Raw genomic sequence first — 60,885 nt, 5'->3', positions numbered from 1 at the left:
AATGCTTTACTAACCAGTGGACAGGCCGCAGTGGGAGCCACACAGGTTGATGTTGCTTTCTGAGATGGCTGCCATACGTAGCTGGTCGTAGGCTCGGGTAAACAAGGAAGCAAGAGTGCTGGCAAACACAATGTTCCTGTCACGGGCCGCACATCCCATTGCAACACTGACCTGTATAAGAAATGTGTTCTTTCTTAGTATATATATAAGAGACGTAACCTTTCTGCATGTGCCTAATTAGACAGGCAGGTCACACACAACTAACCCCAAAAAGATATATATAAAGGCAAAGGCAAAGGCAAATTTATTTGTATAGCACCTTTCATACACTACGCAATTTAAAGTGCTTTACAAGGCATATAATTACATTAAAAGCATTGAAAAGAGCATTTAAAAATAAAGACATTTAGCATAAAATAAATTTAAATCAAGTAAAGTAAATTAAAATAAAACATAAAAGCACATTAAGAAAACAAAGATGAACAATTATTCGAGGGCAGCAGTAAACAACAGAGTTTTCAGTCCTGATTTGAATGAGCTGACAGTTTGAGCAGACCTCAGGTGTTCAGGAAGTTTGTTCCACAAGTGAGGAGCATAGTGACTGAATGCTGCTTCACTTTGTTTGGTTCTGGTTCTGGGAACACACAGTAGACCTGTCCCAGATGACCTGAGGGGTCTGGAAACCTCATAGGGAATTAATATATCTTGGATATATTTTGGTCCACAACCATTTAGTGCTTTATAAACTAGCAATAAGATTTTACAATCTATCCTTTGACTAATGGGAAGCCAGTGTAGTGATCTGAGAACTGGTGTGATATGGTCCAGTGTTTTGGTGTTTGTAAGGACTCTGGCAGCAGCATTCTGGATTAGCTGCAGCTGCCTGATTGACTTTTTGCTAAGACCTGTGAACAAGCCATTACAATAATCTAACCTAATGAAAATAAATGCGTGAACAAGTTTTTCTGCATCTTGTTTAGACAGAAAACCTTTTATTCTAGCAATGTTTTTCAGGTGGTAATTGGAAGATTTAGTGATGGATTTTATGTGGTTGTTAAAATTCAGGTCTGAGTCAATGATTACACCAAGGTTTCTGGCTTGATTTGTAGCTTTCAATGACATGGAGTCAAGGTGAGCAATGACCTTTGACCTTTCATTTTTGGGGCCAAAAACAATCACTTCTGTCTTGTCTGTATTGAGCTGGAGAAAATTCTGGCGCATCCATTCTTTGACTTGATTAATACACTCACATAATGAAATTAGAGGACTATAATCATGAGATGATACTGATATATAAAGTTGGGTGTCATCTGCATAGGTATGGTAGTCAATGTTGTGGTATTCCATAATCTGAGCAAGGGGCAGCATGTAGATATTGAATAAGAGAGGACCAAGAATAGACCCCTGAGGAACCCCACATTTCATTTTTGTTCGCTCAGAGTCATAGTTACCAAGTGAGACAAAATAGTCTCTATCTTGTAAGTAAGATTTTAGCCAATTTAACACTGAGCCAGTAACTCCCACCCACGCTTCTAGTCTATCAAGCAGCACATCATGATCAACTGTGTCAAATGCAGCACTGAGATCCAGTAGTACTAAAACAGAGGTTTTGGATTCATCATTATTTAAATGTAAATCATTTAAAATTTTAATATTTTTTTTATAACCAGAAGGCTAAATATTTGTGGCAAAAACCATATTTGGAAGCCTCTTACCCCAAATCTCTAAAGCTTATTTTCCAATATGGGTGGAATCAGTGGCACATGTCCAGTCACAAATAACTTCCTTTGTCTTCAAATCTCTCCAACCCTGCAACTTCTTTCTTTGCTTTGTCAAAAGCGACTGGTAAATTTATACACATCTATTTGGTGAAAGTCAATTTGCCAGTTGCTTTTAAGAAACTTTGATTTTATAGTAAACATCTTCATACGTAAAGCCAAGTGATTTTCATTTAATCAACCAAATCCATTCTGGTTGTGTCACTGAACTTTACATTTTTCTTATTCAGTCAACCAGATGGTCCCAGCCTCTGTACTGATTAATATTTTACTCCTGAATACACTTGTCTTGAGTACTTACCATCATGCACATGTCTGACCTACATTGAAGTTACTGCTGAAGCCATTACAGTACAGGGAATTAAAGTCTGATCACTCTTCTATTATTTAGATAAAATAATGACAGGCAAAGAAACCAAACCGCTCAGCATTCACGCTGACCAGAACAAAGCAGAGCTGTGTCTTTACCCATCATTATAATATGGATAGACATAGAAGTCATGTATAATTAAATACACATGCTCAAATGCACTGTTGTCAAATCTGAGAAAGCAGAGAAAGCCCTTTAATTTGTGTTTCTAATAGGCATGAAAAGAAAATAAGATAATAGGTCAAAAATAGGATAAGTAGAATATACTGGTTAATACATGAAGGTCTTCAAAATACCTTCCTCAAGCTTTATGACATGATCTTACCATGTTCTGCTGAGCAATGTAGCACTCGATAAAGCGGTTGGGATGCTCATTCTTGAAGATCTCTGAGTACGTGAGGTTGTTGGTGTCTCCATCAAGGACCACAACTCGTTCATTGTAGCGGCCCAGCTTGGCCAAAGCCATCCCGTATGCTTTCCGTGTTGCAATCTAGAATACAAAGAAAGAGAGACCACTTTTATGTTGCATTTATTCATTTGTGTTCTGCAGACTTGTTAGCCTGCTGTACTTGAGAATACATGTACTTTATACTTGTGCCGAGGTGACAGACCTTTTCTCCAGCCTTGTAGCTGGGAGCACTTGGCATCCTTATGTTTCTCAGGCTAACCGGTGGAGAGTCCTCTATGGGAGCAGGTGGGTACAGGTGCTTGCTGCTGCTGATGATGCGGCTCTGCAGATCCTTTATAACCATCTCAGCCATGTCTTTGGACAGAGGCTTAGCGTGCCAGCCTAACTTATCTTCTGCAGCTAATGCCACATAAGTAACATATCATATTGGTAGAACACTGATTAGTAATAAGAGTTACAGAATCATTCTGCAAAGTTGATGCAGCATGCTTTGTGCAGTGAATGTATATTTGAGAGAAAGAGAAATATCTTTGCAGATGAGGAGTTGATAGTTACCTGGAATGCCTTTGCCCTTAATGGTTTTAGCGATGATGGCAGTGGGTTGGTGGCGTGGCTGGCTCAATGCCTTGCACAGCTCTTCCACACTGTGTCCATCCACAGTAATGGCGTGCCAACTGCACATATACACATATTCAGGCCCCACATCAAAACATATTTCTGCTTCTCTTGATCAGACGGAATAGACACAAATCCTACAGATTTTTGCAAAACACTACCTTAACTTTTTATGTATTTTTAGAACACACATTAGGACTTGCACATGTTCACTAACCAGCCTGTGCAATTTGCAGTTTCATGCACTATTACCCAAAAGCTTCACAGCGTTTCTGGTATTTCTCCACATGATGCTGCAGGGGTGCAGGGTCACTTTGGCCCAGGCGGTTGATGTCCATGATGGCCAAAAGGTTGTCAAGCTGGTAGTAGGAGGCAAATGACATGGCCTCCCAGACTGCACCCTCAGACATCTCGCCATCCCCAAGCAGGCAGTAAACACGGTAACTGAGATGCAGAACAGGATGAGACTGTACGATTAGTGTGTCCGCACATGTTTTGTGTGGTGATGTGATGTTTGGAAGAGAGTGGAGGATTGTGCTTTTAAGAAGTGGTATATCTAACAAAAATAGCCTCTAACCTTTCCATTATCTGACAGTTGGGTTGGTAAAAGCTGTGACATGATAAACTTTTTCCAAGATCTTTTACTGTGCTGAATTTCACTGTCTCCTAAATCTGTCTTCTAAAAGAAACCCACAGAAACCTTAAACAGGTCAAATGATCATCTTATTTTATTTAAAAAAGTCTCAAATATTGCCAGGTGAGTCAAAATTACCTCTCTGCAAAAATCCTTTTTGCTGCAAATGTAATGTAATGGTACATCTGAACAACAGACAGAAAACAAATATTCTGTAGAAAGAAGAATATGTGAATTTGATTCTGAGATGATATCAGCCTGGATGGCTTTGGATATGACTTCTGGGCCTGTGATTATTAGAGCAGAAGAATCATGAGAGCAGAGCATGTAGCTGTAGCTGCAGCACACACCCACAGACTCTCAAAAATCCTAATCACCAGACACTCTCATGCAGAACTAATACTGAAATAAACACAACCCAAAAATATATAGTACATCAACACATGATAATGTGTAAATACATGTAAAATGTGGTTGAGTCAATGTTTCTCTATACTTTTTTCATATAAACAAGAAGCTGTCAACTTAGGATCAGTTTTTGATTTTGTCTGTGTCTACATGTATGAAGGATTACCTGGACTTGTCAAAGTATTTCCCAGTGTAAGCCATTCCACAGGCTACACCAAGGCCCTGTCCCAAGGAGCCAGTGGCTACGTCAACAAATTGCTGCTTCTAAAATCCACACAACAAATACAGACCAAGGTGTTATTAAAAACTGTTGATTCTATGTTTAGGCTCAATGAGAGTATCTGGCAGCCTACAGGGGTTGGGTGGCCCTCCAGGGTGGAGTCAACCTGGCACAAGCTGAGCAGCTCGCTCTCCTTCAGGAAACCTGTTTCAACCCACATGGAGTAAAGGGCTGGAGCCGCATGACCCTGTTGTGAAAAACATTTAAAAATCCACATTAGCTTTGTGAAAAAAAAATCAGCCACCGAAAAGGTCAAGGTTCTGTTTGACATTTACATACACACAAAGATGAAACGCAGGCCTAGTGTCCAAGGTTGCTGCCACTGACTGGTTCTCACCTTGGACAAGATGAAACGGTCGTTGTTGAAGTTCCTGGGGTCTTCAGGGCGGTACTTCATGGTGTGGAAGAAAAGCACAGACATGATTTCTGCCACACTGCAGCATGATGTGGGGTATCTGTAAGACAGAGGAGATCGCTCTCTATATGTCAGATGTATCTACTAATGTACAATAAACCTACAATGATAGTTCCAACATCTTTATTATGAAAAGCAAATAATTAATAATAGAATAGATATTAAATTGCCCACCAACACAGCTCCATCCACTGCTCTGAAATATGGAAAGTGAAAGGGTTCTGATGGATGATAACCCTCTTGAGTATTCATATGTACAAAATTAAAACCCTTGTCTCTTTGAAACTGGCTAATCCTTTGAAAAGGATCGTTGTGCTTGCAGCAGCCACACAAGCGTCGAATCCATCTGCAACATATGTTCCACTCAGCATTGCACATGGAGGTCTCTTGTGCCCAGTACTGCACAAGAGTCTATACCTTTCCAAAGTCAGAAATCAAATACAATATTTATTGTCAAAACAAATTACATGTAAAATTTTTAAATGGTTATGATTGGATTTTCAAAACATCAAGGAGGAGAACAGAGGGAAGACACATTTCTCCTTTGGCCCTTTGTCTCATGTCTTTGTCCGACCGTGTATGGACATCAATGTATGTAGTTACATAGGTTTGGTGTTCATCTACTGCACTGAAAGATTAAGTTTGCATTAAGTTTATATGTTCACTGTTTTCACAGTTTTCAAGGTCGTGTGTGAAAATCAGTGGATGACACTCACCCGCTGCCCGCTGCAGTCGTTGCCTTGATGGAGTTGATTCTGAGGCGGTTGGCAATGTTCCTCAGCACCTGCACTGTCTGCTGGTCAGGTTTGTGGTAATCCTCCATGAAGGCAAAACGTCAAGTTCCACAACACCAGAAAAGTCGACCAACTAATATCCTCTGTCTGGTTTGTGTATTTTGAATGTGTGTGTGTGTGTGTGTGAGTGGCAGAGGCAGAGAGAAAGAGAGGGAGAATGAAGGAGGTCTGAATCTGGATTTATCCACCAGGCATGCATACACGAAAGTGCACAAGGATACACTACACACACGCACACACGCGCACACACACACACACACACACACACACACACACAGACAGACAGACAGACATGGAGGAGGGGGAACACAGTGACGTGAACTGGGTGTTACTGTTAAAATCGAATGGCACTCACTCATTGGTTACCATGTGACTGGGATGGTAGAGGTGTGTCACAGCCACAGATGTGCATTAGTGTGTGTGTGTGTGTGTGTGTGTAGTTGTGAGGAGGGGAAGTATTTGAAGCTTCTCACCTTAATTCGCTTTGTCTTTACTGTCTAAACTAATAATTCAGAGTTTGACAGTGCTCTTGGTTTTCACCAGCACCAAACATCTCAGTCGTCCCAAAGGCCAATTTGAAGAGGTTCTAAATTATTTGGGTTACAGCAGTGTAAAAAAAAAGGTGTCAGATGTATCAGAAAAGTAAATAATTAATAATAAACAAAATATAGGGAAAGGTAAGAGAAAGTGTGTGAGGGAGAGCAACACAAATGGTAATGGTAGGAATCAATTAACAAATAAAGTTAAACATTATCAACCAAGTGACCTGGGATGAGAATCTGTTGTACCAGCTCAAACTGTTCAGTGGCACATAACACAAAATGATAATAGATAAAAGAAGATATTAGGATATGTCCTTTTCTTCATAGTTTTTCTATCATTATAGTATGTTATGTAGTATACTGGGCACGGTGTGGTGGATAGCACTGTCACCTTTCTGTGTGGAGTTTGCATGTTTTCTACTCTAAATTGTGAGTATGTGTTTGTGAGTATGTGTGTCAGCCCTGTGATAGACTGGTGATCTGCCTGCCTCTCAGTGTCAGCTGGGACTGGCTCGCATTACTGTGAATACAGCAGATTAAAGTTTTAGTTTGAAAAAGGAGAATGAGGCGTTTCTATCAGATAGGAAGAAAGATGAAGAACAAGAGAAAGAAATACATTTCTGTGGTAGGGTATTACCACATCAAAAAGGTCAAAACTGGATAATCTCTCTCCTCAGTCTACATCACCTCTCCACTTTATGCTTTATTTCAATTTTACAGACATTTAGGACAGTGTTTTTCCTCAGAAGCCTTCTGCCTGGACCTCAGGACTGAGCATTTATTCTAAATTAACTGGGGGATAATATTACAAGGCTGAACTGAGTTCTTTGAGTGTAAACTCTTTGTAAGCTTTATATCTACAAATATATATTTTCAATATTTTAAGATTCATTATTTACATTTTATCTTGATACATTTTATCATTAAAATTACTTTGATAAATATGAAAAATAATTACGATTTTTCCTAAACAAAGAGATTATGTTTTTTATGGTTATGGATGTAATAGCACTGCCATCTAGAGGATAATCTTCCATAATCTATTTGACCTGTTTCCACTGATCACTGCTTACATTCTCATGTGCTGATGAGAGATTCAGTAAAATATGAAACAAATGAAAATTAATTAATAATTAGATAATTAATTTTAAGACATGCAGGTTAATTATTTAGAAGCAGAATGCAATGAAGGATGCTAGCATTTCATTGCAAAAAGGCCACGTGTAATTTTCTTTCAGCATTAATTTTGAATGTCAGCTGCTGTTACAATGTGTATGCTCCTAAAATAACACAATTATTTTTCAATGTTAAAATTATTGTGCAATATCATTATTGTTAAATGTAGTGAGGAAATCAAATATGAACAGTTTTACACATATTTATATGACTCATAATAGATTCAAGCAATAATGCTGGTTCTTTATATGAAAATAAAATAACAAGACAAAATAATCAGCTAATCTGTCATAGATCAACAAGACCTTCTACTGCATGGGTCACATTAATATGAACATGCTGCTCCACTTCATTGCTCCCAGCATTAACCACCAGAGGACACTGTCCCCCCAGAAATGTAGCATCACAGCCACAATAAAAATGGTTGTTTCATTAAGTAAATTAACTATGAATTAAAGTAAAAAAGGACTGTAACAGATCTATTCCACAGACAACATTTGAATTAATATATTTTTCATGAAATCAATTAATACCAAATTAGTTTTTACGGCCAAATGACAATGAGAAAGTTTTGAGTAACAGTGAGACAGAATGACAAGTTTAGGTGTCAGCTGAGCTTATACACGTGACATGTGCTCTCTGAGTGTCATAGCTGTAAATCATCACCCTTTTCCTCTGTAGCTCTTCAGCCATGTGATCTTCTCTGTGGATTCCTGCCCTCTGCAGTTGCTGGGAGGTCATGTCTCAGCACCTCCTCACTCACAGCCACGATGATGCCATCTCTCAGACCTTCCACTGCTCTCCTGGTTCCACATTGTCCTTCTCCCAGTTTGCAGCAACTCCTCTGGGCTCATGAGTCCTGTCAGAAAAGCTTTTCTTCACAGAGCCCCACAGGTGTCGGCCAATGGCAGCCTGGGAAGAAGCCGTCATGTGATGGTGTACAGCCAATGTCAGGCAAGCAGAGCTGCACACTTCCTGGAGGGAAAGTACATTCAGAGAGCATGAATGTTTCTATTTTTAATCTCTCCAGCAGAAAAAGAGGAGCAAGCCAACCACTTTTGAAACAATGCCTAATATATCACAGAGCATGTGTGGCTTTTCCAACACAATGCAGAACTCAGGTAAACAAAATCTACTTAGCATTGTTTACCTTGAATAATTAATACGCATTTAACATCAGCACAAATGCTGATACACACACTTACATACAGGACTACCTATGTGCACATCACATACACTCAATTCTTATATCTACATTTGGACCCACTTAAACACAAAAATAAAGCCAGGAATGTGCTCACACTTATATGCATATAATTTCTCACACACATCTATGAGTCTTGGTACATCGCTTTAATGCCAGTCGCTCCTTCAGGCTCGAGCCTCTTCCACTCTGCTCTTATCACTCCATTTCCTTAAATCGCTCTGCAGTCACCATGATGACACAGTGCTCACCCTTCTATCTGAGATCTGTCTGTCACTCAAAGGCCCCACCCCCTGAAGATGCATGAGACAAGAGTTTAGGATTTATTTCTTAAGTATGAGCAGAGTATTCAGTCACACAGCTGTTCACAGCTGGAACGGGTGATCATCCTGAAAGTGGGGTCTTGGGTTGGGTTACATGGAGAACATAAAGGTGCAAAGGAGAGTGCTATTTAAGACATGGTCCTGGCACAGCGGTGGAATCTGTGAATAAGTGAGATAATTAAAAGAAAGTGCATCAAATGAGAGACATAGCATTTCAGTTGTGTGTGAGCAGGGGTTAAGCTGAGCGTGTGTTGGGGGCTCAGCAGTGAAGCTGACGATGGACTAGGAGAACAGCTGCGCTGCAGGGCTTTCAGGCTACATCACTACTGCTCTCCTTCAAGCAGCTCCACCAACACACTCTCTCTCTTGCTGTCTCTCACACACAAAAGTACACACAGCTCTCATGAACATGCAAAAGCACTGACTGGTGCATCAGATAAACGTGCTGTAATAATAAACAGGTTTTATATGCTTTTTTTTTTTTGCATGTCCAAGCCCAGGAACCTGACATCAACTTACACATGGTCATATTTTATTTCAAATGTTCATCGCCACTATGTGATTGCAAATATTTAAACTCATATAACATAAGAACATTCAATTAAGATACTGAATAGAAAATTGCTGAATGAGACTAAGATTAATGAAAGAAAATAGCAGGTGAAGCACTTATATAGATTTATTACAATTTAAAGAGAGCTGCCAAAAGAGAGAGAGGGAGGCAGAGGGTGAGGAATAAAGGACAGAGTAAAAGCTAAGGGCATTAACAGAGACAAAAAATATTAACAGCTGTTCACAGTGAATTGCATGTAAATTAGCCACACTGTGCATTTTACTGCATCAACACATTACAATGCCTTTAGAGGTTGGCCAAAAGCAACATTTACACAGGACCTTCACCACAGCAGAGTTCAGACCTGCTTGGTGCAGAAATATATTTGTCTAATTGATACATGAATTACAGTACATTAAAGACAAAGTATATTTATAGACCTGTATAAAAACTATATATATATATATATATAAACAGGTGGAGGTAAAAGTTATAATAGTCCTGTATGATATGCAGCTTAAATGATTAATGTTCAAAAGTGAATCACCAAAGTTGAATGAAGTTAATTTTGGTGGAATGTGCTGGTGCAGAGAACACAGACTCACACACACATCAAATCAGAGGTGGGTTCTCTACTGAGACAAATGACAGCCATGGTCCCTGGGGGCCACTGCACTCCCTGTCTCTGTTACTCTATTTTCAGTAAAAATGAGCTGCATTGTGTTTTCCTCCTGGGGACTACTGACTCAGGTTGTTGTGGTATGTTTGCGGTAGAAGAGAAATGCAGAATTTGAACACAATATCACAGATTTATTGTGTTTTTTTTTAGGGCTTCTGCTCTGGAACTAAATTATGGCCAGGTGCAGTGACTGCCCAGAGTCTTGTTGTCTGTGTACCTCATGGTAACACAGAAAAAAACTTAATTTGGAGAGAGAAAAGGTTAATTCATGGTTTCTGCTTGGTCTCAAATAGTCATGGACATGGACTGTGCATGTGGATTCATTTCCATTCCACAAATGTGCAGCAGAAAACATGATGGAGACTGTTTGACAGAAAAGAACTTCATTGTTTGATATATTTGGCTTATTGACACTAAAAAAGTACCAAAAAAAAGTGAAAAAATGTGAAAAATATGCAACTATAACAAGATAAGGCTGAGAATTGCAAATAAACAGTAACTATATAGAGTACACAAAGTGAGAGTCCAGTTTACTTGTGTGGCACACTCATAATGCAGACACTATGCACAGACTCCATTTTGGGAGTTATAGGTTATTACAGTTTGTTTCTGTATTTGGTTGTTTTCTTACTTTGCAGCAATTTCCAGTTAGGATGCCAATATGACTAAATATTCATTGTAAATCAAATATTTGACTAATTGTTTTTCAGTCTTTGTTGTTAAAGGAGCCAATTCTGATAACAGCAGTGCAAATTTCTATTTGATAAATACATTGCCTCTAAAGCATTTTAAACATTTCTGGCATCCTACACATGCAGCCACACAAGCACCATTAACACGCATGAATACACACGTACCCCACCTCATCCATAAGTGAATAATTCAGGATGATTCTAGGAGAAACCATTATCCTGGGCAGACTTGTAAGATGATCCTTGTCCCTGCCTCCTCGTCCAGTCATTCTCCACCTTTCACCAAACGATGCTGGAGTTTACTCACTGACCAGCCCACCCTGAGAAGAAGAAGGTGTTTTCTGCCTGTTGTTGTCAGCTGGGACATGTGGGTGATGTAGCGGCCTTGGCTTAACTGTTCGACAGGTATGATTTTCCCCACACTGGCTCGGTAGAACCGAACTATAGTCACAGACTATGAGCATTTTGCAGCCAAAACATCTTAGTATATCAGATAGTGTTTTCACACCGCACTACAGTTGTTGATATTAATGAAAATATTAGGAGAAAAAGGAAGTAGTTATTGGGTTATACCCTTAATTGAAATACTTTCATTAATTACAGTGCAACTATAAAGCCAGCCTTGCTCTACAACAGTGGTTCTATGGGTCAAAGCTATCATTTGCTCATTAGTTTTTCATAAGGGTGGGATTCAGTTGTAGCTGGAAATGAGGAGTGTCTTGTTATGGTGTTGCATTTGTGTGGGGGGCGTTTTACTACCAAATACAAAAATTTAAGCAAGACAACAGTAATTGTATGAGTGGTTATACTCTAGCATTTCAGATTTTTGATACAAAAAATCCAGTGTGATCTAAAAAAATTAAAAATGAAAATTAGATGGGCTGATCATTTGCACTTTTGTGAAGATACATTTTTTCTTTTTTACTGAAAATGACAATATGTTTTTTACATTTTCTTATGGGTAACATTTTGTTCATACAAATCTTTCAATCTGTTAAAATCAAAAGCAAACACTGGCAAATGACAGTATTTCTGACCGAATAAGCAGTGTTGTATAAAAATCTAAGTTAAAGAAACAGCATTGTTTTTATTTATGTACATGTGGAATATTCTAGAAACTGCTAAGCACAGCTACAATGGCAGAGAGGTATAAGTGTCACGATTAGATCAGGCAGGGTGGTGTTGACTTACTTTCCCATTATGAGCGAGTATCACGAGGCAAGTGGTAGGCAAGTCAAAGGAGGGCAATGTGTTAGAAAGGACTGACAGGAAAGACATGAAATTTATCACAGCAACAGTGGGTCTGGGTATTGGCTGCCTCAGTCTGATCACATGTAGATATCCACTGTGACTATTATAGTGGATGTTTTTTTCCTATGCTGCATAATGGGCCTTCCCATGACAGCATTCTGCTGTACAGTGTAATTTCAAATGAAGCTTTGGGTTGGCAAGAATTTTAAGAGTTGGCTAAGATGGCGGTATACCAGTACCCTTGCTAACTGGGTTACACACATTTTACAACAAGGAATAATGTCATGATATTAACAATAAAATGTGGCAAATACTAAAATGTACCATAGTGCATACTATGATGTAGTATTGTGAGCTATAGATACTGTACTATCAGCACAGTGCACTGTGGTCTAACATGGTATGGCATGGTGAGCTACATTACACCTGTACTTTGACAGGGTACATTGTCTATGGAGAGAACTACAACAGGATTCCCAGGTGTGGAGCATGAACTGGGTGGTAAATATAAAACCTGTTGTGGTGTGGGAGCTGAGGGATTCCAGAGTCCTTTGGACTGTGACCTGCTGAGGGCTGGACTCTGAAGATAACCAATAATTCTCTTCAATTTAAGGTAGTTGGTTTATAATCAGTCCAGGGTCTGAAATATTTGATGCTGAGTTATCGATAATCTTTCAGATAAAATAACACTATCTGTCAGAGTGACCAAACTAATGAGACAGGGGTGTATTGCTATAATTTCTAACCACATCATTACTAAACACAACTGGAGGGAACCAACAAGAGGACGTTTCTCCACCTGGCAACCCAAAAGAAGTTTTTAGTAAAGCAACTAACTTGAATTAAGGTATAAACATTAGTCTATATCCTTGTGTCAGATTGGCATTTTGATTGAAACTATTTGAAGATATTGATTATGTGTGGCATTGTTTCCATATTTGAACACTGGGCTCATTAAGGCTAATTGTGTTTTCCAGTCAAAAACACCAAGTCACCTTCAAGCATCTGTTTTCCAAAACTATTCTGGCAGAAAAGGTTATTCTACTTCAGACGTTTATTAGTGAACGCAAGGAGTCCTGCCACTGACTGTGAGTGCTTAGAAAAATCAAACTTCAGTGTTATTTTTGAAAAGAGACCTCAGAGCAGTTGCCCCTTGGATACACATATTTGGTCGAATTTCACAGAATTTTTATGAGGTTAAAAATGATTTATTAATTATAACATTAGCAAAGACGTGAACAGTGCCCTATTAAAACGTGGTCTCTAGTTGGTCTGTTTTAAAAAAATTTAGGTCCATTCAAGTCTGTTCAGGGTCTATTTTAGTGACCTGCGCGTGATTAATTATGCTGCATGTGACCTCCTGTTTGAAAGGTGTCGCCTTTAGTCAAGAGCCACGGGCTGGACTCACTGGGGACTTGCCATTCAACCTGAGTGATCTGAGTTGGAGCTTGTGCGGGAGCAGCAGAGTCGGGGCAGGAGGAGGAGAGCTTCCGCTCTGATGTACCCTCGTTTCACCGATCATTGGCGCCGGCAGAGGATGCTCTGTTGTCTGGTGCGCACTCTCCTGTCTCCAGCTTTCCACGGTCACCATGGAAGAGCTTGATTAATGCACAGGCTTTATGTGGTCCTCTTGCTCCCAGAGCTGGTGAATTTTACACCGCGTATTTCCGAACCACTGGACCCGTGTTACCGAGCTGAATTGTAAAGTCTGCAGGAAAAAAGGTACAGCGCGGTGCGGTTTCTGCTCCACCAACTCAAGTTAGCCTTTTTAGCATAGCTGCGTTTTCCTGCATGATAGCAATGATGGTGGTTTTTGATGATTTTCAGAGGACAGCTCTTATGAATGTGTCCATGCTGTCATCTGTGGTGGGCTCAGAGGGGGAGATGCATCGAGCGCCTTGTCACAAACAGCAGAGATAAATAGATCTGCACCGTCAGGGCTGATACCAGGCTGGTACCTTTCTACAAACTGAGATCGGCTCTGGTCATGTGGACTGTCCACTACATTAGCTCAGCATCACTGGCTGGGGTTTGTTGTATTAAAGCTGCCAGCTGTTTCTGCTGAGCTGAGGACCAGCTGACGGTTGCGCGTTTCCCTGTGCGAGGCTGTTCACGGCGTTTTGAGCGGATTTGACCATTTCCTACCTTGGTGATGTCCAAGGAGAAACACGAAGACGCTTGATGACGGTCACTTTGTCACCAATGGTTCAGGGAAACGTTGGTGTCTGTTTTTATCACGGTTTCACGGTCGATGGTGTGTGGTGCAGCAGTGAAATATTTAATATTCCCAAAAAAGCGCATTTATTACGCATTGTTCACATTTTGCGCTGTGACTGGCCTCGGCTGCACGAAGGCGGCAGCGTAGCACAAAGAGCTGTAGAAACAGAATTCACCACAAAGCACAGACTTATTTCTGAGCCAGTCAGATTTTAATGCGCAATGTGAAGATTAATTCTTCTTCAATGTGACCTCTAGTGTTTCTTCCTTTGCGGGGCCTGCTGACAGTTCAAGGACTCATACGACTGATGTGGCCAAGTGATGCCTCTGTATTTACACGCTTAATTTGTGTACGTGTGTGTGTGTGTGTGTTTTGGCTTGAGCTGCGTGTCAGCCGCTTACTGTCCTTATGGAATATGCTCATTTTCAGATTATAAACCAGATTTAGACTGTTGATGGCCACATCGGAGCCAGGACACATTTCTTGTAAGTTTGAGTTGCACATTTCATTGTTTTCGCTGTTTGAGTCATATAGACGCAAACATTTGGTGACATTAAGGATATATCTTATTTGCATGTTTGCAGGGAAAATAATAATTTGTCCTTCAAGAGACCAGTGCAGTTCAGTATAAGCTGCCCAAGACTTATTTACTTTCTTCTGGCACCTTTGACATTGTGTGTGTGTTAATCTTCGGTCAACATATACTACAGTTACCATATGAGGATAACACCAACAGCCTTTTGCTTTGCTGATCTCTGCTTTGCCTTTGAACCCATTTTGGGCACCAACAGCACTTTGTGCCTGTTCAGTGCATCTGTACAAATGAAAATAGATTTTGATGTGGTTCCATCTTCAAGTAGAATCATTAGTTTGTGCTGGATTGTCAAACCTGGAGTCGCCTTGCTGTACTTTGACATGACTCTCAGCACAGAAGCAATATTAGAACCAGCTGACCTGAGCGGTTTGAGCAGGCTTTCAGTACAAACAGGCAGAACGACCTGTCAAACCTTAAAGTATTTCTTGTGTCCACTGGTGCGGATTTTAGAGCAGATGTAATGTGTGCTGTTTTCACTTAAAAGCCATATCACGCATCCCATCTTTGTTACAGACAGTGCAATAACATACTGATGCCATCTATTCTCGTGTTTTTCTCATTTTCAGTGGCAAATTATGCCAGCAGCACCAGAGTCGCCCCCCCCGGAGACGTGCCAGCTCACTGGTCAGACTACTCTGCCCTCCTCTAGCCTCCCTGTCTACCCTGGCAGATCCATGCTGCTGGATGCTCCCCACAGACCAACGCCCTCACCATGAGCGCCAACGGGCCAGCCCCAGACCCTGCCCCTACGGCCCCAGAAGCCCCTCCCGCCTCAACCCCTGCCCCTGCTCCGGCCCCAGCCCCTGCCCCTGTGGCACCATCCGCTCCTCCTGCCCCGCCTGCCCCAACGTCCACTACCATCCCGGTAGGCGCGTTGGCACAGAAGAAGCGGCAGCAGTATGCCAAAAGCAAGAAACAGGGCAGCAACGCCAATAGCAGGCCACCGAGAGCCCTGTTCTGCCTCAACCTCAACAACCCCATACGCAGGGCCTGCATCAGTCTGGTGGAGTGGAAGTATCCTTTACAGTGGCTTTTGGTGGTGGTGGGTGCATGTGGGAGTGTTGCGATTTGATGAATTATCAGCACTTATAATAGCTAAAATAAATGAAATGGATATTCAGTTGACATAAACATAATGGGCAAATATTCTGATGATTGATTAATGATTCAAGAAACGTATCAAGCAGAAACAATCATTCTCTGTTTCACTGTGGGAGCGTTCTGCTTTTTTCATTTCATTTTTGAAATGAAATTGTGAAGATTTTGGTTTTGGACTGTTGGTCAGACATGCAAAGACATGAAGACATCTCTTTCGGTGTGCGGATTTGGTTATGGACATATTCACTATTTTCTGACTTTTAGTGGGTCAAATAATTAATTGATTAGTTAAATAGCTGCCATAATAATGAACAATAAAAAAACTGTAAATAACTTCTTCTTATTATTATTACTATTATTTCCAGGTTTACTTGTACAAATTGCCTGTATATGAAAACTGCCACATAAGAAGATTTCATGTCTTGCTTTTAAATGTTGTCAGGCTTTTTAAAGGCAACTAGAAAAAATGGGAAAGAAAAGAATTTATTGTTTTTTTAAAAATACATTTTGTTGCTATTGGTGGTGAAAACTGTTCAAATAAGCACAGGATAGCTAGCATACTTTCTGAATCTTCCTCCTGGATCCCAGTTACGAAATGATGTGACTGCCATCGTGTCCTGAATTCCAAAATACCGGCGCGATACTATGCAGATAAAATGACTCAACAGTGGCTCAACACAGCTGTGTGACAGTGTGGTGGGTTTGTTGCTCAAGCAGATGTTGTCACAAAAGCCATCAGATGCTATAAAGGAGACTGCCTTACATGAATCACAAAGATACAGTTCATAATGCACCTTGCTGTTTTGAAAAATAAAAAAGAGTCATTGGGGATTTACTGCACGTAGTCTACACTTTGGAATACCTGATCAATTGTGAAGTATGAACTGAATTTACAGTGAATGTTTTAAGTTTCTTCTTTTTACTAATTAGTAAATTGGAAAACTCTGCTTTAGGACCTTTAGGGTAGTGACTGGTGAATCTGCACATTGAGATTGGAAAATATGCTCGACTGGTCAGTGACTGGGCCTTTTCAAGCAAATACTTGTTAGATATGTAGAGAAAAAAATTCTTATCTCAGGAACCCCACAAATTTATCTTTTGTTGTGTATAAGCTGCAACTTTGGATGTAGAGTAGAAGTTGTCATAGCTGGAGAGATTTTATCATCTTTTGTCAATGTTCCTTAACTTCTTTTCTCAGGCCATTTGATATATTTATATTAATTGCCATTTTTGCCAACTGTATGGCCTTAGCTGTCTATGTCCCCTTCCCTGAAGATGATTCCAACTCCACAAACCATGACCTGGTGAGTAGCCTGAATATGTTTTTATTCCTTACTTTACTACAGATTTTGTGAAAGTGGGCTACATAAGTAAAATTTCACAGTGTTGCCTTTTCAAGATGAAGATATAGTCTTTACAGACATAAGACTGAATACAGCATACAGTATATTGCTGTATCAAGTAGATCTGAAATATCTGCTGTGCCTACACTGCAATACTTTGGCATCTATCCTCACTGGTGCTTTATCATGTCATAGTTTTCCACTACAAAGGTTTTATTCAACTTTTTATTTTTAGAATATTCTAGTCATTGCACCACTTTGTGCACCTTGTGAATTTCTGCCTGTGTGATGAACTATGGGTGTTGTAGTGTTGTAAGCATTGTTCCACAGCTGCGGATGAGTGCACTCTCCAAAATACAGATAGACACTCAGAATGTGGCCCTTACATGAGCAGAATTTAGCTGTGGTGTTTAATGATTCATGAGCAGCTTATACAGAGTGTCTGCAGACATTTTAATGTTCTTGAAAGTTTCACTTGAGAGCAGGAACACATTAAAGAAAGCTTACCAGCCTGCTGTAAAGGACTGGCAGCAGTGTTTCTCTATCTGTTATGCTTGAGAAACCACTGCGGAAAATAAGCTACAGCTTTAGTTAAACGTGTGACTGGTCTGCTTCAGCATCATAAGCTATAGTACTTCACAGTTTGACCCTGGAGGGTGACCTCAGGGTATGTGTTTACACAGCGATGGTGCATTATAGAAAAGTGGGCTATCTGGGACATTACAGTTCCTGTTACAGTGTTATCTACAGAATGTTCTCAGGTTTAGCTTGGAGTGATGTTTGAAAGAGGTGGATTGTCATAACAGTGACAACTGGGTGAAAATGTGCATGGGAGACTGGTAAAATGTGGTGAGACCAGTTGGATCCTGATGAAAGAACTGCTGGAACATTTGTTAACTGGAGTGGTTGTACACATGCCATCTCTATATTGTCTTTGGTTTACTGATGCACCAGTCCAGCCCACTGAATTTGTAACAGCGCCCATACTGACCTTACTGACCGGATCAGGTATTGGCCAGACAAGACTAAATCTACATAATAATAAATATTTTCTTCTCATTCATTTTGTGGGGCGGGCCAATTCATTTTTTTTTGGTTGCTCCCATTAGGGGCCGCCACAGCAAATCAATTGATCTGCATGATTTGATTTTGCACCAGATGACCTTCCTGACACAACCCTCTCGTTTTACTCGGGCTTGGGACTGACACTAATACCACACTGGCTTGTGCAACCTCGACTGAGTCGAGCAGCCCTTGGTCTCCCATCCAAGTACCAGGCCCGGCCCTGCGTAGCTTCTGAGATCAGAACCTGGCACTCACAGGACGGTTAGCTGCCTATTTAATATATATTATATAACTTCCTTTATATAACTAAACATTTTTACTCACTACAGAACATAAATATGAGGTTAATTTGAATGTTGAGTGAAGGAGCTTGCAGCTCTGTTGTGTTTAGATGACTATACAACACACAGTGACAGATACCACTTACTAATGTGTGCACAGCTTGGACTGATAATGGACTTCATGTGTAGTGTTGACAGGTACTTATTTCATACTGGTAATTGTTTGTATAGCCTCTAAACCCCAGGTCTCCTTATAGATTTGCAGTGCAACTGTTACGGAGCCAAACTACTATGTTAATAAATTCAGAGCATTGTCAGAATTTATGTCCCAGTGTTCAGAGCTTCACTTTCTCCATCTAAGGGTCTCTGGCAAGAGGAAAGTGTGTGAGCATTTCAGTATTGACTTTAATAACAGCTAAATATGATCAAATTAAAATTCTGCTTTGAGGAAGGAAGATACCATCCACATTTCATCTCAGTCATTAAGTATCGAGCTGTAAGCATGAACTTGATTATAGTTTGACACTTTTTTATGATGCCTTCATTATGTCTATTCTCTGAACATCTGAGTATTGCTGTTTGCTCTCCCCTAAACACAAGTGTCCGATTGGATTCATGGATGTGCTAACAAGAACCAACAAGAACTGCTACACATTGTACACTCCTTATGAGTTGGGCTGGTAATGAGCGAGATCATTAGGTTGAGATGAGAGGACAAGTCGGTTGTTAGATGTAAAACTATTTAACATATGGTTGTATTTTATTCAGTCCCTACAGTCAGGACAAAGCTTAAATGAAATATGTCTATATGGAATCTTCTCTAACTGCACTATGAATGTGTTTGTTGACAGCCAGATTACTAGTTCTTGTCCAGTGCTACAGATAGCTCTACATTGCTTGCGCAGGACTTTGGCTTACTTCTGCAATGTCAACATTAAATCAGGAACCAGTGGGTGAATATTGCAAATTTTCCCTTTTCAGCAGAGATTGAACAATGGAAAGCTGTATAGGGCAGGTGTGCAAGCCTGGCCTTAGTTGTTCAACAGAACTCTTGCTGTACTCGCAGGAGGAGCGCTAGAGAAAAAAATGCTGAGCTGGTTTTGCTATGGCAGCCAGCCGGTAAGGCTGTAGTGAGGATTGCCATTTCACACTGCTGTGCTCTGCAGCATCACAGGTGGACTGAGGACTGATATGAAACCTGAGATGGGGTGCTGAGAGGCCTGATGTGTAAAGCAAGGATCAAATTATATCTCAGCAGCAGAACCATGCATGCTTTTGTTAAGTGACATATTCAAATGTAGTACAACCTTCAACACACACTCATTCTCAGGTAATTCCTGAAAGGTGAAAAACTGATTCCACTCACTGTGTAGCTATTGTCTATGTGTTTCAGAGCTGCTGTCAGGTAGAAACAGTGAATTGCTGCAGTGTCATAGAGGCCTTAATAGCACAAGTCTGCCTGTCTTGTTAGTAAGGCTTGGTTAAATGCAGCAGCTCATTATAAATAGAAAGCAATTTCCTCCTCAGGCAGCACAGGGCAAAAGATTGGGGTCCTGCTACCACCAGGAGGCACAAGTGAGTAACAGGATGTAGCGAGCGCATACATTGATATGTGCACGTGAGCCAACAAACCCCGTCAGGAACTAGTAGTCATTCCTTTGTTCGTCTCCTGCTTAGCTCTCGCCTTCCTTGCTCTTTTCATTAGTCATTTCACTGTAATAGTAAGCAGTGCTCATACAATCCATTCTGCACGTAACTGTGTCTTCTCTGCATCCACCTTGTCTGGAGGACAGACAGTCTACTCTGCAACCCTTCTCCCTTTGATTTAAGGTCATTTCTGACTTATCTATCTGAGACTCAACACCCCAGGCAGCTCCAGCTGAAGGTAGCTGAGCAAAACAATGACCTTTTCATGGTGAATATGATTCATACGCCTCATCCATCGTAAGGCAACATGCAGTGAATTGTCTTTGGTATCATGGAGTGTTTGCCCGTATCACTGTTATTGCATAACTCTGCAGAGTTATTTATTTTACTGGGGACAAAAGGACACAAACATGTAAAGACTGAAATGTCTACACACAAACCAACAGAGAGATCATTTGTATGCCAGCAGAGAACTCAAAGATTAAATCATTTTCACTTTCAGATGCTGTTACCAATGAGGATGTCTTATATGGGATAATTATGGCAAAATTGTTTCCTTTAATACAATATTTAGTGCCATCACAACAAGCTCAAAAGACATATATATAAAAAAGAGGTGAGGGGTAAGGGGTTGGGGAGGCGGATGTTATAAACAGCTGTTTCCCTTTGGTCAAGATTAACAAGTCAAGCTTTCTTGCAGCAATGATAGTTACATGCTTGCAATCTCACTGTAATGCAATGTAATGTCATTGTTGTCTACTGTGACAACAATGACATTACACAGCACATTTAGCAACGTCTTATATTGACACCACAAATGTTATGTAGAAACATGTTAGAAATGATGGTATGTGAGGGATATTAAGAAAGTATTTGTATACATGGATAACATTCTACAATTGAACTGCAGGAAATAGGGCTTAGATTTGTGACACCCGACTGTATCTCGACTTACGTTAGTCAAATAGGTTACAAGCACCAGCACGCACAAGAAGTTCCTGCCACAGACCAGATTTACTAATCACCCAGCTCTATCATCAGTTATCCCCTAAAGTGTTTATCGATTGTCACTTCAGGCATGCACAATTAAACGCCAATCTAAATGAACTCTCAGGCCCGCTGCACAGCACACAGGCCATACAAAACAAATTGATGTTAACGTGTTGGATTTCAGCAGCGCACTACTAGGAAATGAGCAACTATCACCATAGAGGAAGTCCTTTCTGAAGTAACAGCAGCATCATAGTGCCAAACGTGTGACTCAAAGCCAATGCCTGTTGACTGATGACAACCAGCCATGGAAAAGGATCCAGTGGGTCTTGGATCAAAGAGTTGTAGAAGAATACAGTTATTTATTCATTTATTTATGTCTGATAATAATGTCAGTGCTTTCATAATGTCCTTCAACTTGCTTTTTTAAATGTATTACTGAACATGAAGATTAGGAATGTGTAGCATAAGCACACACCTCTACATCAGCCATTTTACCCTAAAAATTCTGCTCCGGTGCACACTCTAAGGAATGTCACACTGATGTTTTGTCAGTGAGATACTGATAACCTTAAATATTTTGCTCCCTTGCACTAAAGTGCCATTCACTATATATCCTTTTTTACAGTCCCATTACTCTAATGCCTGGCTGCATGAGCATAAAGCCTATTTTTTATGCTTTGGTCTTCAGGCTCTATTTTAGATTAAAAATAAATAATACAAGTGTCATTATCTCATTTTAAAACTTTAGGTAAATAATGCACCAGAATGTTACAAGTAATCTCTCTCAACTTAATATGTCCTGTCTGTATTCAGAATTTAACTCACAACCTGCCATTTTGCCCTTTGGAACATGTGTAGTTTGTGTACTTTCTTCATGTCACGGCTTTGTTTTAATGTGGTAGTAATCCGTGGTTCAGGTTTACATGAGCATTGCTGAAATAGATTTCCATATGAGGAGTGCAGCTAAAGTTCATGTGTCTGTGTTTTTTGCTGCACGTTGTGCAGCAGAGCGTAAATGTGTACATGTGTGTAACGGATGAAGCAGTTGGCTGTGTGAGTGTAATGGCTGGCACAAGCAGCAGTGTCTGGACTGTGGACTCCCATAGAGATGATAGTAGAAGTATGTGTTTAGTCACTTAACATAACTGCTCATTTGTGGCTCACACTAGCACTGTCCCTACTTGTTATCTTGAATGTGTATTTCTACACTGTGTGTGCAAGTGTAAGAGTGTGTTTGTGTATGTGAGGAAGAGACAGCAAGCGAGAGGGTAAGGAGGGAGTCAGAGCCGTGTTAGCTTTGTGTGGATTCAGTGTGGATAGCCGAGTACAACAGTGTGCAATCTTACATGACAGATGATTTCTGCCTTTTTTTCATAGGATTTATAAGTAACATGAATGCAAGGAACAAACACAATGTGTGACAAAAAAATGGGCAACGGATCCTTTTTTGTTCATTCTGTTTTAGATTTGTAGTTTTTCTCTAATTCTTTCAGTATAGTTAATTTTTAAATAATGTAGATGTTGTGTAATAGTATATTCCAGTTAAGAGAATTAGAGATAGGCGTATTTTACATCCAACCCAAACCCAACTATAGTCAGGATATTTAAGAGAGTTTTATTATTTCTCTTTGACTGCATAATTACAGTTGCATCTCCCGTCTGTTGCTATGATTGTTAAAAGATGAATAGAAGTTTAAATATATGATTTTACATATTGGTAAATTGGGGAATCGATGAGGTGTGATAGTAAAATGATTGTAAACCTGAAATTATAAACATTAGATTTTAGGATGTACAGTATCTAATATATTGCACACAAAAAATTTGCTAGTCCACAAATACTCAATGTAAAATTTTAAGTTTGTTTTTGGCTTGTCCTGAGTTTGTATAAGCAACATATGTCATATCAGTTCTGTCATATGTCTAGCAATGCAAAACAGCGTTCCCATAATTATAGTGCTAAAGTAATATTAATCAAATGTATACATTTTATCATAAACTAACACTCAACTATAACTATAATGTTTATTTGTATTTTTGCTTGACTGATTTTACCAATGTGTCCATCTGCACACTTGGGCTTTTATTTGTGAGGATGATGAATCTAACATTCAAGGCATGATAACTCAGGCTAACGCCAAATCGAAAAGGGAGGCGTTGTTGTAGACTAAACATAAATAGCGACACTGGTACCTGTATTGGAGACAGTTTTGGCAATACAGTTTCCCCTGATAGTCCTAATTATGCTGTGTTGATATTATAGCAATTTCACTATTTGGTACAAATATTTTCTGCATTGCGTCAGTATTGCCAGAAACTTCAATAAAACTCAGTTCAGCCATTGTTTTGGTTTCTGTGCTGGCTGCTGTATGTTATACATACATTCCTACAAAAACACAGAATGGAGAGATAGAGGCATCATAAGTCTTTACATTCATAATTTGTGTTCTGTACGTGTGTCCATATTTGTGTGCATGGGCTTGAGTGAAAGGCAGTATTGTTCATCAGGTGTTATGGTGTTCAGGTAGCCGATTTAGCATTAGTCTCTTCACACAAACACTCGTATGTGCAAATTTCCTGGTTTCTGACAGCTACAGCATTTTGCAAACTGAAAACCACAGTTTCAATTCAGTGACTCCATCACTGTTCAGCTGTTTGTTGACCATGTGAATCTAAGTAATCCATCACTAACCACTGTATGCATCAAACATTCACTGTGATGTTGTCTTTCTTTCCTAAAGACATTTACATGCTATATGATCTGCCCCTGTGTTTTCCTTGGTAGTATGACATCCACACCCTCGCACGACTCCTGCACGTCCCCACAGTATTTTCACATACACACACATAAACTTGTATCGACATGCATTTTCCACATTTATGTCCTGGACCCACTTACACAGAGCAATAAAGAACAGATGTTCAGTATGTTCTGTTGTATTTTGTAATGTAGTTGCTTGATTTCAATTGAATACAAGACATTTTGTCACTGTCACTGCTGTCATTGTTTAATTGGTGGGTGTAGTTTTATTCCTTAGCAACTGAACAATCAAAACTATGTGAAGCATGACTTTCAGCATACTCTACTCATTTCTAATGAGAGATAACATATCATTGTCATCAACTATGCTAAATTTTACGTTAATGCAGAATCAACTGGTAGCATTAATGCGATTTAGCTGGGCTTATTAAAAGATGCACACAAAACACAAGCATAACACACACTTGAACAGCCATCCCAATATAGACTGCACATTGAAGCACACTTATTTACTGTGGAAACCTGCAGGAGTAGGCGTGAAGAAGCATTAAATGCTGGCTGCCCTCACCCCCTGGCTTGGCTGGATGGCACTGACTGATCTATACAGACAGGGGAAGGAAAGAGCGTTAGCAAGAGATGGCGAGAGCATGGGGGAGGGAGATTGATGTGGGAAGTCCTACAGAATACATGTCCACACACTGTGTACAGAATCAGATCCAAAATGACATTCTAGCATTTTTGTGACCGTCAAGAGATATCTGTTCTCAGGCTGTCCCATGGCTGATAATTGCAGTTGGTTTACACTCACGCATTGGCTGCTGTGTTGCGCGTCTACACTGTGAGGTTTGTGTACTTGGTAGGTTGCTTTGACGTTGGTATTATTGATTATAGTTTGTTGTGTAAACACTCTGATCCCACACAGAAAACACACATGCATGGTGTCACTTTGACTCACATGACTCGGGGCTCACCACCACATGTTTCTATGTGACTTTTCATACTATCAGGTGGTGAATGGACTGCACAATGTATTTGTTAAAGAAATCAATGTGCATATTTTAGAGATGCAACAATTAGTCCATTAACCATTTGATTAATCATCTGCACCATCTGTCTGTAATATGATGCTGTATTTGCTGTAGTTAAATTAAGTTTATATGTAAATATGTCTGCAGGTTTGGAGGTCTGCTGCTTACGTTTGCTTTGCTTTGTTTATATACCTTTGTTTTATTTGCTGAAGATTAATACCACTGATTTCTACTAAATATAAAGTTAATAACAGTAGATCATTAACTCAGCTTTATGGCTGAGTTATTGTACATAAATAAATGAAACACAATGGGATGCTGGTAGTTGTTGTTTGGTATCTTTGGACAGAGCTGGATGAGCTGTTTCATTCTCCATCCATCAAGATCTCCATCTTTGAAGATAGCAAACATATTTACCAAAGCTATTTCTTTAAACATTGTATTCTGCAACTGTTGGTCATCAGTGATTAGGTGGTGGGATATGCTTTTGTACATATGGAAACAATGCTTAATATTTAAGCAGTGTTGAATGTTGTATTTATAGACTGTATTTTCGAGCTGTGACTAATTTTTATTGTTCTGGTTTCACTTCAGGAGGCTGCAGGTGGCTTCATTTTCAGTAGTTAATAAATGTTAATGTACAATCAGCACTACTGTAACTTCAAGACGAGTTGTTCCCTTGCCTTTTATGACTCCACATCCACTCATAAAAATTAGTGATAATTTCTTTTCCTAGTGGAAGATACACAATTGATGAGCACTGGGAACAGGCCCAATGAGTTCTTTATACCATAGGTTTATGTTACTGCTGTTGGCCTGGCTCAGTCATATGGCAGGTTATGTAGACGAATGCATGGTTCACTGGTTCAGCATCCTTCATCATATGGTGAACTGAGCTCTGCGACTGTGTGAGATAAAATGAGTTGTGCCTGCAGACACGAACACTCACCCTGTGGCAGAATATGGCCTGTTTGGCTGTGTGGGTTAAGTGGGAACATGTAGTCTATGCTGAGTTTATTATGTGCTGTTTTTTGGACATAATCATGTGGTGTGTACTGCAGCTACTGTGTGGCTGTGCATGCATGAGTACATGATATATTATATCCTTCTCTGAATACTGTTTACATATTTAATTATTATCAATACCTTCTTTATTGCACCACCTATAATCATTTGCTCACATTTGCACTCATTGTGTTTACCTCCCTCTGTATACTGTTTATATATGCACATTCTTAATTTATTTTTATACATTGTTTATATATTCAAATTATTATATACTGATTATATAGGCTAATTATTTGCACTGTGAAAATGCACTTCTGGTTAGATGCTAACTGTATTTCGTTGCCTTGTTCCCACATGTGCAGTGACAATAAAGTTGAATCTAATCTAATCTAATAAGAGAAGCAGTAATATGCATATAATGTATGAGAAAAAGAACATACTACAGTACGTCTCTTTACAAATAAACTAAGATGAGTCAGAGATATTTATGGTCTTCCCAAAGGCTTTTTTCCACACTCACTTTCTCTTTCAGTTGCTCTCTCTCTCTTTCTATTTCTGCTCACAGCTCAATATGCTGATGAATGAATAAATTGCTGGTTAATTGAGAGGGGATGGTTATCATTTGCTATTATATTTAACATGCTTTCATGGACCAGGAAGTGGCAATTTGCATACATTTACCATAGTCTGGAAAGCTAAAACTATTCTGACAACTTATTAGCCACTGATTTTAGTATCTTTGCAATTATTGCTGTTACCTGTGAGAAAATATAATGTTCTATTTTTGACAAACATATTCACACCTCACACCAGTGTATGTTTGATCCATTATAAATTATTTTATTAATTTTATTAATTTATAATTTATTATCTTACTATTATCTTATTATCTTATCTACACCATCAGATTACTGCAGCTGGCTGTCTTTTCTCTTTGTCACTTTCTGTCCGTCCTTGTATGAATCGTTCTGTTCCCCCTGCTCCCTGCGGCCCGACCATGCTCTGTAATAGCGGCAGCAGCCGTAAGCTTAACTCACTCTTTTGCCTCAGTAACAAAGAGGCCCATGTCTCTTTTTCTGGGCTAAGTGCTTTTCATAATTTTCAGTAAACTGTTGGAAAGACGAGCCCTGCGGCCCACAGAGCTTTTTCATTTAAGGTGTCTGCAGAGAACACAAAGCAGGGGATTAAGGACTCCCTCAGGCTGTACCAGCTTTTATGTATAAGACATATAGGTGAATGCATTTGTCTATATTGTGCCCTATAAACATTCAATGGGCTTCTCGTGTGAACAGTTAAATGACTGTGTCTAATATATTCAGTGTGCGAGTGTATTGACCGACAGATGTAATGAACACCAGCCTGTGTGCAGAGTTAATGGTGACCAGCCACATGCATAAAGGATGAAGGAGGCCGCTCTCTGGTGTCATATCTCCAGGGAGGTTCCAGGACTTTCCTAAACAGCTAAGTCACCCTGTGGCGTGTCAACCTCCCGCTTCTCATACATTGCACTAACATGCACATACCACCTTTTTCTTGCTGTGTGAGCTTCAATTGTAACCTTCACCCCCAGTAGACCTCGGTCTGATGGCTTAATGTTCCTGTCTGTCTGTCTTTGAAACAACTGGAGAAAGGTGCAATTTTGATTTAGATCACTGACTCTAATCTGTACAGACCCTCTCGAAAGCAGCCATTTTATTTACAGTGCTTGTCCCTTTTTTAAACTCTGCCTCACTAAGCAAAATTCATGCCTTGAGTACTCTATGATTGGTTTTTCAGCCTAGTGAGTCAGAGTTTTTGCCTTTTTTGTTTGTGGTTGGGCCTTTTCTTCTTCTAAAAAGGCACAATGTTGTAAAATGTATCTTGCTGACAATCTGACAGCCAAGCCAAGCAACTTTTTTATTTTATTTTAAATATTTTCAATTCATATTCTGAACAAAATATTCCAAGTTTTAGTTATTTTTGTAATATGAGTACAGTCCACGTGCTGACTAGTGAGAACGTTCATGCTTTTCAGTGCTCAGCTGTCCATCCACTCTATGCTTTGTGGTGTGTTTAGGTCCAACTGTAAAAAAAAAACATGTTTGATCACTTTTTTCATCAGCTGTACTTGTTGGAGGGTTTGATTTTAAAATCTTAAAATCGTCTAAATAAAACTAATCTCTGAGATTTTCTTGTTTTTACTTGAAAATTCAAGTAGACTGCTCTTGTTCACCTGGTCAGCATTTCTCATATTCTCATGGTCTTCAGACTTTTCTGTGAGTATGTGCTGAGACAAATAATCAGACTAGAATGAGGTCAGGACAGTTTTGTTGCTGTTGTCAAACACTGTTGTTCAGGGTAAAACAGTGTTCTTGTATTGTTTGGGTTTTAAATGTAACAGAAGAGCTATCAGAATCAGAATCAGTTTTATTGCCAGGTACAGCAAAGAACACCTTACAGTACTAGGAATTTATCTTGGTGTCTGGTGCAAGCCTATTACAGATATGGAGTATGTAACTATATACATACATACACAACATATAGGGGTAACTAGGGTACTGTTCACTGCAGTGGGGAAGAAACGTCTTGTGGTGAGAGGTCCTGGTCCTGATGGACCAGAGTGTCTTGTCAGAGGGGAGGGACTGAAAGAGCTGCGATCTTGGCTGTGCGTCTCCAGGTCCTGGAGACGTACAGCTCTTGGAGCGATGGGAAACTGCAGCCGATCACCTTCTGACACGTTGCAGCTTGGCCTTGTCGTTGGCTGTGGCTGCAGCAAACCAGACCGTGATGGTGGATGTCAGGATGGATTCGATAATTGCAGTGTAGAAGTTCACCAGCATCTTTGAAGGGAGGTGAAACTTCTTCAGCTGCCGCAGAAAATAGATCCTCTGCTGAGCCCTCCTGGTGAGGGAGCTGATGTTCTGCTCCCATTTGAGCTCCTGGGTGATGGTGGTGCCCAGGAAGAGGAAGGACTCGACAGAGGTCACCAGAGTATCACAGAGGATGGGGGGTGGAGGGGGGCTGGGTCCTTCCTGAAATCCACAATCATCTCCACTGTTTTGAGGGAGTTGAGCTCCAGGTTGTTGGTGCTGCACCATGACACCAGATGGTCCATCTCACGCCTGTAGGCCGACTCGTCCCCATCAGAGATGAGGCTGATGAGGGCGGTGTCGTCTGCAAACTTCAGGAGTTTGACAGAGTGGTGACCAGTTATGAGAATGATCAATTTGATTTTATAGAGACGTCCTATATTCTTGAACAAGCTTGATTAGCTAATCCAACAACATCAGCATGTGTCTCTGTGTGTAACTATGTGTATGTGTGATCCCTATTTTTCATGGTACTGAGATGATGAATTTCAGATGTCATACTGTACCAATACAGACTTGCAGGTGCAAGAAAAAGCTATAAGAAGGTAAAATAAAGTGAATATATACTGTAGGTACTTGTTAAATCATGGGTACCTACTAAGCAACTATCTGGTTACTGGAAAGAATTTAAAGAGAACTATTGTAAATATTATGATATGGTGTTATCCAATAATTTAGAAGACTTATTTTCATTATTATTCCTGCTTCTTGAAGAAAGTTGCTTTGTCTTTACTTCACTGAACCAATGAATCAATGCGTCAAAGCTGGATTGAAATGTTCACATCAGATCCATCTTTGTATCGGTGTGTGTCTGTGTCTGCATGTTGCATTATATCTTTTAAAATTCTATTGATCTCTTTTTGTGTGTCTGCAGGAAACAGTTGAGTACGCCTTCCTCATCATTTTTACAATTGAGACCTTTCTGAAGATTATTGCTTATGGTTTGGTGATGCACCAGAATGCGTATGTGAGAAACGGTTGGAACATGCTGGATTTCGTCATTGTCGTCATAGGGTAAGTCCTAACGTTCCCTCTTTTCAGTTATTTTATTTTAAGTAAACATGCCCCAGTGGACATGATATCATATGTGTCTGTTTGCAAACCAGGTCATCACGTTTTGGTATTTTGGTTTTATGTTTGATCTGAGCTGGATAGCTGCAGTTTACAGTGTTTGTCAGAGAGGCAGTCAGTGTTAAAGTTGCTTAAGCCCATGTTGCAAGCTGCCAAGTGCTAATAGAGGACCTAATACACCCACAGTATATGACCCAGAAAAGACAGAGAGAATAAATCAGAGCTTTACCACCACTGGAGTGAGTCACCATCTCTCCATACTTCATCTCATCTCCAACACTCCCTCCCATTTTTTCCTCTTCTCTCACTCTTTCACTTCCTGCTGCTCTTCTTTGTCTTTCTTGTTACTTCCATTTTGATCTCTCAGACCGTACAGGTTGTGCTTCATGCTTTACACTTCCCCACCTCTCTCTGCCCTCATTCCTATCTTCTGCTCATTCTCCTGTTATCTTCAACATTGTGACAACTTCTCCTTTCTTTCCCGTATCTTCCTTTGTCTTTCTCCTCTCTATATCTCCTCTAATACACACAGTCCAGTGCTTAGCTGGGTCAGAGCTCTGCGCTCAGGGTTGATCTGCTATACAGTCACAGGCAGAAACAGCAGCTCCTGTTGCTGCTAAATGACAGAAATGACACATTAAGATCAATATAACTTTGAAATGACTTAATAATGCATGACAAAGGTTCAAGGACCCTTAAGGGGTCACAACAGGCTTCATTGTGTTTGCATGTCTTCATAACATATTATAGTTTTACGGAGATTCAAACAAGCTTTAGGCACTCAGAGACTAAAAGGGCCATGCATTTTGGGGACAGTTTGATTGAATGGTTACTTGTATGTGAGCAGTGTCATGCCTATTGACCATCAAAACATACATCTGAGCAGACAGTGGTTATAGCCCCTCAGATCTCACAGCTTCAATCGCTGCTTTTAGTCCCCTGCTCTGATGTCATGTGTTGAGATGCTTTCGCCTCTTGGCTGGGTGAGGAATGTCAAACTGACTGTAGTGATGACAGAACCTTTCACTGCTGATTTCACTTTGTGACTGTTTTAGGGGTACACTCATCTGTTAAATACAGACATGCTACGTACGTACTTAAACCGGGCATTGAGCAATATGCTGTGAGATGTCTATTGTACTGTAAGGACAACAAACATGAAATTAGCTAAGTTCTTAAAAATGTTTGGTAACCCATGTTTATTAAATTTAATTATTAATTTAATGTATTTATTATTAATTATATTAAATTGTTTATGTGCAGTAGATTTTGACTTAAAGTCAATTATTATTATTGATTTACAGTTTGGCATTAACAAATGTTTTAGTGCACTGACTATATCAGTAAATAGTTCAGTATAAAATGCAGACAGTAATTTACCAAAGCCCAAGGTGATGTCAACACAATTCAAAACCAAGGTTTCAGCCGCTGATTCGTTTTCTGTCAACCAATTAGTCCACTTCAGCTCAACCAATAGTAGATAAGAATGCTCTGGATCATGCAGCATGCAATTCATATGCGCATGTCAACCCTTAAATGTTTTCTCACCAGACTAATGTTGTGGGTTTCTATATTTTCTGACAGACTCTTTAGTGTTGTCTTGGAGTTTTTGACCAAAGATGAAAAGGGAGATGGCGACGGAGCTAATAGCCATCCGTCGATGCACGGGCACGGGGGTAAACCAGGTGGATTTGATGTTAAAGCCCTTCGAGCCTTCCGTGTGCTGCGACCCCTGCGGCTGGTCTCAGGAGTACCCAGTACGTAGTGAGAACTCCAGACTTACCAACAGGGATGTAACCATGTTAACCCAGTGTAAACGCAGATACCTAAGAATTACCATATATTTTCTTAAAATGTTGTATAATTTAATTAGTTCTGCTTCCCAGTAATGCTAGGTTTACACATGACAAGTCCAGATGGTCTATGTGCCATCCCTGAGGGCTGTTTTTCAAAAACATCTATTCAACATCTACATCAGCACCCTAAAGACATGAACAGTGGGTGTAACAAAAGCAAACTCAGACTAAACACTTCTGACACGTTTCTGAACTACATGGGGTTCTGGACGCACTGAACCTTATACTGAAATTACATGGATAGGACTAAGTAAGGAAAACACACAATGCACTATGTCAAACATTTTTAAATGTATTTTTGATTAATATAATAATTTTTGTTATGTACGCCCAAGCTTGCCAAATTGTCAGTCTGCCCAGAGCTACAGTACACTGTTTGAAACGTTATCTTTATCGTCAACAGTCAGTAAAATAATTTTAAACTGCATTTAGAGGAAACAGGAGGACACCGCAAAATGTGAAGGATCATGTGGGAACACAAACATTTTTGCAATAAGAACAGGAACAGTGGCAAATTGAGTAAATGTAGTCATATTTTCTCATTTGTGCATTCATGTATAGATTGTAGGAAATACAGCTAGACTTCATGTAATATACTTATTTTCATCTTTTCTCAGGTTTACAGGTGGTGTTGAACTCCATCATTAAAGCCATGGTCCCTCTCCTTCACATTGCCCTCCTAGTCTTGTTTGTCATTATCATCTATGCCATTATCGGCCTGGAGCTTTTCATCGGAAAAATGCATGCAACCTGCTATATGCCTGGCACAGGTATGCCCTCTTAATTGTCTGATTTACATATAAAAGCAAATCAACCTTTTAGTGTGTGCATTTTGCATTTGACTATTGTAACAAACTGTTATTTTATGTCTAATGTAGGCTAACATTAAAACCATAGATTTCCACAAAATACAGTTAAACTTGCATCTAAACGCAAAAACAGCCTAATTTTGAGTCAAGCAGCATGTATAGAAAGCACTGAAAGTACAGTAAGAGTAAGACAGGCATCCCATAATATTATTTAAATCACTCAAACTGGGAAAAACATGACAGTGTATTTCTAGTTGCAGCACAATGACAAAAAACACACACAGCAAGGTTAACAAGGGTAACAAGGGTAGATAGATAGATAGATAGATAGATAGATAGATAGATAGATAGATAGATAGATAGATAGATAGATAGATAGATAGATAGATAGATAGATAGATAGATTGATTGATTGATTGATATATTGATATATTGATAGATGATAGATAGACAGACAGACAGACAGACAGATAGATTGATAGGCAGATACCTGTTGTGTCCTCGGGGGGCTGCGTTAACACCTGGCAAAAAAAGCTTGTTTCCAGATCATCTCCTCCCTCTGCTATAGTAGTGGAAGAAGAACTTTATTAATTTGAAAGAAATAAGTAGTAAATTGTAAACATGGTGGAGGTTGAATATAAACATTTTCAGAAATAGCATAATATATACTAATGGGAACTAACTCTTTCCATTCTTTCATTAGATGGAATAGCAGAAGAGGAACCAGCTCCATGTGCGATCTCAGGGCACGGGCGCCAATGCCCCATTAACGGCACAGAGTGCAGGGAAGGCTGGCAGGGTCCCAACAATGGCATCACCAACTTTGATAACTTCCTCTTTGCCATGTTGACAGTGTTTCAGTGTATCACCATGGAGGGCTGGACAGACGTGCTGTACTGGGTGAGCCCCTTGCTCTGTCCTCCCAGTTCAATAACCTGTGATTGTCACAGGCCTTCAGCCTCAAATATCTATTTAGATCAGACACGCAGCAATAATGTGACTGACGTTCTGATGATGAGGCTGCGGATAATTTCCTGAGGCAGCTCTTATCACCGTGGTATGATTGATTGACTAAATGATTACATGCATTCAACAACTCATCTAACAATGTAAGGTTAATCTGGCATTATCAGTATTCCTGCAAAATCCCAATTTTCTTATGAAGAAAAAGCTGCTATTTTTCTTGTCTTCTCTTCTTTTTCTGACAGTGTTTTCGCTCTTTTCTTTCTCTTCGTTTCTTCTCGCTTCTCCTCCTCCCTGTGACGATGCTTGTTCTTCCAGATGAACGATGCTATGGGCTTTGAGCTTCCATGGGTGTACTTTGTCAGTCTTGTGATCTTCGGCTCCTTTTTCGTTCTTAACCTGGTTTTGGGTGTGTTGAGCGGGTAAGCACCTTTTTTTCTGTGCAGACAGAGGCCCTCTGCTTGGCTGCAGGCCGGAGGTTCTCTGTTCTTTTATGTGTTTCTGTCTGCTAACTGACTCCTTCTGACTCCTATAGGTCAATGACGCCATCGGATGGGAAACACCTTGGATTTATTTTGTTAGCCTGATCATACTCGGCTCCTTTTTCGTGTTAAACCTTGTGTTAGGTGTGCTAAGTGGGTAAGAGGCAACGTGTGCTGTGATTTTAGTCTGCAGTGTGCAAAGTGTGCATGCAAAAGGTTTTTGTGCACTCTGACACTTCTTGCTGTGTTTGGGAAGTAGCATTAGTCTATAATATCACAGTATGTTCTAGTACGTTCTTTAGATGTGAGCAACACAAGTACACAGATGACAACCTTTATACCAACATTTTGATATTAAACCAATAATTGGCTACTCTATATTATGCCCTCGAGATAAAGATAGATATATAAATATAAAAGCTTTCTTAATTGTTCTCTGACCTTGGTCACGTCCTTTCTACAACAACTGCAAAGTGAGCGTTTTCTCCCTCACCCCAATCCCCAGCCCACCCAACCTCCTGAGAGAGAAATTAATCTTATTCCTCGCCCTTCACTCCCCCTGTGTTCCTAAGTTCTCTCAAACCCCAGTTTGCTTTCCCAGCTCTGTGGAGTGGGGTTGGAGAATTACGGCACAATTAACTTTGGATGGTTGACCTGCCAGCAAAACCTGTTTTTTTTGTAAACCAATAAGACTGTATTGAGATTGACATGATTTACTATTTACTAAAATTCAACAGTTTTAACACTGAGTGCAATTTTGCGCCTCACTTTTTTGTCATCAAAGCTTCAATACATATTTTTCTTAGCAATGACAGAATTCCACTGTGCACTTTATCTACATTATTGACTTTCTGTCACACATTACAGCTTCCACAGTCATCGTTTTGTATAATCCATGAATGCAGATGCTGTGCAAATGTTGCATGTCTCTTGAAACCATCTGTCTACCTATATTGGCTTTTCTGTGTGATTAGGATGCTCGCCTGAAGGATACGCTACTGTACTGTTGAGCTCTAAATATAGCACTGTGTTGTTATTCAAGGGTGTACGTCTCCCTCCAGTGGATAGGGTTCAGAAATTCACACACTCTTGCAGTTCAGTTTGACTGGAGCACTTGAAAGGCTTTCATTGCCGTATGTACAGTAAATACATGGATATACAGGGAATGTATACTGATGATATCTTTATTCAGCTTAGAGAAAATGTTCCTGTTTTTAGAGTTTTATAGGCGTGAAGACTCGATATTCCTTATTTTGCATGATTTTTTTTTTTTTAATTTGCTGTGAGATCAGTTCATCTTTGTGTGCATGTTTGTTTACTGACTACTACTGCATGTGTTTTGTCTTTGTGTCTGTCTGCAAACCCAGAGAGTTTTCCAAGGAGAGAGAAAAGGCCAAAGCTCGGGGAGACTTTCAGAAGCTGCGTGAGAAGCAGCAGCTGGAGGAGGATCTGAAGGGTTACCTGGACTGGATCACTCAGGCCGAAGACATCGACCCTGACAACGAGGATGAGGCTGATGAAGAGAGCAAGCGCAACCGTAAGACCCTTCTCTTCTCTCCTTATTGTAGTGTCCTCTGTTCATTTATTGTTGCTTGGCTGCTGTGTGTTAGTTATACCCGATGTATGAAGTTTACGCTCTAACTTACACAGTAGCACTAATGCAGAAAACATTTACTGTGAAGTGTAAAATTCCCTGTTAAATGTTCTATGTTATGAGGAGGAAAGTTCATACTGCTTTTCTTCAACATCCACCCTGGCTTTTGGTGTCTGTCGACAATACATGAGCCCCTACTAACATGTTAACATACAGATGCTTTATTAGCACTGTGACATGTTAGTACAGGGCCTCGTTCACCTGCAGACGCTTCATCTGAGTAACAGCTCTCCATGTTCTTCTTCTGCCCTTCTCAGTGTCTGAGGCCCCTGTGGCTTCTGCTGCTCTCATCATTGTTGGATATTGATAGTTTGAATACTGTTGTTGTCCTGTGGTGCTTGTCTGCTCTGACCCATTTTGATAGCAGCCCATTCTCGCCCCCATGCCCCTCTGCTGTGCCGTTGTGTCTGAATGCATGGGCTTGCATGCATTACACATAAAGGGGTGACTCTGGCTGACCTTACTGGGAAGAAGAAAGGAATGTTTGGGTGGTTCAGCCAGTCCTCCGACACTCATGGTAAATCCTTTGGTTTCCCTTTTGTCTTCTCCTAGCTATTGTGTGTGTGTGTGTGTGTGTGTGTGTGTGTGTGTGTGTGTGTGTGTGTGTGTGCGTGTGCGTGTGCGTGTATGTGTTTCTTGCATACGTGTTTGTAAAAATATGTGTCTTTGATGCTCTTTCCACTTACAGTAAAATAATTAGACAGTTCTAGTCTGAACACTCAGGAGAGTTTTTACAAAAGTTAAACTGCTATCTACCATGTTTGCTGATTTCTGGAAACTAGGAAATTAGTTTCAAAGATGAGCAGCAAATGCACAAAAACTCCAGTTGGAGGATCCTAAATGACTGCATGAGCCTCTAGACATACAGCTGCGTTTGATAGCAGGCACGCCCCGTTTCCTTCCCATGTCCCATTTCAAAGCGGGGGCTCAGTATGAATATAGGAAACAGGGCTAAACCCAGATCACTACTCCAGCAGTCAGCACTATTTTCAGAGCTGAGAGCTGTCCAACCACTCAAGAATCAAAGCCAACATAAGCTCAGCAGCAGCACACACACCGCGCTCCCTCATACGAGTTAAAGCACTGAGACGTTTCACACAGTTAATCATCATCTGTCTGCACAGTCTTTCTGAAGCACTGGCAGTAGTTTGAGGGTAGCATTTCAGAGACAGCCCTAAGAGCTCTGTCCTCCTCACCCTGCTCCCTACTTCCCTCCACTTCTCATTGTTTGCATCAGTCAGCGCTCACAGAGCAGCTGTCCACTTGCCTGTCCTATGTCAGCTTCCTTTCAGCACTTGGTAAATGATACTGATGATGACAGCGATGTACTGCCACAGTGCTTAGCACCTTCCTTTCTACGAGGGAGTTTTGTGTTGCCACATGGCCTAGATTATTTTCCTTTAGTATGTGTCAAATTATTGTGATGCTCTTGAGTGTACTTTCTGGAGTATAAGCTGCCTGGGCTAAAATGTTCATTTGTGCACCCATTCTTTTCTTTGTTTGAAGAGATTCCTGTCACAGTGACCTGATGTAGGCAGTCTATGTTTTGTTTCTTTTCATGTCCTCTTCCTCCTGGGATGCAGAAACTTGTGCCACTGTAAAGTGCATGTGAATAATTTTTTTTCTAAATATCTGTTTCATTTGCAACTGCAGCGAGTGTTCCAGCCAGTGAAACAGAATCTGTGAACACTGAGAACCAAAACGGGGAGGATGAAAAGACACCATGCTGTGGACCTCTGTGGTGAGAATATATAGCACTTTGCACAACAAACCTTTTCAAACAAAAAAAAACGGAGCATTGCTATTACATGAAATTGCAGCACATCAGGTTGCGTTCTGGTGTGACCAGTGCTGCAGAGTTTTGGAAAACATAGATCACTGACTTCACTGGCTCCTCACAAACAGTAGGTTTTGATGTGTGGTAAAAGAACAGCAGTAACAGCTCGCTCACATGTTTATATTGTCTTCCTACCTGTAGTTCTACTGACTTTAGCAGCTACATATTTTCATGTTGTTGTCAGTTGAATTGTAATGACCAGTCGATGCTCCTTATTTCTGTTACAACCTGCATTTGTAAACTCGGACAAATTCTTCTTTCTTCCAGTCAAAAAATTTCAAAGTCAAAGTTCAGGTCAGTATATTTTAAGACTCTGCATCTTTGCATTATGCACAAAATGTGGCTGTTATTGTAAAGTTTGTGCATGTATTAGATTATACATATTTTCATTTGTAAGTGCTTGGCTTTCATTTTGATGTATTTTACTGGGATGATAAATTAGCAGCTTTCGAATAGTCTGCATGTATCATAAGGTATTTTTAGAGAATGGCCTAACCAAACCATAGTGAACTGGTGTATTTATTCTGTTGCCTAGCCAATTTTAAGTTGCGATAAACTCCCCTCTTCTTCTAAATCTATTAAATGACTTAGCAAATTGAGTCACACTAGTTCTTCTTCATACAAAGCTTGTTTGTTCCTACTGCAGTCGGCGCTGGCGCCGCTGGAACAGGTTCTGCCGCAGGAAGTGCCGTTTGGCTGTCAAATCGGTGCCTTTCTATTGGTTGGTCATCATCCTGGTGTTTCTCAACACCCTCACCATATCATCAGAGCATTATAATCAGCCTTTGTGGCTGACGCAAGTGCAAGGTACAAACAGCAATGCAGTGAATGCATACAAATCTAAAAAGGAAAATATGTGGAAATATTCAAACTAATGTACTTGTATAATATTAGAACATCTTGGAAACCATTTGAATAATTGTGTGATTGGTTTGCATCTCATGGTTGTGTATTTTGTGCAGTAATTGTTGACCTGTGGTTATCAAGGGTTTTCATAATGATTTTTTCATTTTTCATATATATTTTAGCCAAAAAAATAAAAACCAACACTGACTCATACCCCTCCTCTTACTTTCTCTCTTATTTGTGTATTTTTTATGTTTTTTCTTTTACTCTGGTTTTCAGATGTGGCCAACAAAGTGCTGCTAGCCCTGTTCACATGTGAAATGTTGGTGAAGATGTACAGTCTCGGGCTACAAGCCTATTTTGTTTCATTGTTCAACCGCTTTGACTGCTTTGTGGTGTGTGGAGGAATCACTGAAACCATTTTGGTTGAACTGGAAATCATGTCGCCCCTCGGCATCTCTGTGTTTCGATGCGTCCGCCTGCTGAGGATCTTCAAAGTCACACGGTTAGCTCATTATCCTGCTGAGTTTGTGTGCACAGCACAGTGAATGTGCTGTTCATCGTGTCTTCCTCAACCTTGTTTGTAGACACTGGCAGTCACTGAGCAACCTGGTGGCATCTCTGCTCAACTCCATGAAGTCCATCGCATCCCTGCTGCTGCTGCTTTTCCTCTTCATCATCATCTTCTCCCTGCTGGGCATGCAGGTGTTCGGTGGAAAGTTTAACTTCGATGAGACCCAAACCAAGAGGAGCACCTTTGACAACTTTCCCCAAGCTCTTCTCACCGTGTTTCAGGTAATTACAGTCTGATATACAATTCCAGTTGACATGACATACACTGGCAAACACTTAGTATTGACGCGCTACTATAATGATGCGTTTACACCAACAGAGACAAGAAAGATTGTGGTATGAAGATGTACAGGATGTTGAAGGCTAAAGAGAATAGAAATACAAGTAGGCCGATAAATAAATTATAATAATATCAGCTGATATTAACTCATGCAGATATATTGGTGCGCAGCATATTTCTAATGATAAATAATAAGAAATTGTAGGGCAGATATTTAAAAAATAATCTAGGGGATACATGTTATGATTATCAATCTCAGTAACAGCATCAGAAATCAAGTAATTTCAGGCTAAATATATAATCTGATGGATAAATGCAATTCTAAATAGATAAATGCTAAATAGTTTTCTTTCAGGTACAGGTACAGTATATTACACTATATATATATATATATTAATGGCATATATATATTTGTTTGAAGCTTTACATAAAACAACTGTCTATTATTGTTCGATTTGACATACTGCTGTTGATGCCAAATAAATGGTCTTGATTTTAGATCCTTACTGGAGAAGACTGGAACGCTGTTATGTACGATGGGATCATGGCGTACGGAGGCCCTTCCTCTTCTGGGATGATTGTGTGTTTTTACTTCATCATCCTTTTCATCTGTGGAAACTGTATCCTTCCTCACTGAAGCAAAATCATTTTTAAGTCTTTTTAAGTTAATGGTGTGTTTGGTTTGCTATATATTTGTACAGGAGACTGTTGTTAGAGTGGCATTAATGTTAATGAATGTCCTTCACTGAGTACTTTGGTCAGATATCCTCCTGAACGTCTTCTTGGCTATCGCTGTGGACAACTTGGCAGATGCGGAGTCTCTCAACACAGACGAAGGAGACAAGAAAGGGTGACTTGATCTAATACTGTATCTTTGCATGTCAAATATCACTGCAGTGTAACCTTTAATTACTCAGACGATGCTCAAAATTGACTCTGCGATTCACATAAATATCTGTTTGTTACAGGGACAAAAAGGATGATGATAAAGATGACAAGGTATCTGTAATTTCTTTCAATCTCTGCATCATGAACTAATTTATCTAAAGTTTGAGAAGTCTGTACACTGACACAAATTTCACACTTACTGACGGCTTGACTGTAAGGATGAGGAGGAGGAGGACAATGATGATACAGCAGCAGAGGAGGAGGATCCGGAAGTCCCATCAGGCCCCCGGCCAGCTATCTCCGAGCTGGTAAAGAAGGAGAAGATCACTCCTATACCAGAGGGAAGTGCCTTCTTCATCTTCAGCAACACAAACCCGTAAGAAGCACTTCGGTCGCAGAGACTGTACACATACAGACAGTGTTTCATACCATGCTGAGATTCGGCTTTGTCCCCCAGGGTTCGTGTGTTTTGCCACAGACTCATCAATCATCACATATTCACCAACCTCATCCTGGTGTTCATCATGCTCAGCTCTGTCTCGCTCGCTGCTGAGGATCCAATCCGAAACTTCTCAGCTCGCAATATTGTAAGTTCACAATCTTTCCACTGAAATGTATCATGGCTTCTCACAGACAGTGGAGCGACAAGCGCTACAGTGGGTGAAGTGTCATTTATAGTAAACAATTTTTCTGATAATGATGCTAGTTAGGAGTTTCATAAATCTTTGGCTCTTTAAAAATGCCATACTGGCGGTTTTGCATGTTTTTGCCCATTTACTGTAACTTGCATACTTTAGTGACTCCAGATTTTAGTTTATACAATGAATTCTTATGAAGGCATTTGTGTTTTAATAACAGTTAATGTTAAAGATGGTCTGAAATGCAAGATCATGTTTGAGAAGAACTGAAAAGGTTGAACATCATAAAAAGTAAAAAGAGACACTTTTTTAAAAAATTTATTTATAACTTAATTTGTGTTCAATGTCACTAGAAAAATAAAATAACTAATATGAAAAAACATTGATCTTTTGTATCTGTGTTCAGAAACTTTACAATAATTTAAAGGTTTTGTTTTTTTTGTTTTTTTTTGAGAGGCTAGAGCTGCATCTCTGTTTTACGCTACACAGAGGGCAAAGGTCAAAAAGAAAGAAACAGGATGAGAGAAAGTATGCAGTTTCTTTTCAGTGTACATCTACAGTACGTCATCTGCCCTGTCCTTGACAGCACATTTCACGCAACATATATTCTGTGTAATTGTCAGGAGAAAGACTGTTCCGGTCAGGGCACAGGGACAAATAGTTAAAAATAAGTTTTGTCTGTATTTGGCACATGGTCACCCTGTTCCTGCTGGTCGGTTCCTACGTTCATGATCTAAGTGTTTTAGATCCAAGAAACTACCAAAAGTAGATTATCCGTTTGACAGTATAACTTTTCAAATTGTTAATAGTTAGTTCTAACATGGCTTATGAACTGCAACACTTTGAGCAGCTGACTCACACATGAGTGTCTTTATATCCACTATGCAAAGTTGAATAAATGGCACTGAGGTTGACTGTACTCTACAAATGCATACCTTAGCTTAGGCTAGTGGCAGGTATCGGAAATGAACTGAGTAATGGTATTGTACCCTTTGGCTGGCCATAATAATAATTACATACTATTATGAGCTAAAACAGGCAAAAACACCAGTACGGTGATGTTTATAAACACAGTTGATATTTGGGTTTAGTTTTCCATGCATTACGATGACTCTAAATGCCTTATAATTCCTACAGTATGATGGGTGCAGTCACTGATTGTCCATACTGCATGAGCACTGCAGTAGTGGATTAACTTTCTTTGTAAATAACCAAAATGCACTGTATGGTGTTTGTCGTAACAAACCCTTTCCAGAATTTTTTTTTTAATTCATGCTGTTTTATGATGTATGAAGCTGCACAATGAACTGTCTTTGTTAAACATCTACGTTGCTTTTTGCAGATACTTGGTTACTTTGACTATGCTTTCACGGCTATCTTTACTGTTGAGATCGTTTTGAAGGTAAATGCCCTGTGTCCCCTGTCTGTGCTGTGACTAACCACACCCCAATAACACTCCAAACGTCTTGTTGCCTTCCAGGTCCTAGGCTATGCAGATTATGTCTTCACTAGTATGTTTACATTTGAGATCATATTGAAGGTAACCCCTTAAATGACAACGAGAGCCTTGCTGCATTCTCTCCTTGTGTGTCACCTGCCACTCAGTACAACCTGGCTTGTTTGTTTCCTTTCTCTTATTTACTTTTTTCTTCATGGCACCTCTTTTAATAAGCAATAAACTAATATTGGAGTTGTTACACAAAAACACAAGATTTGTTCAAATTGCAGTAATCAAAGATCTCCTGTTGGGGGAAGGAAACATCATATCGACATTACATTATACTCACATGGGTGTCACCTCATTCGGGCAGTCATCGCTGAAATGATTTTGATGATGCGGATGTGAAAAACTCTTTGTGCGATGCAACAAAATTTAAAGGGCTGTTCAGACACTGTCAAGCATTGGCTGAAGTTGAGTTAGAGGTCAAGGAGGTGTTCAAAGACGTTAAGTCAACTCCAGTCAAAGCTACCTTCATGCTTCTCGTACTGACTGCTCTTGATATTTCCCATAAAAGAGGGGGCAAAACCAACCATGTTCCTGCCGAGCATGGTTCAGTCTGCTTTCCCGGACCGAGTGCATAGAAATGTGGAGCTGAGTCTGCAGCTGCAAAAGATCTGCTATTGTTTGACTCTAAATTCCCAACTGCTCATCGTTAGCACTCGCCTCTCTCCACCTCACTGCAGTGCTCTGTATTTACATGCACTTGGAAAATTAATCCTTTACTTTTATTATTTAAAAAAAGAGTTGTTTTGGCTGGTTTTTCTTCTCTGCCTGCTGAACTCTGAAGTTTTAACTGGGAGCTGCTTCCCCTTATTCTGAATTATTAAAGAACATAATGGAATGTGCTTTAAGATGACGGTCCACATGAATGTGACAGTAAGGCCATTTCAACTTTCCAATCGCTATAACTAGAGCTCTTGCAGGTAGTAAATATCCCTGACATCAACGCAACAGGCAACAAAATGCATGTTTTATTGCCTCATCCCATAGTAGATTGTGAAATGAATGACTTACTACTACATTCATGTAGTTAAGGGCCGTGCGGGTGGCGATGGTAGATTTAGCCTCCTGTTTCACAGCTCTGAGCTCGCCACCCCAAATCAGAGTGATCTACAAGTGTGTGGAGACGTGTGTGTGTGTGTGTGTGTGCGTGTGTGTGTGTGTGTGTGTGTGTGATTGTGTGCTGGAAATATGTTTTTCCTGCTGAACATGTTTGTACAGTATGCGTGCCTGTGTCCTTTGAGGTGTGGAGTGTAATGTTTGTAATGTTTGCGTGTATCTAGTGTGCATTGGGTGAAATATGTGTTTCTTTGTCATTTGGTCCGCTAACTTCCCTTGTCCTCTCCTCAGATGACAACGTACGGAGCTTTTCTCCATAAAGGAGCTTTCTGTAGGAATTACTTCAACCTCCTGGATTTGTTAGTGGTGGGAGTTTCCCTTGTCTCCTTTGGAATTCAGTGAGTGGGCAGCACAGTTTTTGCTTTTATCGACTAAATAGTTTCATAAATTCTGGAGCAACAAGAACAAAACTCAGAGACAACATCAGGAAACTCTGGAACCTCTTTCTCCAATCTAGATGAGCTCAGCTGCTGCAAAACCTAAATTTAGTCGATGGTACCTTGTGTAGAAACATAAGTAAAGTTAATTGTTTTTTTTAATAGCTCCTCCTTTAAAATGACATTGCATCTGTTTGTTTTTATTGTTTAGGTCTTCAGCCATCTCAGTGGTGAAGATTCTTAGGGTTCTTCGTGTTCTTCGACCTCTGAGGGCCATCAACAGAGCCAAGGGCCTGAAGGTGCAGCCTCATCTCAAATTCACCCTGCAGCTTGTCCACACTGATAATCACAAAATTTGATTTTTGAGGCTTTTCTGTTTAGTAGCACTATAATAATGTATAAACACGTTTATCTCTGTCTTACAGCATGTGGTGCAGTGTGTGTTTGTGGCCATCAGGACCATCGGTAACATCATGATTGTCACCACACTGCTTCAGTTCATGTTTGCCTGTATAGGGGTGCAGCTGTTTAAGGTCAGCACCACTGAGGAGGAATAAAATATGTATTTCACATGATGCCAGGATCATTAAGTTCATTGTTTTAGATTCAGCAATAGAAAGAAAATGATTTATTGTTGTTGTTATTGTTTTTGTACTCAGGGAAAGTTCTATCGTTGCACGGATGAAGCCAAGTCCAGTCCGGAAGAGTGCAAGTTCGTTTTCTCATATGTTGTTTCTGTACAGTACGTTGCTCTTACAATCCGAATTTGGGATTCACACGCCATGCAACCTGCTATTTTTTCATAGGGGCACCTACATTCTCTATAAGGATGGAGATGTGAACCAGCCAACCATGCACAAACGAGTGTGGCACAACAGTGACTTCAACTTTGACAACGTCCTCATGGCTATGATGGCTCTGTTCACTGTGTCCACTTTTGAAGGCTGGCCTGCGTAAGATTCAGACTTGCAACACCTCGTGCCAAAGCTATGAACGTCCATGTTCAACAAAAGCAAAAATTAACACTTGTCATATCTGTGCATTATTCTGAGAAACTGTTGCCTGTGGGGCACGTGCTCACTCCATGCTTTCTTTGCTTGTCAGGTTACTCTATAAGGCCATCGACTCCAACAGGGAGAACCTCGGCCCAATTTACAACTACCGTGTGGAGATATCTATCTTCTTCATCATCTACATCATCATCATTGCTTTCTTCATGATGAACATCTTTGTAGGTTTTGTGATCGTCACATTTCAGGAACAAGGAGAGAAAGAGTACAAAAACTGTGAACTCGACAAGAACCAGGTCAGAGTCAGCAGGTCTACCAAATGGCGGCATGTGAGAGGAGCGTGTTTGTGTGTTAAAGTGTCAAGTCAATGCGTTCTGGCACTGCTGTATGTTACATAGTGAAAATTCATCAACTGAAATTTTGAGAAATTTCAAAAATGCTAGAAGACTTTGTTAAGTCCATGCTGTGTGAATGAAGAACACACACAGCAGAACTATATAACAATAATTACTAGCTGCATTTTCTAACTCATATAACCAGTGTAGGTCAGCTTCAGGTGAGTGTACCCAGTGTTTTCTTAATTGACAGTTATAACCTGTTTCATACTGTGTATGTCTGTGCAGCGTCAGTGTGTGGAGTACGCACTTAAGGCACGTCCACTGAGGAGGTACATCCCTAAGAACCCGTACCAGTACAAGTTCTGGTATGTGGTGAACTCTACCGGGTTCGAGTACATTATGTTTGTGCTCATCATGCTCAACACACTCTGCCTGGCTGTTCAGGTAAGACTCAAGTTACATCCCTGAAATCAGCTTCAGTTCAAAGGAATGGGCTCTCACTGGACAGCACTAGTATTAATGTTTTATTAGATGAACATCATATGTGGAAGACATTTCTATGTTAATATTTATTTAGTTTGAAAGATCCAGCTGAGAAAACATTTTTCAGTTGACATTTAATAATACAGCCAAGTGGGTGGCTGTTATAGCTGATGTGGTCAATTTAATCTAATTTCAATTTCAATGTAATTAAAAAAGTTTTTTGTAAAAAGTCCTGAACGTGTAAAAGGTTAAACATCTACTGTCAAGTTCAACACCAATGATTTAGAAGCAAAATAAATGCACGTCCAAAATATAGAGGCTTTAAATCATCACTTTCTAATGCTATTTCTCATTTGACTTCCTTGTTCAGACATGCTGGTTGTTTTTGCATCATTCTGGACAGCATTGTTGCTTTTCTCTAAAATATTTTAACCGTTTTTTCCTCTGCTGCAGCACTATGGCCAGTCAGCGCTGTTTAACTATGTCATGGATATTCTCAATATGGTCTTCACTGCTGTCTTCACTGTGGAAATGGTTCTCAAACTCATCGCTTTCAAACCCAGGGTGAGTCTCACAACTGTACTGTTTTGGAGCCAGTTAGTCTGGCTCTGCTTAAAAATAGGAAAAAATCAGATTCAAGCTAAATGCTGTGCTAAGATAATAGTTTCTTGGCTGTAGCTATGTGTTTGGGTTTTGTACAAAATGTCAAAGCAGTTTCTTTAAACCTTAATATAGGAGCAGCATATGTGAACGTGTGGAAGCAAAAGAGTCAGTGAATCTTTTTTTGTTCATTTTCCCCTCGCCTGGAAATCAGCTCTTTGTTGAGAAGAAGGACAGGATGCTAGTAAGAGACGAAGTTTGGGGTGCAGTGTTTAATTCTGTTTAGTTTTTACTACAGTAGCTCTCACAAGATGTCAGGACCTTATAAACACTGTTTCTTGCATGTAATATTAGTATTAAAATCAGTTTGGTGTGCATTTAGCTTAACCACATTTTGTATTGGCATTGCAAGTGCATGATAATCAAGAGCCCCTCTGTTGAAATAGCCAGAAGGGGATCCTGTTTGTTTTAAATTACCAGCATACGTGGATTTAAATTTGAGTGAAGACCTTTTGTTTTTGCTCGACCACCTCTCGCTCCACTGCACTCAGGGCTATTTTGGGGATGCCTGGAATGTCTTCGATGCCCTGGTTGTGATTGGCAGCATAGTAGACATTGTTCTCAGTGAGCTCGATGTAAGTAAGCTCAGCGACAATCAGCCCCACTGCTCTCTGGCATCTCTCTGCTCAGGCTCCACTGCAGGCTTCAATGGCAGAACTGAGATTCTGGCTTTTTATCTGATCTTTCTTTATACCTAACACTTTAAACTTCTTTTTTCTCTCCTTTTTCCTCCCCTGATCCTCTCATTTCATTAAAACATTTGCCCCTTTCTTTATATTCCTCCCTTACCTGAACATCTTTTTCCATCACTCTCATTATGTCATCTCTTTCATTCCCATCTCTCCCCTTGCATGCTATGTTATGCATTAACAGCACTATTTCGCTGATGCGTGGAACACATTTGATGCCTTAATTGTTGTTGGTAGCGTCGTCGATATTGCTATCACTGAAGTTAATGTAAGTATTACTTTTTTCTTGCCAAGTTGAACTGAAGCCTTAGAGGAAAGCCACATGCTAAATTCCACTATAATATTATACTGAATTCATCTCATATTCAGTTGTAACCTTCAAATTAAAATCTGACATTTTAAACTGTTTTCCATGCTGATGTTTATTTTTAGGTTGCAAAAAATGTGTATTATCAGTAGACCTTAAAGTGCCATTGGCTTTTTCAGTAAAGCTTCAGTTTGACTTACATTTATGTCTTTGTTACTGCTAATCTAGACTGAGTTGACTGAATAGTCTGTGTTGTTGGAGGTGTCATTCTTCTACATGTTTTTGTGTTAAAGTGATAATTTGTTGCAGGAGTCATGACAGCATTTCTGATGAACATGCTGATTATTAATTCTTGGACATAATGCAAATACATGTCAAAAGCAGGAGTCATTCACATTTGTGGTTCAGAGCAGGATGATTTATCATGTGGTTTTCTAATTCCTATTCTTGTTCATTTTGTTTCCATAGAAACTTGTAGAGGCAAGTATGGCAATGATTGAAAATGTTGTTTGTGTGTAGCCTGTTGTTTATAACAACTTTATCTTTGGGACCCCTTTACATTTAAGGCTTAACATTTTTAATATAATATTTAATATTGATTAAACTCAGTTGCTTTGGAAATTTATGTGAAGGCTTGATATAGTAAAATACTGGGTGACTTTTTAAGCAACTACAAAAACTACATTGCTCTGCACAAAAGAGCCTCAAAATAAAATATAATATTTGTGGTGTTGAAGTTTAAATGGAACCAAAATGGTAAAATTCGTCAGATACAAACAAACATGACAAAGGCTTAGCGACCAAATTTCAGGTTTCAAGAGAGTCGTTCAAGTGATGATAGTGCGTGTTAGAGGTTCACTGTTCAAAACACAACTCAGCCTGCCCCTTCTTTCCACTCCTGGTTGTTCTATGTCTGAGCTGCAGTGCTGTTTTTCTGGAGTTATATTCCATTTGTGTTTCTTAGTTTGTCTTCCAAGGTGTTTGTCTGCATGAGTGAACACGCATTACATCGGTATAACACGTACAGTAGTGAGATGTTTAGGTTATTGATTGATATGCATGTGTGTTTTATCTGTGTACTTTAAGGTGTGATATATGTATGAGTGTATATGTGTTGTGAATGTTGGGGACATCAGGTTAATTTCACAAGGGCTTTCATAGTCGTTCTTGTGAGGCAGTTTTCATCCACCACAGACAGTTTCTGGTTTGCATTGCATGTGGTTGTGTCATATAACAAACTGATGAGATCAGATATTATATCTTTCCATTTAATCCAATATAATTCCTGATCTACATTGGATTTTTCTTTTAAATAAATTAATTTGTGCTGCTTGTTTGCTGTAATCCACTGTACACTGGGTTGTGTGATTGTGTAGTTTCCCGCCTGACCATTGTGACTTCTCCAAGTGCATGCTACACAAGCATCAATCATTCACCTCATTCCCTAACATCCTTCCCATGTCCCACCTCTCACAGATGGCGCTTGGCCACCCGGTCCATTCCCCTCCGGTCAGTTGTTTCCATAGAGCCTTGTGAAGTTTGATCTTTCTCTCCTTCCCTCCAGACAGAATGGCCCTGGAGCTCAGAGCTTGGAAATTTCCACCCTACACAACATTAAGGTCCATTATATTTCGATCTAAAATCTGTGAAGCTCATTTGCTCTGTGAAATCTAAATAAAATACATTTTTAATGTGGTATCATTAGGTTTCCTTAAAGTTGTGTAGGTCACTACAGCTTCTCATACAGCTGATGTAATCTATCAGTATCAGTATTTCTTCAGTTACAGCGTTAAAAACAAATTTCACCATAGAGTGACAGGTAATATTTCATTTAGATTAAGATTAGAAGACATCAAATAAGCCCTGATTTTTGTACATTACGCTGATGGTGGTTTACTGCAGCTGAGTTTGAGGTTCTTTGATGATCTTGTGTTTGTGTCTCTGTGAGTGATTGTCTGTATTTTGTTCTGTCTTCCTGTAGTGAGCTCTTAAAGCTCAGAATGGAGCTCATGTGTAGCGCAGGTGTGTAGACTCCAGTCAGGTGCATGAGCACTCCTACAGAAACTCTCTGCTCTCTCACTCTTTACACCTCTCTGCCTTTCCTTGTCTTCCCAGTTCAATATGACTTATTTCCCCTGGTTGTTTTTCCTATCCCAGTACTGGTCTCTGTCTATCTTTCTCTTTCTGTTGTTCATTCACCTCATTCTGCACCGGACTGTGAGAGCGCCCTGCCATGGCACTTTTGTTGCAGGGCCTTACTGACATGCATGAGTTGCTGCATTGCTATGAGTTTACCAATAGCTCCTCATCATCCAAATGTCTTGCGTGTGTGTGCAGTGCTTCCTTAGCAACATGGCACTGCTGAATGCATGCTCCAGCAATACTGAGGCCAGAATTACCTAAAGAACCTCCTCGAGCTTATTTTACATTTTATGATTTCTGCTCATTCTGCCCTTCACGTTGTATTGGCTGAGTATTTTGCTGAGGGATTTGAATGAAGCCATATCTGTCTGGAGTATCTCTAAGTTTGAGCTGAAACTACTGGTATTACTCTTTTCAGTGTAGATTTAAGTTATTACTTATCACATTTAAATCACATTCACATCATACAGGTTCAATCTAATTACCACTATGATTAATGTTTCTATTTTATTTTGCATCTCTGGACTTTATGTGTGTTCGAATGCTCCCTGAACACTGCTGATATCCTATAATTTCCTCTTAATGACATGAATTGCAAATACAACTTGTGTATGGGTGTAAATATGTGTGACTGTGTAGATAAAATTATTATGCTTATATATCGTTTTGGTGAAAAAAGATTTAATTTCAGCCTTTTAAATTATTTTGTTTTCAAAATGTTTGGTTCTTACAACCCAATGATGCATTTAACACACAGAGTGTGTGATTTTCCTCCTGTCAATTCACGTTGACTTGCCTGAACTATGAAGTCGACATGATGAGTTGGAGCAAGAGTTGAGACTAGCAGACGGTGTTTTAATCATGACAAGAATTCATAACATTTGTTGGTTAACTTCTCATTAACATTGTCTGAAGTTCGCCAAAGACATCTCAACCATAAACCCCATTTAGTCCCATTGAATTAGTAATGACCATCACATCGGGGGAGTGATAAAGTTGGGTGTCAGTCTTACATGTTACGTAGCATTTACGTAATTTCATGTTGTTTGTCAGTCTGACATGCAAGTCCTATGTAGGAATGTTAAGCCGTAAATCTGTTGTGTGGTAGTCTCTTATTGTAAAGTGTTAAGATGTTTTATGTTATTGAGTGTACAGAGACAGTGATACATCAACAACAGAGTGTCACTAAATGTCTGTTTTTGTCGTAGTGGAACAATAAGGTAGTTTTGTGCTGTCCATCAGAAGAGTAGTGAATTTGTTCTGTCTACGTCTTGACTGACGTGTGGCGTTGTGTGATGAAGACTTTTCAAATGTCATGTTTACGTGTTTGGCCCAATCTGTGTGAGACATGTGGGCTCTGTACAAGTCATTAATGCAGGTCTTTGATTTTAAAGCCAACGGAGACTCCTCAGGTGGATGAGATGGGGGTAAGATACTCTGCGCCCTCCCCCCGTCAGGGCCAGTACTTGTTTAGATCTGCATTTCTTTTTTTTCCTTCTTTTTTTATTTTTCTGTTGTCTTATTCACCTCCTATGATCTCTTCCTTTTTAGTGTTGTTTTATGTTCTCATAACGTTTTCATTCTCTGTATTTTTTCTCACTTTTGTTTGTTCATTTGCATATATCCTCAAAACAATGCTCTTCATTTTCCTAAATGTTATTTCTAAGGAGAGTGTGTCGCTCAAACGTGACGCTATGTGTCCTGTTAGGTGCGAGCGGTTTTGGGCCGCTCCTCACGTTTGTACTGTTGACACTGCTACATGGTCTCTGCCACCATTCTTGCGTGGGGTAGTGACCCATGGATGACCCCTGGGATCAGGTCACCCAGCTCTGACCTGTGAACCTCCTGGCTGACCCGTTCGGGTTGGTCCCACTGTGACTCCGCATGCAGTGACTTTGGACTGAGGGTGCCATGCTTGTGCAGATGTGTCCTGTCAAGTATGGCAAGTCTTTTTCCAGCATGCTTGCCTCCTTGCTTCCTCCCCATGTAGGTCTGTACAGTGACAGAGCTCCTGACCGTGCTTTGGATTCAGACTAACAGAAACATATCAGCTGGAGCTGCACTGATTCAGTTCAATTCATATCGCTCCCAGTTTCTTAAATATTGTCATTCAACAACAGAAAACTCAGTAATTTCAAATCTACATTCTTTTTAATGGTTTTTGAAGGCATAAAAACGCAGTGCTGCTTTCTGAGCCCATATGTGTCTGGTACTGAGGTGACCCCATGAAGCACAGCCAGGTACTCTGTGTTCACCTCATACATCATTGGTTTGCTCTGTTTCCTCTGACTCTGGACTCTTTCGCCGCAGAACACAGAGGACAGCGCTCGCATCTCCATCACTTTCTTTCGTCTGTTTCGAGTCATGCGGCTGGTCAAGCTCCTCAGCAGAGGGGAAGGCATTCGCACCTTGCTTTGGACCTTCATCAAGTCCTTCCAGGTGAGGTGTAGGAGGACTGTCTAATCGAGGGCTGCAGGAAAAACCGAAGTTATTGATATTAATCTTTTCTACTTTCTTTCCTCGGTTTGCCTGAAGGCTCTGCCATATGTTGCTCTTCTGATAGCCATGCTGTTCTTCATCTACGCTGTCATTGGCATGCAGGTTGGTAACTGCCTGTGACAGAAAATATTTCTCTACTGTGGTATCCAAGTTTATAAGGTTGCATTTGTATTGATGTGGAATATATTTTTACTCAAGATGTTTGGAAAGATTGCCATGGTGGATGGCACACAAATCAACAGAAACAACAACTTCCAGACCTTCCCTCAGGCTGTGCTCCTTCTCTTCAGGTGTGTAGGGATCTCAGGTCAGGGGACATGTACTGATGCTGTGCTTTTAGTTTAAAAGATTTCTATTTTGGGCTGATTTATTCGTATCTGTCATGCATGAATCTTCTCAAGGTGCGCCACTGGAGAGGGATGGCAGGAGATCATGTTGGCCTGCATGCCAGGGAAACTGTGTGACCCAGAGTCAGACTACAATCCTGGGGAGGAGATGACATGTGGCAGTGGCTTTGCAATAGTTTACTTCATCACCTTCTACATGCTCTGCGCCTTCTTGGTACAAACCTAAACTATGCTGTGCTTACTATTACTTTGTACTGTTAGGCACTTTGTTTAAGATGTAGAATTTATGTCAAACAGGTGTAAGACTGTGCTCTCAGACCACATCCACATCTGCACGGGTACAGGACTGCGACGTATATTTATTATTTCTATTTTTATTTATGTTATTTATTGCACTTGAGCAAACTCTTTAGTATTTTCTTGACAAGCTACATTTGATTCCATCATGTTGGTTTCATTACCCCAATGCCACAAGGTGCCTTTTATCACTGTGATTTAATTTGACCACTTAACAGTACGAAGTGGTATTGTAAACAATTCACAGGTGCGTTGTAGTCATGTTTACATTGTTGTATTGACATTATATGGTTTAAAATGCCTTTTTCTAACTGGATACACACTGAGTACATTATCTAGTGACTTTGTTTGTCCCACCAGTAGAAAGAAAAGACATCACAATACTTAACAAATAAGATTTTCTTGTGTGTCTCCAGATTATCAATTTGTTTGTGGCCGTCATCATGGACAACTTTGACTATCTGACACGTGATTGGTCCATCCTTGGTCCTCACCACCTGGATGAATTCAAAAGAATCTGGTCAGAATATGACCCAGAGGCTAAGTATGTGCTTAATTAACTATATTATCTGCAATGATTTCACATTCATGTTCCAGTACAGTCATTTGTCTCTGTCAGTGTCTTATATCTGTTGTTTTTCACACAGGGGCAGAATTAAGCACCTGGATGTTGTAACCCTTCTCCGTCGTATCCAGCCTCCTCTTGGCTTTGGCAAACTGTGCCCTCACAGAGTGGCTTGCAAGGTTTCTGTCCTTCTTCTATTGTTGCAATTTACAAAGGTCACAGAAAAATACAGAGGATCTATCTGGTCAGATTTGTCATGTTGAAGGCCTCTCTTTTCTCTCTTCTTCCAGAGGCTGGTCGCCATGAACATGCCTCTGAACAGTGATGGCACTGTCATGTTTAATGCCACGCTGTTTGCACTGGTACGAACGGCTCTGAAAATCAAAACAGAAGGTATGAGTCAAATAGAAATCACCTCATGGTGTACTGCTCCTAAAAATACTCACACCGCTGATGCATTCGCTGAGTCTCATTGTTCTCTATTGTTCTCTGTCTCTCTTGTAACTACGGGTTTGTGTGGATTAAAAATAGGTGAGAGATGGATTGCTGGTTTCTCAAGTACATTTGTTTCCCCTTGGTGCAGGTAATCTGGAGCAGGCCAATGAAGAGCTGCGGGCTGTCATCAAGAAAATCTGGAAAAGAACCAGCATGAAGCTGCTGGATCAAGTGGTGCCTCCTGCTGGTGGTCAGTGGAATCGGCCCATGTCTGTCAACACAACCAAATACATTTCCTCATCCTTCTGTTGGCATTTGACACACAAACCAAATCAAAGCAGCCTGCACAGAATCACACACACACACACACACACCATATGTCGCCTACACTGTTTGCAAAAAATTACTAGAAGCTCTAAACTGCTGGTAACTGTGTCCTTAAATAAAAGCTCAGTCACGTACACACTCAGATTCTCACAAACAAGTAAAGCTGTATCGTGCTGATTCTGCTCACGTTGTTGCCCCCTCAGCAGTGTGTTTCTTATCTGTGTGTGTCTGAGCCACACTCCTCCCTCTTGCCCTGGATTCTGAGGGAGGCCACTGACTGTCTGCTGGGCTTTGGGCTTGCATGGCCTTGTAGACCACTGTGCAAGTGCATGCTCTGCCTTTCTCACTAATCTCTCTCTCCTTGCTATTTTATCTGTCTCCTCTCTCTTTCTGTGACTCTCTCTGTTGTCCTAATCTGTCTTCTGCTCACCGCTCAAGCTTTCACAGCATTTTCTCCTCACACATTTCTATTCTGTGCCCAAAACTCTGAAGCACTTCAGAATATTCTGAAGCAGTTCTGTTTTAGGGTGGTGGCATGGAACTAGTGTTGCCTCTCTCTCTGACCTCTGTCCCCAGCGTGCTTGTTCAAAGTGATTCAGACCCCTGCTTCAGAATGATTCTTGCACAAACTTTTAAAAATATATACAATGGGACAAAGACAAATGCAAGAACGTGCCCGTACACAGTTTCAAGTACAGTATTCACTGATGAGCTCACTTATAAGAAAAAGGCATACATGAGTGCAAAGAGGTAAATGTATGCAAACATACTGACATGTATGATGCATACAGTAGATCTGCTTGCTTGCATGTGCTCAAGTAGTAAAGTAAACGGCCTTCTTGGCTTCCTCTCTAGCCCCCAACAGAAAGCATCTGAAATACTTTGCATTTAAGAAGAAAAAGTAAAAGATGCATCTTAAAAACAGTTTAATGTTAGTTGTTCAAACTTAATATATTCAAAATGTTTAACATTCACTTCATCTCATCTATGACACAAAATTTAATTGACAGTATTTTTATTTGAACAGTATTTCTAAGGTCTTTTTAACTGCAGATCCATTCTTTCTGTTTGTATCAGTACTACAACACTGAGGAAGAACAGACAGATATTCATCACCCACAGCCTCGGACATATTACTCTAGCTGTTAATTTGAACGATCTAATTATAAAAGTGAGATTCTCAGATAAAGAAGTTCTCAGTTGGATCATCTAAAGCTTTTCAGATTGAGGATGATTTGGGTTGAAGCATGCCTCACTTGTCTGCAGTCATAAGGTGATGGAGCTGAACTGTTAAGGAGACTAGGGTGCTGTGTGTAGTGGCCTGCTGACACAGGAAGCATTTGTGTGGTCTGTTCACTCAGATGATGAGGTAACCGTGGGGAAGTTCTATGCCACCTTCCTGATACAGGACTACTTTAGGAAATTCAAGAAACGTAAGGAGGAAGGCCTGGTGGGTGCTCACCCCTCCCAGAACAACACAGCTATTGCTCTGCAGGTGAGTGTCACAGAGGTTGTGTGCGTCTCTGAGAGCGTGTGGTGGCGTGTTACGCATGAGAGAGCGAGCTTGAGTGAAAACAGATTTTTGAGAACTGTTCTGTTAAGTCTGTAAACTCTGTCTTTCCACATTTACATTCATACGTTCACTTATCATTAGATGTGCTAATGTTATGGTTTGTGATCCAGCAGGACGTTCATGATCTTGGTGTACAGTACGAACATCACTGTGTTTTCTATGTGTTGTTAAATGTCACATATGTTGATGTTAAGCGTGTGCCATCGTCTCCAACCATCATTCCATGTTTTTTGTGTCAAATTTCACTCATTGACTCATGTAATTCACATGCAAAGTTTGTTGCCATTTCTGTTACCTTAAAAAGTATGATATATGGCTTCAGCATGTCACCACATATAATTTTCAGACAATAAACACGAGCAGCCTTTGGTGTAATAATAATAAAATCTTAGTGACGTACACCTACAAAAGAGACATTTTTAGATAATTTTTACTGCACTCACTGAAGCAAGGAAAGCACAGCTGTGTGTTGCCCAAGACATTTCAGCTAAGTAACATCCTCAGCCGATTACATTCAAGAGAGCACATTTGTCTGTCTGTGTGTTCTCATCTCTCACAGTCTGTCAGAACCGTAAATGTCAGGTGCTGCATACTCCAGCACAGGTGTGTGTCTGCCCAGTGTGTTTGATGGTTGTGACTGTATGATGCCAGCTCTCATGCTGTGAGTTGTAAGATGAAGGTGCCAGCTGTAGTCCTCTCGTTGTCATGGTTACAGGCTGGCCTTCGCACGCTGCATGATATTGGGCCCGAAATTCGCCGAGCGATATCATGTGATCTGCAAGATGACGAGCTAGTAGACTTTATTCCAGAGGAAGACGAGGAAATTTATAGGGTAACACATTTTAATTTTACCTGATAGAAGGAATGCTGGTGGCAGAGTCAACGTATTGTGCTTGTAAATTGCAATATAGCGATTTGTTCATTTGGTTTATTTTGGCTTCCTAAGTTTTTCCTACATTTCAACAGAGTACATTCATTCTGCTCACATATGTCATATGCCATAAAACCAGCTTCTGAACTTATTTTTGCTCATAGTTTCTGAAAAGACAACCAGCTCGCAGACTTAACATCAATACCAACTTTATTCTATAAGTCGACGCCCTGGTGGTTTTACTTTGAGCATTCCTCCACAGCGCAATGGCGGACTCTTCGGTAACCATCTCATGAACGGTGGGCACCGACGGTCCAACGGCCATCAGACTAATGCCACGCAGCGCCCCCTGCAGGTGCAGCCTCCGCCTCACTACGCCCACATGGAACAGCCAGTGGGACGCTTGTCTCGGGCCAATGCAATGTCCCACCCAAACCACCATCATCACCACCATCACCATCACCACCGCCACCACAACTCCTACGGGAAGTCTCCCAAATCCACCAACATCAACCTCAACAATGCCAACGTGTCCAGTCTGCCCAATGGAGGACACCATCGCTACTATGAACACGCACCTCCCAATGGATACCCAGGTCTCCGCAGCTCCTACTACGATTATGACAAGCCCCGGACACCCCAGGGTCAAAGGTATCCACACGCTGATCCGCTGATCACGACTTGCCCATTGCTGTAAATCACATCATATCAATATATTTTTTAATTCTAACATTTTGCTCAGCTCAACACTTCACAGTCAGTTCATTTCATAAATGACAGACAAAATAATATGTAATATGAAGGTTTTATCCAGGAAAGTGAAGAAGTGCAGGTTTTGGTCAAATTTAATTCATTCGTTTAGGTATGAAAATTTAGTTTGAATGTGTGTTTGGAGAAATCATAAGAACAAGGAGAGACAACAAACAGAAAAATAAGCCCTCATTGAAAATAGTTCATCTAATATATTATATAATAACAATATCTAAAGTTCAAGATTTCAAAATATTTAAAGATGTTTTTTTCCCCAAGGCTGAAACTTCAGTAGTAAATAAAAATCAATTGCACATGTTTTACATTTCCTCTCGCTCCACTGTTCACCTGATATGCTTTTTCAGTCTTTTCATGTATGACAGCTCATAGCTACAAATAAAAAACAAGCAGTGGGATTAGTTTTTAAGTGCTTGCTGCGAGCACAATAAATTAGGATCTTATCTGCTGCAGAAATATTTTTTTCCCCACAGGCGGGATCCAGCTTTCTATCAAACCTTCCCGTGTCACAAACCTTTATTGTAAACCTTTTATTCCATAATGGTCACAAACCTACTCATAATTTCTATATTTGACCAATCGGACACTGATTTCCTGATTTCCCAGACTACTCTGGTATTGGGCATGTTCTTCATTTGTGCCCAATAAATGTAGGGACAATTTCATTGCTGCCACTTTACAAAAGAGAAATTATGTTTTTTAAGAAAAGAAAATGAAATTGTCAACCTACACTGGAGTCACCATCACGCTGTCTGCTCCACATACATATATATGAGAATGCTGTATATGGTTCATATACTGTACGATATATATGTCATGTTTTCTCCACACTTTTCTCTGTGTTCTCTCCTTCTCCCTATCTCCTTCTTAACCAAAATGCTTTCTCTTGACCTTCTCTGCTTTCTTGGACAGAAGGCGCTACTATGAGACCTATGTTAGGTATGTTGTTTTCCTAGGCTTGGCTCCAGCTGTATGGCTCCACAGCAAAAGATAGACTTTATTTGTTATGTTTGTCACATTCTGACTTGGTTTTGAATAGGTGAATGGTTGCATCCTTGCTAAATCAATGTGCAGTGAGCTATATGCTGAGCTATATATGATTTGTGATACCTTTCTTATGACACACTTGTGTCGGTGCTTTAAAGTAAAAGGAGCAATAATATAAGTGGCCCAGCATATTGCTGAGAGCAGCCCTGCTGTATGCATGTGTCAAAGTGACGTGCTTACTTAGAAGAAAGACTTAGATGCTAAGAAAAACAAGGAGTGTTTGAGAATGTTTTGAAAAATAGCTCTACTCTATACAACTAGTTCTTTTATCCCTAAAATGGCACGGTCCCCAATTCACTTCAAGACTCTTAACCAAAAAAAAATTGTGTTTGAATTAATCTAATAATGAGTGATGGGATGTTTAGATGATGGAGCAATATTCTTCAGCCTGAAACATCTGCCTGTTGTCTTGGTTTGGCTGTGGTTTATTCTAATATTAGTGGTCAGTTGCATCGCTGCCCCCTGGAGGCTCGTGTCTGCATGGCAGTGCATGGCCCTACTCCCCCTAAACAGATGCAGTTTGCACACTACTCTGACCCCGGTGCCTTGACCTTCCTCCAGGTCCCACGGAGGGGATCGACGCCACCCCACCATCCGCAGGGAGGAGGAGTTTGATGAAGACCGCTTCTCTGGGGAGTATTACAGTGGGGAGGAGTTTTATGAAGATGACAGTATGCTGTCAGGGGATAGGTATTACTCTTTCTAACTGCCTTTCTGAGTTTAACTTAACAGTTTCATGTGATATTGTACTCTGCCGAACTCACAAAATAGACGCAGAAGAGTTTTGGGATTGTGCATGCCAAACAGTGTCCCTTAGCACGGCCCTATTCAATCTATTAACAGGTATCAGAACAGTGACACAGAGTATGAGACTCCCAAAGGTTACCATCACCCTGATAGCTACTATGATGATGATGAGCAGCCGCTCTACTGCGACTCTCGAAGGTCACCAAAGAGACGACTACTTCCTGCCACACCTCAAGGTATCTCCTTATCGACGCACATGCCTGTACACCCATTTTTACACTGTGCAAGATTTAAGAAGTCTGCATGCGTTTAAAGCTTCCTGCATGATGTCACTCACTGGTAAATGCTGGCTCGTTCAGGTCACAGGAGGCCATCTTTCAATTTTGAGTGTTTGCGCAGACAAAGTAGCCAGGATGAGCTTCCACATCAGCGTACTGCTTTACCACTGCACCTCATGCAGCACCAGGTAACATAGGCTCGTGAACTGTTTGACATGCTGTTATGGTTTGGTCTTGTTGAGTGATTTAATCAGTGTTGTCACAAACTTTAAACTGGAATTACGAGCTTACTGTAGATTTCTTTTTAATAACTTAGAATCCAACTGCCTGTTACACCTCTTGTTTATATTCCTCTCTCTTCTGACCTGTCAGGTAATGGCTGTAGCAGGCCTGGACTCCAGCAGAGCCCACCGCCTCTCCCCGACCCGCTCCACACGCTCCTGGGCCACTCCTCCTGCCACTCCTGCCAGTAAAGATCAGTCACCATACTACACACCTCTCATCCGTGTGGACCACCTGCACAGGGAGAGTGCTGCTAGCAGCCAAGTGTCTGTGCGCAAGAGCTCCTGGTACACCGATGACCCTGAGTTCTCCCAGAGGACGTACTCACCTATTCACCTCCAGGTGCCACCAGAATACCATAGCCAGTACCACCAGAAGAGAGGCAGCGCCACCAGCCTTGTAGAAGCGGTGAGTTTGAGGCTAGGGAGGGAATAGGTTTCCCTGACCAGATAAATTGCTCAAACGGTTGCATTTTTCGATTTATGCTGCTGTCAAAACAAAGTGTTCCAAGCAAGATGAGCAAAATAAGATTCTTTTAAAATCCACAGCAACATATTTTTTTCCTTATATACTGTTGAACAGGTTTTGATATCAGAAGGGCTTGGGCGATACGCCAAGGATCCCAAGTTTGTCGCTGCCACAAAGCATGAGATAGCCGATGCATGTGAGATGACGATAGATGAGATGGAGAGTGCAGCCAGCCACCTGCTGAACGGAGGGTTGGCCCCAGGCATCAATGGGCTCAACGTGTTTCCCCTGCTGACTGCGAGGGACTATGAACTGCAGGACACCGCAGTCAGCTACAGTGACGAGGAGCCAGAGACAGAACCCAGAGCTCCCTATGAGGAGGACCTGGCAGATGAGATGATCTGCATCACGACTTTATAGCAGTGGCTTGAGAAATCTATAACATTCAGAGAAAATCTAAAAGAAAAATTAATCTCTTGGCTCTGACCAAAAGAAGTGCCTTTTACATTGAAGAGAAAAGGCATATAGAAGAGAGACAAATTAGTCCTGTTCATTTAATTGTTCTCCACCTGCCAGCAGGTCACAGCACAGAGCCAGATACCATCTAATGCTGTACACAAAGGAAGTGACTGGACCCTGCTTCAAAGGCACTGACCTGTAGATGGCATACAGGTTCAGCCTGCAGCCAATCAAAGACGAGGACACCAGTGAAAGATGGACCACCTGGCAAAGGTGTGACATGCGCTACAGGGCAGGTCTCTAAGGGTGATGACAATCAGATGTATGATGTCATTACCTCAGTCACTTTATTAAGGTTTGGCATATCATGCAAGTTTTCAATGCAAGCAT

General features: G+C 40.4%; 2 protein-coding genes across 2 annotated transcripts in view; one reads left to right on the top strand and one right to left on the bottom strand.

Moving 5' to 3' along the window:
• The window catches only part of LOC113130839 (transketolase-like), an 8,434-nt gene extending 2,606 nt beyond the window's left edge, over window positions 1–5,828 (bottom strand). The window contains exons 1-9 of the mRNA XM_026307767.2: window positions 5,626–5,828; window positions 4,832–4,949; window positions 4,568–4,681; window positions 4,381–4,478; window positions 3,425–3,616; window positions 3,113–3,231; window positions 2,760–2,956; window positions 2,474–2,638; window positions 15–171 (exon numbers count right to left, since the gene is read on the bottom strand). Of these exons, the coding sequence (XP_026163552.1) occupies window positions 15–171; window positions 2,474–2,638; window positions 2,760–2,956; window positions 3,113–3,231; window positions 3,425–3,616; window positions 4,381–4,478; window positions 4,568–4,681; window positions 4,832–4,949; window positions 5,626–5,732 (1,267 nt within the window). The 5' untranslated portion in view covers window positions 5,733–5,828. The remainder of the gene's footprint in view (window positions 1–14; window positions 172–2,473; window positions 2,639–2,759; window positions 2,957–3,112; window positions 3,232–3,424; window positions 3,617–4,380; window positions 4,479–4,567; window positions 4,682–4,831; window positions 4,950–5,625) is intronic.
• Window positions 5,829–15,648: 9,820 nt separating this feature from the next.
• On the top strand, window positions 15,649–60,456 carry cacna1da (calcium channel, voltage-dependent, L type, alpha 1D subunit, a). Its single transcript, XM_026305952.1, has 49 exons — window positions 15,649–15,950; window positions 17,233–17,338; window positions 29,884–30,023; window positions 31,665–31,837; window positions 32,554–32,706; window positions 33,449–33,645; window positions 34,027–34,130; window positions 35,558–35,727; window positions 36,287–36,361; window positions 37,498–37,585; window positions 37,949–37,975; window positions 38,328–38,488; window positions 38,807–39,032; window positions 39,115–39,322; window positions 39,880–40,000; window positions 40,143–40,230; window positions 40,349–40,379; window positions 40,487–40,644; window positions 40,726–40,855; window positions 42,249–42,308; window positions 42,387–42,446; window positions 43,758–43,864; window positions 44,115–44,202; window positions 44,329–44,436; window positions 44,563–44,615; window positions 44,710–44,856; window positions 45,008–45,209; window positions 45,537–45,695; window positions 46,188–46,298; window positions 47,268–47,351; window positions 47,859–47,870; window positions 50,927–50,959; window positions 51,843–51,971; window positions 52,068–52,133; window positions 52,230–52,321; window positions 52,433–52,592; window positions 53,092–53,219; window positions 53,323–53,419; window positions 53,531–53,633; window positions 53,824–53,925; window positions 55,364–55,497; window positions 56,291–56,407; window positions 56,709–57,097; window positions 58,127–58,153; window positions 58,823–58,951; window positions 59,105–59,244; window positions 59,368–59,474; window positions 59,659–59,976; window positions 60,151–60,456. Exons 1-49 carry the CDS (start codon window positions 15,649–15,651, stop codon window positions 60,454–60,456), a joined length of 6,426 nt encoding a protein of 2,141 aa, XP_026161737.1.
• The last annotated feature ends 429 nt before the right edge of the window (window positions 60,457–60,885 follow it).

This window comes from Mastacembelus armatus, chromosome 5 (genome assembly GCF_900324485.2).
Source record: "Mastacembelus armatus chromosome 5, fMasArm1.2, whole genome shotgun sequence".
NCBI lineage: Eukaryota > Metazoa > Chordata > Actinopteri > Synbranchiformes > Mastacembelidae > Mastacembelus > Mastacembelus armatus.
Note: the sequence above shows the minus strand (reverse complement) of the source record. Positions and strands in the feature narration are given on the sequence as shown.

Coding starts and splice junctions, on each gene's coding strand:
- cacna1da (XM_026305952.1), top strand. CDS start 15,649: ATGAGCGCCAACGGGCCAGCCCCAGACCCTGCCCCTACGGCCCCAGAA. Junction 37,976..38,327: donor ATTTCAAAGTCAAAGTTCAG/GTCAGTATATTT, acceptor TTCCTACTGCAG/TCGGCGCTGGCGCCGCTGGA. Junction 56,408..56,708: donor AAGACGAGGAAATTTATAGG/GTAACACATTTT, acceptor ATTCCTCCACAG/CGCAATGGCGGACTCTTCGG.